Here is a 60,000-nt window from a genome sequence, read left to right on the forward strand (position 1 = left end):
CAGCACCACTATGCACCAATATAAACTCCTATAAAACACAATTTTTATTTTGCAGGTTTTCATTCTTTTATTATCACGACATGAATTTTATAACATAAATGTATTTTTTTTCTTGCTTCTCAATGAAAATATAATCATTGGTTGGTTTCAATTATTCTACAATTTTAATTTATTTGGGGTGCTGAATATTCTATGCATCCATAGTATTGAGTTAATTCAATTTGTACAAAATACATATATATATATTTTTTTTTTTTTCAGATTTTGTACTGAGCATAAAAAAGCATATGATGAGATTGCATTTGATACTGCATCTCTTGGTTCGTGATCATTGCATTATGATCTAATAATAATAATTCTAATAAACACTTCTAATATAGAATCCGTTTATTTCAGTTATGACTGATTTGCGTTTTTATTAGAAAGAGAATCAGAAGCTGTAGATAAATATAATATGATCTGATTCAGAGCGTCTCTCCTCCTGTTGTCTCTCGGTGTTAGTGTCCACACGCTGTGTGTCTGAGGACGGAGGACAATAGAGGACAATAGCAGAGTCTGGCTATTGTTCCAGCGCTACACTCCTCCATAAACTCTCCTATTGTTCCGGCCGACCGCCTGATAAAAACCTGAGAGATAACAATATCTTCTCCACATGACATCATAATTATCATTATTTATGCAAGCGCGCGTGTGTGTGTGTGAGTGTGTGAGTGTGTGTGTGTCTATTTAAACTAATTAAGCCACTGCAGAAAGAAGAGCCAATCACAGACAGCATACTCTCAACCGGAAACCACTGGAATCCACACACACAATTCACACTTTCCCCATTAACCTGATCTCCATGTTTTTGGAGACACGAGGAGATCGTAGAAACTCCACCCAGAGAGGGACTTGAACCCATGACCCAAAACCAGCGTGCCGCACAGTACCGCAGTATCACCCTCCCTAACATTACTGTGATTTACATACAATTTACATACACCTCAACCGACCGTCCTGCTGAAAAAACAGCCTGATCAGCTCGATATGATCAACCAGCACGACCACCATCACCAGGATAAAATGCTACATAAATAAAATCTTACTGGTTAAACAATATATTTACCAGTATATTATATATCATATTTTTTGCACTATTAGGCGCACTGGATGGTGCATTATGTGACACTAGTAAGGAACAGGGGTGTCGCCATGTTTTCCTTTTAATTCAGCAGGTCTCACCGCTGGGTGGTGAGACCTGTAAATCTAAGTTAAGTTGACAAACCTGTAATTCTTAAAAAAAAAACATTTTCTTTTAAAGTGAAATGAGTGCTGGATGTTATTCTACACAGATTTCTCTCCTGAAAATTGTTTATTTGGGTGAGTAAAGTGCTTCTGTTTATTTACATTAAGATTAAATTTCCAGATTTACACTAAGGCTGGGTGCAGCAGCATTAGCATTAGCAGCTAACAGCTAGCGCTAGCCGCAGGAAGCAGCTAATGCTGCCTGACAGTGCTACACTAAGGAACCCTGAGTGTTCCGGTAAGTCAGGGTGATATCAGCTAGCAGTTCCTCCCATGTAGCTTATTTTAACACAGTAAACATGTAGACTACAGTCTGATATACCCACCTCTGAACAGTGAAGGAGTTAGCGCTTAGCACTGTGGTTAGCGGCTAATGCTAATAAAGCTCCAGTCTCAGTGCTGGAGAGCTAAACTGAAACTCCTGTATAACTCTGTACTTCAGTGGAGTGGCTTTACTGCTCCTTAATACCTGACTGGTAGAATTTATACATAAGGAGCAGCGGATTATAAGGAGCTCTGATGATTTTTGTGAAAATTAAATTATTTTAAGTGCATCTTATAGTGCGAAACATAGTTAACCAGCTTTTTAACCACCTTTTCCATCAAAAACTAGCTCAGACCATCTGAAACCAGCTTTACCTGATGCTGAATATCTTGCTCTACATTCATCTACAGATAATAAACCAGATAATCAATTTTTAATGGTTTTAATGTTGTGGCTGATTTGGTAAGCGGTTTAGTGTAGGGTGGAGTTTCAGAAGTTCAGAATCTCCCAAAGCATCACCATCTCCTACTGAGATCTCTGATCTGAACGTACAGAGGGGCCTATTTTATACCGTCTATATAAAAATAAAAATAATATCACTAACAATAAATGAAAGTATAAGATTTAATTACAGTAGAAATGCAAACAAATCAAAATGTCTCCCAACAGTTTTCTCAATCTTCTCCTGCATTAAAACCCATCAGTAACCCAGGTATTCCACATGTTAGCACCTCCGGCCAGAGCTTCATACCTTTAATACTCTGAATTAACAGCCAATCAGAGAGCTTTAATTCAGAGAACGTTTCATAAACTATCAAAACCAATACCTGAGGAAACCGAACAGCCGCAGAATAAGATAAAAGCTGAACCGCTTTCTTACCAGCCATCATCTTCTGAGCTTCATACGGTTCCATGTAGCCGTCATTCTCCACCGGTTTCTCCGGGACGCTCGGGGCGGCGCCGACCTGATCCGCAACGTCAAACGGGTCGGCGTAGTCCTCCAGAATTATTACCTGCAGAGAAACAACCAGAGCGACGATCAACGATTTAATACTAATCAATTACTGATCGCTAATCAATTCTAAACATGTTATTTTAAAACTCAGATGTTTAAATAGAGGTAAAAATGTGATTTCTGCTTTATAAACTCACAGAATAAAACCTGACGTAAACAACACATAAACCCAATCGAGCTGCAATAAGATCAATCATCAGCTAGAAGATAAAGAACGTCTCGTACCACGCTCTGTTTTCACTCATACACAGACTGAGACATCCCATAATACTAATAAGAGAAACACCAACACAGGTAGATGAGCACATGTAATATATACATATAAATAAATGTGTATGTAAATGCATCAGATGTGTGGAAGCAACTCTGTTTTATCCTTTTGTTCTTTTTTTGTTTTTTTTCTTTTTAACCTTTATTGATTTCTTTTCATCTATTTGTTTTTTTACCACAAATCTATCTGCAATAATCCAATCACACACTGACCAGCTCTGCATTTTAAACACTGCAGTAAAAAAAGATCACTTAAACTCGCCTCCCTTAACAAACACACCACCACCTCAACCCACCGCTTCAACCTACCGAACCAAGTCACCATCATAACCATCAACTCACTGCTTCTACCTTCCTTACATTTTAACCTTCCACCTCAACCCACCGCTTCTACCTTTTACCTCAACCATCAACTCATCGCTTCTACCTTCCTTAAGCTTCAACCTTCTGAACAAATCCATCACTTCAAATCACTGCATCAACCATCAACTCATCGCTTCTACCTTCTATATGCTTCAACCCACTACTTCGACCTTTCAAACCAAACCACCACTTCAACCCACCATTTAAAACAATAACACACCACCTCAACCATCAACTCACCAACTTAAACCTACCTTTCACCTCAACCATGAACTCGGGATTTTTACCTTCCTTACATTTTACAACCCACCACTTCAAACTTTCTGAACCAACCCACCGCCTCAACCATCAACTCACTGCTTCTACCTTCCTTACGCTTCAACCCACTGCTTCAAACGTTCTCAACCAACCCACCGTTCCAACCTTGCACCTCAACCCACAGCCTCAATGTTCTGAATCAACCGAGTGCTTTAACATTTCACCTCAACCCACCGCTTCAACCTTCTAAACCATCCCACCAATACAATCCACTGCCTCAACATGAATCCACCGCTTCAACCTTCCCAACGAACCCACGACCATTAACCCTCTGATTCATCCTACCACCTTAAAACCTCCACCTGAACCATCAACCCACTGCCTCAACGTACCGATTCAACCATCCACCACTTAAAATCACCACCTTAACCATTAACTCACCGCTTCAACCTGCCACATTTACCCACCACCTCCACCACCAACCTGCCGTTTCAACCTTCTGCCATCAATCCATCACTTTAAATCACCGCTTCAATCCGTCGCATCATCAGCCCGGGTCACTTCTCTGCATCGTCAGACTCAGTCACCCACTTCCTAAACTCACCCCTCCTGCAGTAAACAATGCAGCAGGAATGCAGCGCTGGCAGGAGGCGAGGGTAATTGCAGGCCTCAGGTTTTTATTCTGAGGGTAATTCATACTGGGTATGGTAATTAACTGGACATCCTGGGCTCTGGAAACACAGAAAGTTCAGGACTTCATTCATTATCTCGCCAGTATCTCCCGCAGGAACCCGATCCCCTGCGTTACACAGAGGCGTGATCAGAACATTTTCACCAGGAGCTTCAGAGCCGACCTTAAATAACCGCAGCCTCCCGTATAAAACAGAACCGGCCGGACAGAACCGAACAGAACCGACTGAACAGAACCGACTGAACAGAACCGACTGAACAGAACCGAACAGAACCGACTGAACAGAACCGAACAGAACCGACTGAACAGAACCGAACAGAACCGAGAGCAAGACACGAAAACAAACAGCTGTGGTTTTAAATACGTAACCATGTCCTGCGTTCACCGAGCAGCGAAGCGTCGAGTGCAGGGGGAGGAAAGTTACAAACGATTGCTGAACTGATCCTCAGAAACTCGAGTAAAACTCGAGGGAACGGTGAAACCACTGTAGAGTTTTCACTAATTACGGTCAGAAGATTCTGGTGATTTAGCTTCAGCAGGAACATTCAGCCCGTCCATCTGCTGATCTGGACTCGCCCGCGGTCTGGACCGGATTCAGAGCTGGACAGGAACCAATCAGCAGTGTTTCTCTGTGTTCTCCAAAAAGCTCAGATGGAGCAGAACCAGAGCAGCCTGTTCTGGACCAATCAGAAAAAAGCAGTAAAGCATTAATTAACGATGTATTTAATCTCACTTTGGAATATAACACACTGCTTTTATTAGAGCTTTATCTTTTATTAACTCCACAAACTCAAATTCTGCAATAATAAACCCAACACTAAACACAGGTCTTATGATGTAATACCATTTATAACACATTAATAAAACGGAGAACTGGGTAATAGTTCACACTCAGTAATTTACTAATATAGTGTTTATAAAGTGTTTATTATCCTTTAAAACCAATAAAATCAATACAGCAACTATTAGTGACTTCCAAATAACAGACCTCCAATATATACTATAAATATCACACAAAAATAAATCTTAATAAGTAATTAATGAGTTAATTTAGGCTGTAGAGCAAAGAGGAAGACGTTACTAAGACACAAACATTTAAAATAAAGTAAATAAAATAAATGATTTTATATTTCAGTATATGTATCTCTTCACTATGCTCATTATCTATTATACATTTATATTAAACTGACTAATAGGATTTATCTTACAGATAAACAAAGATCCGTCTCCCAAAGATCGTTTCACATCATTCTGTTCTTTGTTTTAACTGTAAACTGGAAAAATTTATATATGGAAGAAGAAACACTTGTTAAAAAGTTAAAAGGGTTGTTTAGTTGTTTAGCTTTTTGATTGTTTTATTTGGACTTGCCTGCATTAATAAAAGATTAAAACTAATTCTTATATACAGATTAAGTCTGGCATTCTCGTGCACTTTTACTCTTAAACTACGATACAGATTCTGTGATTAATTATAGAATAAAGCAATTATTATTTATGTTATTGACCTTACTTTCATGGTCATTCTCTTTAGTTTCACCTGTTCATTCTGGATAACTCAGGTTATATCAGTGATCTCTCAGGAAAAAGGACACATAACTCACATTAGGAAATATATTTGATCAGATTTGGCAGTTGTAAATATTATCCTGAATGTCTAAAACTGATATTTGTGTTCAGATTGATCTCCTGCTGTTTTTGATCGGTACAAATAAACTGTAAATTTCAAAACTCAAGAAATAAATAATAAATTTGATGAAAGAAGATGACAGGAAGTGACAGGAAGTGAAAGTGCAGCGTGAGTTTAATGACTGGTCTCGGCGGTATTCAACAGTTTTGATTAAATAAATATCCTTCATTTTTCTGTCGTTGGCGCGACGAAATTAAAAGAGTCTCTCGCTGACCCGGCATCAATCAACCCTCAAACACACCAAACTCCACCAGCTTCAGCAGAACCGCAACCTGAAGAACAGCTTCACCTAAACTCAACTCAACAAAAATACTGATAACACATCACTTTATAAATCAGTTTATTATAAAATCAACTGCTACAGTTTACTGCAGTTCATATTTTCAGACTAAAGAACCATAAACTCAAAACAAGCGCTTTCACAAGATACTGAAACCAAATCCAACCCTAACTCAAACCAGATCGAAGAACCCCAGACCAACTCAAACCAGACCGAAGAACCCCAGACCAACTCAAACCAGACCGAAGAACCCCAGACCAACTCAAACCAGACCGAAGAACCCCAGACCAACTCAAACCAGACCAACTCAAACCCAACTCAACCCAAACCCAACCAAACTCAACCCAAAGCCAACCAAACTCAACCCAAACCCAACTCAACTCAAACCCAACCCAGACCCAACCAAACTCAACCCAAACCAAACTCAACTCAACCCAGACCCAACCAAACTCAACCCAAACCCAACCCAACTCAACCCAAACCCAATCCAAACTCAACTCAACCCCAACCCAACCCAGACCAGACCCAACTCAAACTAACCCCAACTAACTCAACCCAACCCAGACCAATATCTGTATCTCTGTGGTGGTTTTCTACAGAGTGAAATATATGATCAGTGGAGCTGAAATAATAACAGATTATAACAGGTATAGAAACAAGGAGGAGGTCATAATGTTCTGATAAATCAGTGTAAACAGGATCTGAATATATTCTCCGGCTGGTTGAGGGATGGAGAGTTCTCATTGGTGGAGCCGGCGCTGAGATTGAGGAATTTCTCAGGAATTGTTCTGAATAATATCGTAGTCTGAATTTCCAAACTAAGCATTTTTCTACATTTACCAAATTACTCAGAGATAAACACACCTCTTCCCTCCGGCTCCACCAATCAACACGGAGCTCAGCGTCACCGAGACCAAACCCAACCACTAATCACCAAAACAATCCCAAAACCCCTGACTCAAACTCTCTCCTCTCTCATTTGCATATTCCTCCATTTTCTCAGCGTACGTGATTATCACCTTATCCTCCTCGGACTCGAGGCTCCGCCCGGTTCTGAGGGGAGGGGTTATTAGCGGCGCGGCGGCGTACGCTCTAATGAAGTAGCAGCGGGGCAGCAAGGGCCTCATGGAGAGACCGGTTCAGCCCGGGATCCGAGCGACGCCTGGGGACCAACCATCTGCCGGCTGCTATGTTCAGAATCTGAGCCAGAACCGGACCACGGCGCTACGCTACGCTACGCTAACCTGTCCTTGAAGGTCATTGGAGAGAAGTTGAGTGTGAAGCTCTGATCCTGGATCAGTTCTGAGCTCTGAGTTTAATCTTTACCTGAGGGAACGCTGGTCTCTGATCAGCAGGATCGACCCGGTGAGCCGACGCCGCGGAGCCTGAGTCCGGCAGATGGTTCAGTCTGTTCTAATAAACAGATAATAAAGAACTGCTGAAAGTACGGAGGAGCCGTGTCCCAGAATGCACTGGAACAGTAACGGCACTATAAAGATATATTTTATATTTACTGTAGAGCTGCAGGGCTGAGAAACATCACCAAACCATATAATTACCCGTCCTCACCACGGCGTACAGCGCTACGGCTAACCCTCCACACGACCTCACCACCAAACACCCCCCCGCAATATATAATAATATATACACACACCAATATAAACACTCTCAACACATCTCCATATATACACAATATATACACCCAGAACACTATATATATATATATACACACAAGAAGAAGTGAGTGTGAGTTAGTGTGTGTGTGTGTGTGTGTATGTGTGTGTGTGAGTGTGTGTGAGTTAGTGAGTGTGTGTGAGTGTGTGAGTGTGAGTTAGTGAGTGTGTGTGTGAGTTTGTGTGTGTGTTAGTGTGTGTGTGTGTGTGTGTGAGTTAGTGAGTGTGTGTATGTGTGTGTGTGAGTGTGAGTGTGTGAGTGTGAGTTACTGAGTGTGTGTGTGAGTGTGTGAGTTAGTGAGTGTGTGTGAGTGTGAGTTAGTGAGTGTGTGTGAGTGTGTGTGAGTGTGAGTTAGTGAGTGTGTGTGAGTGTGAGTTAGTGAGTGTGTGTGAGTGTGTGTGAGTGTGTGTGAGTGTGTGTGAGTGTGAGTTAGTGAGTGTGTGTGAGTGTGTGTGAGTGTGTGTGAGTGTGAGTTAGTGAGTGTGTGTGAGTGTGAGTTAGTGAGTGTGTGTGAGTGTGTGTGAGTTAGTGAGTGTGTGTGAGTGTGAGTTAGTGAGTGTGTGTGTGTGTGTGAGTTAGTGAGTGTGTGTGAGTGTGAGTTAGTGAGTGTGTGTGTGTGTGAGTGTGTGTGAGTGTGAGTGTGAGTTAGTGAGTGTGTGTGTGTGTGTGAGTTAGTGAGTGTGTGTGAGTGTGTGTGAGTGTGAGTTAGTGAGTGTGTGTGAGTGTGTGTGAGTGTGAGTTAGTGAGTGTGTGTGTGTGTGAGTGTGTGAGTAAGTGAGTGTGTGTGAGTTAGTGAGTGTGTGTGAGTGTGTGTGTGTGAGTGTGAGTTAGTGAGTGTGTGTGAGTGTGTGTGAGTGTGAGTTAGTGAGTGTGTGTGAGTGTGAGTTAGTGAGTGTGTGTGTGTGTGAGTGTGTGTGAGTTAGTGAGTGTGTGTGAGTGTGAGTTAGTGAGTGTGTGTGAGTGTGTGTGAGTTAGTGAGTGTGTGTGAGTGTGAGTTAGTGAGTGTGTGTGTGTGTGAGAGTATGTGTGTGTGAGTGTGAGTTAGTGAGTGTGTGTGAGTGTGTGTGAGTGTGTGTGAGTGTGAGTTAGTGAGTGTGTGTGAGTGTGAGTTAGTGAGTGTGTGTGAGTGTGAGTTAGTGAGTGTGTGTGAGTGTGAGTTAGTGAGTGTGTGTGAGTGTGAGTTAGTGAGTGTGTGTGAGTGTGTGTGAGTGTGTGTGAGTGTGAGTTAGTGAGTGTGTGTGAGTGTGTGTGAGTGTGTGTGAGTGTGAGTTAGTGAGTGTGTGTGAGTGTGAGTTAGTGAGTGTGTGTGAGTGTGAGTTAGTGAGTGTGTGTGAGTGTGAGTTAGTGAGTGTGTGTGAGTGTGTGTGAGTGTGTGTGAGTGTGAGTTAGTGAGTGTGTGTGAGTTAGTGAGTGTGTGTGAGTTAGTGAGTGTGTGTGAGTTAGTGAGTGTGTGTGAGTTAGTGAGTGTGTGTGAGTGTGAGTTAGTGAGTGTGTGTGAGTTAGTGAGTGTGAGTTAGTGAGTGTGTGTGAGTGTGAGTGTGTGTGTGTGTGAGTGTGTGTGAGTGTGAGTTAGTGAGTGTGTGTGAGTTAGTGAGTGTGAGTGTGTGTGAGTTAGTGAGTGTGTGTGAGTGTGTGTGAGTGTGAGTTAGTGAGTGTGTGTGAGTGTGAGTTAGTGAGTGTGTGTGTGTGAGTGTGAGTTAGTGAGTGTGTGTGAGTTAGTGAGTGTGAGTGTGTGTGAGTTAGTGAGTGTGTGTGAGTGTGAGTTAGTGAGTGTGTGTGTGTGAGTGTGAGTTAGTGAGTGTGTGTGAGTTAGTGAGTGTGAGTGTGTGTGAGTTAGTGAGTGTGTGTGAGTGTGAGTGTGTGTGTGTGTGTGAGTATGTGTGTGTGAGTGTGAGTTAGTGAGTGTGTGTGAGTATGTGTGTGTGAGTGAGTTAGTGAGTGTGTGTGAGTATGTGTGTGTGAGTGAGTTAGTGAGTGTGTGTGAGTGTGTGTGAGTGTGAGTTAGTGAGTGTGTGTGTGTGTGAGTTAGTGAGTGTGTGTGAGTATGTGTGTGTGAGTGTGAGTTAGTGAGTGTGTGTGTGTGTGAGTTAGTGAGTGTGTGTGAGTGTGAGTTAGTGTGTGTGTGAGTGTGAGTTAGTGAGTGTGTGTGAGTGTGAGTTAGTGAGTGTGTGTGAGTTAGTGAGTGTGTGTGAGTGTGTGTGTGTGAGTGTGAGTTAGTGAGTGTGTGTGAGTGTGTGTGTGTGAGTGTGAGTTAGTGAGTGTGTGTGAGTGTGAGTTAGTGAGTGTGTGTGAGTTAGTGAGTGTGTGTGAGTGTGAGTTAGTGAGTGTGTGTGAGTTAGTGAGTGTGTGTGAGTGTGAGTTAGTGAGTGTGTGTGAGTTAGTGAGTGTGTGTGAGTGTGAGTTAGTGAGTGTGTGTGAGTTAGTGAGTGTGTGTGTGAGTGTGAGTTAGTGAGTGTGAGTTAGTGAGTGTGTGTGAGTGTGTGTGAGTGTGAGTTAGTGAGTGTGTGTGTGAGTGTGAGTTAGTGAGTGTGTGTGTGTGTGAGAGTATGTGTGTGTGAGTGTGAGTTAGTGAGTGTGTGTGTGAGTGTGAGTTAGTGAGTGTGTGTGAGTGTGAGTTAGTGTGTGTGTGAGTGTGAGTTAGTGAGTGTGTGTGTGTGTGAGAGTATGTGTGTGTGAGTGTGAGTTAGTGAGTGTGAGTTAGTGAGTGTGTGTGAGTGTGTGTGAGTGTGAGTTAGTGTGTGTGTGAGTGTGAGTTAGTGAGTGTGTGTGAGTGTGAGTTAGTGAGTGTGTGTGAGTATGTGTGTGTGAGTGAGTTAGTGAGTGTGTGTGAGTGTGTGTGAGTGTGAGTTAGTGAGTGTGTGTGTGTGTGAGTTAGTGAGTGTGTGTGAGTATGTGTGTGTGAGTGTGAGTTAGTGAGTGTGTGTGTGTGTGAGTTAGTGAGTGTGTGTGAGTGTGAGTTAGTGTGTGTGTGAGTGTGAGTTAGTGAGTGTGTGTGAGTGTGAGTTAGTGAGTGTGTGTGAGTTAGTGAGTGTGTGTGAGTGTGTGTGTGTGAGTGTGAGTTAGTGAGTGTGTGTGAGTGTGTGTGTGTGAGTGTGAGTTAGTGAGTGTGTGTGAGTGTGAGTTAGTGAGTGTGTGTGAGTTAGTGAGTGTGTGTGAGTGTGAGTTAGTGAGTGTGTGTGAGTTAGTGAGTGTGTGTGAGTGTGAGTTAGTGAGTGTGTGTGAGTTAGTGAGTGTGTGTGAGTGTGAGTTAGTGAGTGTGTGTGAGTTAGTGAGTGTGTGTGTGAGTGTGAGTTAGTGAGTGTGAGTTAGTGAGTGTGTGTGAGTGTGTGTGAGTGTGAGTTAGTGAGTGTGTGTGTGAGTGTGAGTTAGTGAGTGTGTGTGTGTGTGAGAGTATGTGTGTGTGAGTGTGAGTTAGTGAGTGTGTGTGTGAGTGTGAGTTAGTGAGTGTGTGTGTGTGTGAGAGTATGTGTGTGTGAGTGTGAGTTAGTGAGTGTGAGTTAGTGAGTGTGTGTGAGTGTGTGTGAGTGTGAGTTAGTGTGTGTGTGAGTGTGAGTTAGTGTGTGTGTGTGTGTGTGTGAGAGTATGTGTGTGTGAGTGTGAGTTAGTGAGTGTGTGTGTGTGTGAGAGTATGTGTGTGTGAGTGTGAGTTAGTGAGTGTGTGTGTGTGTGTGAGTATGTGTGTGTGAGTGTGAGTTAGTGAGTGTGTGTGAGTGTGAGTTAGTGAGTGTGTGTGTGTGTGTGAGTATGTGTGTGTGAGTGTGAGTTAGTGAGTGTGTGTGAGTGTGAGTTAGTGTGTGTGTGTGAGTGTGAGTTAGTGAGTGTGTGTGAGTGTGAGTTAGTGTGTGTGTGTGAGTGTGAGTTAGTGAGTGTGTGTGAGTGTGTATTGAAAAGTGAATTAGCAGGTGTCCCGTTACTTTTGTCCGTACGGTGTATTGAGTAATAAAGGTGTTAAACAGTTTAAAGTTCTGATAAATTTCAGCAGGATTTCCGCTGTTTGTTTGTTTAATATTGTAATATATTTAAAATGTAAGTAGATTTATTTAAGTAGTAACGGATTTATTTACTGAGACGATTCTCTGTGTTCTAAATCCATAAACAGGTCAAATATATCCACAATATAAACTCTAAAATCTCACTTATAAAACCATCTGTTCCCCTGAGAAATCACAACACTTTTTTATTTTAATCACTAATTACTGAGGCTAAACTAACCCATTCATTTATTATTATATTAAAATGTCATATCTATACACTTAACTCACATTTAGAAGCAACAGTTTATATTTATAACTAATCTTAACTAAATATTTAGCAAATGTTTTACCATTTATTTACAATTATTAGAGTATAAAAGTAGTTTATATGAAATAATGCAAGCTAATCCTGTGAGCACTGAAGCTAAAGCTGGGGAGGAGAGCAGGTATTCACGCTAAAAGCTAAGCTTTCATTATCTGGTAAACATGCACTCCCTGAGATACTGAATAAACCTCCTCAGATTAGAGCTAAACTGCGATCAGAACAGGAGATAAAATCAGATTATGAGAAAAACACAGTGGAATATGAGTGAGGATCAAGTTCGTCTAAAAGCTAAACACTTCATGATGATCAGAGATCAAATCAAACGGTAATAAAACAGCAGTAGAATTTAGAGATATGATTAATAGTGAAAGTAAGAGCTTTCCCACATTACAGAACTGAAGGGATCTGTGAGCAGCACACCAACGCCAGACAGGAGATACAGGAGAGATGAAGAGAGAGAGAGATAGAGAGAGATAGAGAGAGATGGAGAGGGAGAGAGAGAGAGAGAGATAGAGAGAGAGATGGAGAGAGAGAGATAGAGAGAGATAGAGAGAGAGATGGAGAGGGAGAGATGGAGGGAGAGATGGAGGGAGAGAGATAGAGAGAGAGAGAGAGAGAGAGAGAGAGAGAGAGAGATGGAGAGAGATGGAGAGGGAGAGATAGAGAGAGAGACAGAGAGAGATGGAGAGAGAGAGGGAGAAAGAGAGAGAGAGATGGAGAGAGATGGAGAGAGAGAGATGGAGAGAGAGATAGAGAGAGAGATGGAGAGGGAGAGATAGAGAGAGATGGAGAGAGAGATGGAGAGAGAGAGATGGAGAGAGAGATAGAGAGAGAGATGGAGAGAGAGAGGGAGAAAGAGAGAGAGAGATGGAGAGAGATGGAGAGGGAGAGATAGAGAGAGATGGAGGGAGAGATGGAGGGAGAGAGATAGAGAGAGATGGAGAGAGAGATGGAGAGAGAGATGGAGAGAGAGATGGAGAGGGAGATATTATCAAGGATATTATTTATAAAGGACACGCATCATGGGACACAAATCCAATAGAAAAATTTCACCTGGAATTCTGCAAAGAAATTTTAAAAGTCCATCGCAGCACGGTGAACCTGGCGTGCAGAGCAGAGCTCGGCCAGTTTCCTCTCTCCCTATCCATCATAACCAGAGCTTTAAAATTCCACTCTCACCTGTCCCAATCCCACCCAGACTCATATCACCACACAGCATACCTCAATACCTGCACACACCCAGAAACAGACCCTCTCACACACATTAAACACCACCACCACCACCTTCACACCACCACCTGCTACACCCTCAAACACACACACCTCCAAACCATCCACAAAACACAGCAATCAGACTATATTAATCACTGGCTTCATGAAATTTCCTCCATTAATAAATTAGAATGTTACAGATCATTAAATAGAGAATACACCCTCGCAGATTACCTGACTAAAATTAAAAACCCCAGAGAAAGACACACGCTGACGATGTACAGACTCAGTGCCCACAGCCTGGAGATAGAGAGCGGGAGACAGAGGAAACACTGGAGACCCAGAGCAGAGCGAGTGTGTGATCACTGCAGCACTTCCTCTCCTCCTGCTCTAAATACACCCAGCTCAGACTCCAGTTCCTACAGAACATCACATCCACCATCCCATCACTCAGATTAATAACAGAGGAAGATCTGATCAGACTGTATTTAGGAGAGATTCCAGAATGTGTTGGATTATCTGCTAAATATGTAAACAACTGCCACACCCTGAGAAACCAGAGCCCCACCCTACACTAAACCACCCTGCTTATATAATTATATATATATTATTGCATAAACTATATGTACATTTATTTCTTCTTCTTATTATTATTATTATTATTTTTTATCACATATTGTAATTTATTTATTATCCTTCAATTTTGTCATAAATTGATTATTATTTTTGTATTTGTTGAATTGTTTGCTTTGGCAACAGTTGTTGTTTACAATTCATGCCAATAAAGCCATTTGAATTTGAATTTGAATTTGAATTTGAATTTGATAGAGAGAGATGGAGGGAGAGAGATGGAGAGAGAGATAGAGGGAGAGAGATGGAGAGAGAGAGATGGAGAGATAGAGATGGAGAGAGAGAGATGGAGAGATAGAGATGGAGAGAGAGAGATGGAGAGATAGAGATGGAGAGATAGAGATGGAGGGAGAGATGGAGGGAGAGAGATGGAGAGAGAGAGATGGAGAGATAGAGATGGAGAGAGAGAGATGGAGAGATAGAGATGGAGAGATAGAGATGGAGAGAGAGAGATGGAGAGATAGAGATGGAGAGAGAGAGATGGAGAGATAGAGATGGAGAGAGAGAGATGGAGAGAGAGAGATGGAGAGAGAGAGATGGAGAGAGAGAGATGGAGGGAGAGAGATGGAGGGAGAGAGATGGAGAGAGAGAGATGGAGAGATTGTATAAATGAATGAGTTCACTGTTGGTGGTTCTCAGTAACGGTGGAGATAAGAGGTTTAGGAGTGTGATGGTGCGGGTTGGTCCCGGGGGATTATGGGTAATTGCTACAGAGGTAAAACAATGACCCTGTTTCAGAAGTTCTGAGTCAGCAGTATTGAAGCTCCGCCCCCTCCAGCAGCAGCAGATTCAGATAACGGATCAGAACCAGAACTGAACACCAAACACAGAAATACTGCAAATACTATTATTATTATTTTATACTCTGTTTTAATACGTTACTGTTCCTGAAAGAGACAAACACTGTTTCTGCTGAATGTATGAAATTTATTCTTAAAACTAACTAAATAAAATTCAAATGTTCGGTTATTTTTCCAAGAAAATTATCAGAAGAATACTCTGGAATATTGTGATATTAAAACGCCAACACGCCATAAACCACAGCCCACCGACGCCACGACCAACACACACACATGGAGAAACACATGGAGCTCACAGTAAACACCACACTTTTCAGTGTTTTCTGCCTCTATAATCTATAAACACTAAACATCCATCCATTTTCAGTAAATCAGCTGTGAGAGTTTGGTTTCAAGAATCATTTGCTTCTATAAGCCGTTTGGCTCCTTCCTTATTGTAACATCGCAATAAGGAAACCTGCATAGAACCATCCTGATTAGCCAGCAGACTTCATCTGAGGTGGGGATCTGTACCTACTGTCCGAAGCGAGTCAGCAAACAAGTTTTGTATTTCTATCACAGTAAAGCATGTACTAGCTTATTCATGTTTTACCATTTAGCACAAGCTAACGCTAACGTGGTAAACACTCAGCGTAAACATGGGGAGTGGCCAGCCACTGTTCCCTGTGTTTACTGTTCTTATCAGATTCACCAACACAGCCGTCCAATCAGAGCTCTTCACTGCAGCTACAGGAGAACCAGTGTTCCAGTCCACACAGCCGACCAATCAGAGCTCTTCACTGCAGCTACAGGAGAACCAGTGTTCCAGTCCGTGTTTAAAGAGTTCAGTAAAACCTGTTTATCTTCTCAAATCCTTAAATCTCCAAATCAGCCCCAAACAAACACCACCAGCCTCTATAACAATTATTACTGCATACGATATGATAGAGCACACCCCTAATAACTGAGATATTAAAAAATACAATTATTTTATCAGATTTACAGTAACAGAAGTCAATGATCCAGAATATCACGATAATAATAATAATACACTCCAAATATCTCCATATATCCAGGATTAAAGTAAAATAAATGATACTGGACAGATATAATTTGTCTCTAGTAGATATATAATGGGAAATAATGAGAACAGTGTATATTTTTCTTTTGATAAAAATAGTAAAAAAGTAGAACTCCGATATGATAATTAGGGGTGAGTGATACGGCTCCATAATTCAGAGTATTATATCAATAATCACCATATTTAAAAATGTTGGGGATATTATTGCGTACTATATGATATGGAACAGCCCATATGGTGCAGTGTGAGGTCAGGGTGAGGATCTGATTGGTTAAGGGAGGAAACAGCTCCACCCCCCCTGCTGTTATATAACCAGCCTCCACCACACTGAAGCTCTGGAGACCTGAAGTAACCTTCTAACACCAAACACCAACTATTCATTAATATTATCATACATTTATAATAGTAAAAATAATAATAATAATAAAGTCAGAACACTGAGAGTCTCTGACATTTTAAATAAGATGTTCAGAATTTGAATTTTAGTATTTGGTGAGATTCTGACAGTGGGAAGAAGATCCACCTAAAAGTCGTCTGAACATCAAGAGAAGAGATAAGACTCAAACTGATATCATCATATCTGCTTCAAATGTCAATATTTATCTACAAAACACACCTGGAACATTTAAATATTTACTTATTTATTTATAAAAGGGGTGCACGGAATATTTAGTGTAAAAAATAATAGTGTGAAAATAGCAAAACCCTAATTTGTGTTAGATTAGATGTTCTATGTTGCTGAATATAAAGGAATAATTTAAAACAATATCAGATTTCTCACTCTAAACTAGGGCTGCTATTAAATATTACTAGAGCTATTTAATATTTTATTAATCAATTAATCTACTGATTTGTTTTATTAAGTGATCAGATAAAACTTTTTTTAATAGCAATTGTAAATACATACTTTTTAGCAACAAACTATAAAAAATAATGTTATTACAATACCAACTGATCCGCCCCCAATCCGCTGATATTTCCTGAATGATCATGTGATCTCTGTTAAGTTTGGACACTTTGAAAAACACGATGGTTTAAATGAAGAGTTGTCGACTGAGTGAATCAGTTCAGGAATCGAGTGCAGATTGGAATCAAAGATTCTAAACACTGTTTATGCACTCGTGTTGATCTGAGGCTCTGAGCCGAGGGGAAACTCAGAGATGAGACGGAGCTCTCCTCAGACCCCGGATTAAACTACAGAACTGAAAACTGAGAAATAAAGCAGAAAAACAGCCACAGAAACTTACTGTGAATCTCTGAAGGAGAGATTATTATTATTACTGAGTGTTTTATTTATTTTATTTTCATTTTTATTCTATTTATATTATTTTCTGTTTTACATATTTCGTTATAATCTTAGTGTTACTTTCAGCTATTTAATTTTTTTGTCTTCTATTACTTTTTTGGTGTTTATTTTTTATTATTTTAATAAATTCTCTTAATTTTACAGCTTTACATTTTAGCCTGTCCACTGTCCAATATTTAATTTCTTCTTAAATAATTTTAATTGTTTTAATGCTTTTATCATTTATTTTTAATTCTTTTGTTTATAAAATTCATTATTTTACTTTAATCTGATTAAATACTTAATTTTATATTTAATATAATTTTTTTTAGTCTTTTTAAGTTGTAAATACTCGGACGCACTGAACATGAGTGTCAGCCTCAATATATTCCTGAGTGAAAATAAAGGATGAGTAAAGATTAATTAACTGATTGATTGATTAATTGATTGACTGATTAATAACTGGCTTGGTAAATGGTCCAGGCTGGAGTTTTATCAGTGTGCTGATATGTAGCATAGCCGCCGAGCTAATCTACAGAACCCAGAATCTGATAGTGTGATTATATTACCACAGATTATTCTCATTTAGGGCTGCAACTAATGATTATTTTGTTAGTCGACTAATCTGACTATCTTTTTTTCGATTAGTCGACTAGTCAACGAATATTTCTGCCTTGTCCTCAATCTCTAAAAACAACAGAAAAACAGCTGAACGTGAGATTTAAATATCCAGATGTTGTTTAAACATGGATTATACTGATATTTATTGATATTAATCTGTTTTGTTTGGGCACTTTTGAAGACACTCAAACAGTGTAAACTGTGTGAGTGAGCCATTTACCCATCTCCCATTGTGCTTCTGTCCCCAGCACTTTGTGGAATGCTGTACTGCTACAAATTAACGATTAGTCGACAATGAAATTTGTAGTCGACAAATTTAAATAATCGACATTGTCGATTATATCGACTAATCGTTGCAGCCCTATTCTCATTTATTTATTTATAGGGGTAAATAAGTGAATTAAAGCAGAATTCCGGCGGGTTCTCCGGCGGGTTCTCCGACGGGTTCTCCGACGGGTTCTCCGACGGGTGCGGAGAGGAACAGCGTGGGCCGGATCAGTTTTACTGGAAATAAAAGGCGAGAGGTTTCTGCTCCAGGATTGAGGAAGTGCTCTCTTCCTGACAGGAAGTGTTTACAGCGCCGTGACATTCTCCAATCCCTCCGCCTGAATTAGACCGGGCGTGTCCAGCATCATCCCTCACTTCCCCCCCCAGCAGATCCGACTCCAGATCAGAACCTGCAGGAGCTTTAATTACTGGAACCAGGGAATTGTGGGTAAACTGAGATGCTTTGTGGAGGGTGGAGTGGGTGGATGCTGGTGTTTCAGGGAGCCTCCGTGTCTATGTTACCTTCTGGCTCTCTCTCCCTTTAGTTATGCCACTACATAATTTTAGTCCAGTTTTTCAGGGGGCGTAGCTTCTATGCTATGCTAGCTGCTATTTAATTGTGATAATCTATCTACTAAATTGATGTAGAAATAATCCATGATAATTCTGTGCATCATATAACCAGACTGCATTTTGCTTCAGGTCCCAAATACATTAAACTGACTGAACTCGATCAGATACAACTAAAACACATAATTAAGAGTTTTAATAATGCTCAACCCAGCGTCTGTTCAGGGATAAATCCCGCCCCTCAACAAAAAGAGCCAATCGGCTTGCAACTCCTTGTTGTGGAGATCTGCGCAGGAGCAGTAGCCAGAACAAGATGAAAAATCAGTTTGTTTTTATATTATTGATTCAAACACTACAAACTGATCATGAGGTTTTATCAGATTTATCAGTGATATAAAATAAGTGTTGATATTAAAATTAAATCTTCAGTTTAGAGTATTTTGGTCTCAGACAGGAGGCTGATCCAGTATAAGTGGAAATAACTGACTGCGGGTGTTGTAAAGATCCTGCTCTGTAATTCAGGTGTGAATCTTAATCTGGATCCTGGATTCTGAATTCTGTTCAGCTGCAGAACACTAAACTGCTTTCAGTTTATGTTAATTTAATTTTATAACCTAATTTTATCATTTTTATAAAACTGTACTGTGTTTATGTAGCCTGAGGGCAGAGGAGAGCAGCACAGTGTGAAAAGTGAACCCAGGCGATATCGAGGGCGTCAAAAGTTCTTGACCTGATATTTATTTATCGTATGATAAATCGATAATGTAATCATCGTGACAGACCTGACCACACCCCCGACTCCAACCAGGTCTTTAGAGATAAATGCAGTATCTGCTGGTTCCTGTGTTGCTCTGACTGTAAGAGTGATCTGATTCAGTAGAAACGTTTAGAGAGGTTCCTCTCTGTAATACTGTAACTCCGCCTGTACCGTCCAACAGCCAATCAAATACCAGAGATTCCTCAGTAAATACACGGAATACCTCCGACTGGCACACAGTGGCACAGGCTGGCACAGATTACCTCTCACAGCTTCAGAACAGCAGCAAAAATTCCAGCAAAACCATGAATTTGTGCAAACTGTCGCCATAGTTACTGACCCAACAGTGAATACCACGTTCAGAACCATCAGCCCAGTTTACCGGTGAACACCACCACTAACACCAACCCTACACCACCACTAACACCAACCCTACACTACCACTAACACCAACCCTACACCACCACTAACACCAACCCTACACCACCAACTAACACCAACCCTACACCACCAACTAACACCAACCCTACACCACCACTAACACCAACCCTACACCACCACTAACACCAACCCTACACCACCACTAACACCAACCCTACACCACCACTAACACCACTAACACCAACCCTACACCACCACTAACACCAACCCTACACCACCACTAACACCAACCCTACACCACCACTAACACCAACCCTACACCACCACTAACACCAACCCTACACCACCACTAACACCACTAACACCAACCCTACACCACCACTAACACCAACCCTACACCACCACTAACACCAACCCTACACCACCAACTAACACCAACCCTACACCACCACTAACACCAACCCTACACCACCACTAACACCAACCCTACACTACCACTAACACCACTAACACCAACCCTACACCACCAACTAACACCAACCCTACACCACCACTAACACCAACCCTACACCACCACTAACACCAACCCTACACTACCACTAACACCACTAACACCAACCCTACACCACCAACTAACACCAACCCTACACCACCACTAACACCAACCCTACACCACCAACTAACACCAACCCTACACCACCACTAACACCAACCCTACACTACCACTAACACCACTAACACCAACCCTACACCACCACTAACACCAACCCTACACCACCACTAACACCAACCCTACACCACCAACTAACACCAACCCTACACCACCACTAACACCAACCCTACACCACCACTAACACCAACCCTACACCACCACTAACACCAACCCTACACTACCACTAACACCAACCCTACACCACCAACTAACACCAACCCTACACCACCACTAACACCAACCCTACACCACCACTAACACCAACCCTACACCACCACTAACACCAACCCTACACCACCACTAACACCAACCCTACACCACCAACTAACACCAACCCTACACTACCACTAACACCAACCCTACACCACCACTAACACCAACCCTACACCACCACTAACACCAACCCTACACTACCACTAACACCAACCCTACACTACCACTAACACCACTAACACCAACCCTACACCACCACTAACACCAACCCTACACCACCACTAACACCAACCCTACACCACCAACCCTACACCACCACTAACACCAACCCTACACCACCACTAACACCAACCCTACACTACCACTAACACCAACCCTACACCACCACTAACACCAACCCTACACCACCAACTAACACCAACCCTACACCACCACTAACACCAACCCTACACCACCAACTAACACCAACCCTACACTACCACTAACACCACTAACACCAACCCTACACCACCACTAACACCAACCCTACACCACCACTAACACCAACCCTACACCACCACTAACACCACTAACACCAACCCTACACTACCACTAACACCAACCCTACACCACCACTAACACCAACCCTACACCACCACTAACACCAACCCTACACCACCACTAACACCAACCCTACACTACCACTAACACCACTAACACCAACCCTACACCACCACTAACACCAACCCTACACCACCACTAACACCAACCCTACACCACCACTAACACCAACCCTACACTACCACTAACACCACTAACACCAACCCTACACTACCACTTACACCACTAACACCAACCCTACACCACCACTAACACCAACCCTACACTACCACTAACACCACTAACACCAACCCTACACTACCACTAACACCAACCCTACACTACCACTAACACCACTAACACCAACCCTACACCACCACTAACACCAACCCTACACCACCACTAACACCAACCCTACACTACCACTAACACCACGAACACCAACCCTACACTACCACTAACACCACTAACACCAACCCTACACCACCACTAACACCAACCCTACACTACCACTAACACCACTAACACCAACCCTACACCACCACTAACACCAACCCTACACCACCACTAACACCAACCCTACACCACCACTAACACCAACCCTACACTACCACTAACACCACTAGCACCAACCCTACACCACCACTAACACCAAACCTACACCACCACTAACACCAACCCTACACCACCACTAACACCAACCCTACACCACCAACTAACACCAACCCTACACCACCACTAACACCAACCCTACACCACCACTAACACCAACCCTACACTACCACTAACACCAACCCTACACCACCACTAACACCAACCCTACACCACCAACTAACACCAACCCTACACCACCACTAACACCAACCCTACACCACCAACTAACACCACTAACACCAACCCTACACCACCACTAACACCAACCCTACACCACCACTAACACCAACCCTACACCACCACTAACACCACTAACACCAACCCTACACTACCACTAACACCAACCCTACACCACCACTAACACCAACCCTACACCACCACTAACACCAACCCTACACCACCACTAACACCAACCCTACACTACCACTAACACCACTAACACCACCCCTACACCACCACTAACACCAACCCTACACCACCACTAACACCAACCCTACACCACCACTAACACCAACCCTACACCACCACTAACACCAACCCTACACTACCACTAACACCACTAACACCAACCCTACACTACCACTTACACCACTAACACCAACCCTACACCACCACTAACACCAACCCTACACTACCACTAACACCAACCCTACACTACCACTAACACCAACCCTACACTACCACTAACACCACTAACACCAACCCTACACCACCACTAACACCAACCCTACACTACCACTAACACCACGAACACCAACCCTACACTACCACTAACACCACTAACACCAACCCTACACCACCACTAACACCAACCCTACACTACCACTAACACCACTAACACCAACCCTACACCACCACTAACACCAACCCTACACCACCACTAACACCAACCCTACACCACCACTAACACCAACCCTACACTACCACTAACACCACTAGCACCAACCCTACACCACCACTAACACCAAACCTACACCACCACTAACACCAACCCTACACCACCACTAACATCAACCCTACACCACCAACTAACACCAACCCTACACAAACACTAACACCAAACCTACACCACCACTAACACCAACCCTACACCACCACTAGGGTTGCAACGGTATGAGATTTTCACGGTATGATAACCGTCTCAGAAAATACCGCGGTATCACGGTTATCACGGTATCACAGTTTGTTACATATATTATTAAACTGACCCTTAAAGAAATTACCGTATTTTTCGGACTATAAGGCGCACTTAAAAACTTTTAATTTTCACAAAAATTGACAGTGCGTCTTATAATACGGTGCGCCTTTTGTATGGATTTTACTCGTCAGGTTGTAAGGAGCAGTAAACACACACTCCGTGCAGCGTTATAGAGAGTTTCAGTGCTATACAGAGTCCAGAGCCGTGCAGCTCCGAGGCTGAGCAGCAATAGCATTAGCTAGATGCTAACCGCTAAGCTAGCTAGCTTATTCACTGAGATCAGTATTATCTAAATTTTACTCGTCAGGTTGTAAGGAGCAGTAAACACACACTCCGTGCAGCGTTATACAGAGTTTCAGTGCTATACAGAGTCCAGAGCCGTGCAGCTCCGAGGCTGGAGCAGCAAATAGCATTAGCTAGCTTATTCACTGTTCAGAGATCAGTATTATCTAAATTTTACCCGTCAGGTGTAAGGAGCAGTAAACACACACTCCGTGCAGAGCCGTGCCGCTCCGAGGCTGGAGCAGCAATAGCATTAGCTAGATGCTAACCGCTTAGCTAGCTAGCTTTTTCACTGTTCAGAGATCAGTATTTTCTAAATTTAGCACTTTTAATACTGCTGGAGCAGTATTATTAGAGTTAGATGCTAATCGCTAAGCGTTCACCGTTCAGAGGTGAGTTATCGGCCTGTAAGTCTGTGCTGCTTTGCCTGGCTAGCATTAGCTAGATGCTAAGCGCTAACTCTCTCAGAGGTGAGTTTCATCAGCCTGTAATCTGCTTGTTTACCGTGTTAAAACAAGCTACGGGGGACGAATCGCTAGCTAATATCTCACTGTCTTACCAGAACACGCAGGATTACTCAGTGTAACGCTGTCGTTTAAGTTTGGGTTAACTTTACTAGTTTAGGTGACTAGCTAGCGTGCTAGCGGATAGCTATGCTAACGCTGGTGCAGCAAGCCTTAGTGGACATCTGGAAATCTAAGCTTACTGTAAATAAACTGAAGCACGTTACTCACCCAAATAAACAGTTTTCAGGAGAGGAATCTGTGTAGATTAATATCCAGCACTCGTTTGACTTTGAAAGAGCTAGATTTATATATACTGAGACGCTCCACCGGCAAGCGACCACCCCCGGTGGGGGAAGGGAAACATGGCGCCACCCCTGTTCACTTTGATATAGGCACCCTTTCTAGTGTCACTTAACGCGCCTTATAATGCGATGCGCCCTATGTATGGAAAAATAGCAGAAAATAGGCGTTCTTTGATAGTGCGTCTTATAATACGATGCGCCTTATAGTCCGAAAAATACGGTACAACAAAGGTTTTTTGTTCAATTAACTATTTATTGTAGAAACCTGGAACAACTATATAGATAATGTCTCCTTAAAAAAAATAAACTGTACACCATTAGGTAAAGGAAACCAGGTTTTTCCACTACTCTTAAGGGCATTAAGGGTGTATAAAAAAGAAAAAAAAATTATATATATATATATATATATATATATATATATATATATATATATATATATATATAAATATATATATATATACACACACACACACACACACACACGTGTCACACATTACATGTGCTCTAAAAAGTAAAGATCCTGTATTTAAAATATTCAGTACTTAAGTATTTAAGTTTAAGTTTAAATTATTTAATATCTGATAAACTGAGCCTGGGTCAGTGTCTGATCAACAACTGTTGTAAACGTCCGTTTTACTGCCAAGTTGGTATATAACCAGATACTGCAGATAGAGGGGTTTTATTTCTGACATGATCCTCACAATAGAGATTTCTATTTTAAGGCTTTCACAGCGAGTCTGGTTTTAACATATGAAAAACAGGCACGTCAGAATTTAAAAATGAATGCATGTAAATGAATGGCGTCTTTCACATCCAGTCCGGCCAGGACCTTTACACGGACACGTGAATCCATCGTAGCACGCACTTCACGCCTGTACCTGCGTGCCCAAATTTCGGATAACTCAGCGCTTTTGCGGGCGCTTACCGCATGGGTTGTGCACGACTACAAAGAGATTTTATTTAGGTTCAGATTAAAATTATAAACTAAACACATACTTTGCGCTGCACGGCGGGGTGGTGTTCTCGGAGATGGGAGAACAGGTTTGACGTATGTCCACCTTTAGCTGTGACTTTACGGCCACATTGATTACAAATCGGATAACCATCCTCGGGTGCGTTCGGCGGGTCTCTGAAATAGTCCCACACTGCTGATTTTAGTTTAGCCTTTTTTTAGGCGGACGGAGATTTGTTTAGTCTGATGCACTTTCTGCTGTTCTCACCGCTGTGTGCTGAGCAGCTGAAGCGGAGCAGAGTTGCGCATGCGCGGGTGAGTTTCTCCGCTGGCTTGCGTTTTACCGGTAATAAGCAAACACACACGGTATGATAACCGTGCATTTTAATACCATGGTATACCGTGAAACCGGTTACCGCTGCAACCCTAACCACCACTAACACCAACCCTACACTACCACTAACACCACTACCACTAATAATACTACTACCACCACCACTACTAATACCACCACTACCCCAAACTTATCATTCCAAATGATTTCACTACTGTACAGTAATAGTGAGTAGTGTATTAGTGCTAAATGTGTTTCAGTAATTGTGAGTAGTGTACAGGTCCTTCTCAAAAAAATAGCATATTGTGATAAAGTTCATTCTTTCCCTAATGAAATGATAAAAATGAAACTTTCATAGATTCATTGCACACCAACTGAAATATTTCAGGTATTTTATTGTTTTAATACTGATGATTTTGGCATACAGCTCATGAAAAACCCAAATTCCTATCTCGAAAAATTAGCATATCATGAAAAGGTTCTCTAAACGAGCTATTAACCTAATCATCTGAATCAACGAATTAACTCTAAACACCTGCAAAAGATTCCTGAGGCTTTTAAAAACTTCCAGCCTGGTTCATTACTCAAAACCGCAATCATGGGTAAGACGACCTGACTGCTGTCCAGAAGGCCATCACTGACACCCTCAAGCAAGAGGGTAAGACCCAGAGAGAGATTTCTGAACGAATAGTCTGTTCCCAGAGTGCTGAATCAAGGCACCTCAGTGGGAAGTCTGTGTGAAGGAAAAAGTGTGGCAGAAAACGCTGCAGAACGAGAAGAGGTGACCCTGAGGAAGATTGTGTAGAAGGGTCGATTCCAGACCTTGGGGGACCTGCGGAAGCAGTGGACTGAGTCTGGAGTAGAAACATCCAGAGCCACCGTGCACAGGCATGGGCAGGAAATGGACTACAGGTGCCGCATTCCCCAGGTCAAGCCACTTTTGAACCAGAAACAGCGGCAGAAGCTCCTGACCTGGGCTACAGAGAAGCAGCACTGGACTGTTGCTCAGTGATCATTCAGAAATCCAGGTGCCAGAGTCTGGAGGAAGACTGGGGAGAAGGAAATACCAAAATTCCTGAAGTCCAGAGTTAAGTACCCACAGTCAGTGATGGTCTGGGGAGCCATGTCAGCTGCTGGTGTTGGTCCACTGTGTTTTATCAAGGGCAGGGTCAATGCAGCTAGCTATCAGGAGATTTTGGAGCACTTCATGCTTCCATCTGCTGAAAAGCTTTATGGAGATGAAGCTTTAATTTTTCAGCAGGACCTGGCACCTGCTCACAGTGCTAAAACCACTGGTAATTACCATGGTATTACTGTGCTCAATTGGCCTGCCAACTCCTGACCTGAACCTTATAGAGAATCTGTGGGATATTGTGAAGAGAAAGTTGAGAGACGCGAGACCAACACTCTGGATGAGCTTAAGCTATCGAAGCATCCTGGCCTCTATAACACCTCAGCAGTGCCACAGGCTGATTGTCTCCATGCCACGCCGCAGTGAAGCAGTCATTTCTGCAAAAGGATTCCTGACCAAGTATTGAGTGCATAACTGAACAGAATTATTTGAAGATTTACTTTTTTTGTATTAAAAACACTTTTCTTGGGGCGTTGAGTGGTCCAGCGGTCTGAAGCGTTGCCACTATGAGCAGGAGGTTGCAAGTTCGAATCCCGCTCATGCAGCTTTACCATCAAGCTGCCGGCGCTCAGAGGGAGCACAATTGACCCTGCTCCCTCCGGGTGGGTAGATGGCGCTCTCTCCCCACATCACTCCTAGGGTGATGTCCGCAGCACAGGGCATCTGTGAGCTGATGTATCAGAACCGAGTCGCTGCGCTTTCCTCCAAGCGTTAGCGCTGTGATGCTGCTCAGCAATGCTGCATCAGCAGTTCAAAAAGAAGCGGTGGCTGACTTCACATGTATCGGAGGAGGCGTGTGCTGGTATTAACCCTCCTGGTGTGTTGGGGCATCACTAGTGATAGGGGGGAGTCCTAATGAGTGGGTTGGGTAATTGGCCATGTAAATTGGGGAGAAAATGGGAAAAATTAGAAATAAAATAATAAAAAGAACAAAAAAAAAAAAACACTTCTTCTATTGGTCAGATGAAATATGCTAATTTTTTTTGTTTTTTCTTTACTTTTTTTGCCAAAAGCATCAATATTAAAACAATAAAAGGCTTGAACTACTTCAGTTGTGTGTAATGAATCTAAAACATATAAAAGTCTAATGTTTATTATGTTAGTGCTGAATGTGTATACAGTAATAGTGAGTAGTGTATTAGTGCTGAATTGTGTATACAGTGTATTAGTGCTGGATTGTGTATACAGTAATTGTGAGTAGTGTATTAGTGCTGAATGTGTATACAGTAATTGTGAGTTGTGTATTAGTGCTGAATGTGTATACAGTAATAGTGAGTAGTGTATTAGTGCTGAATTGTGTATACAGTGTATTAGTGCTGGATTGTGTATACAGTAATAGTGAGTAGTGTATTAGTGCTGAATTGTGTATACAGTAATAGTGAGTAGTGTATTAGTGCTGAATTGTGTATACAGTAATAGTGAGTAGTGTATTAGTGCTGAATGTGTATACAGTAATTGTGAGTAGTGTATTAGTGCTGAATGTGTATACAGTAATAGTGAGTAGTGTATTAGTGCTGGATTGTGTATACAGTAATAGTGAGTAGTGTATTAGTGCTGAATGTGTATACAGTAATAGTGAGTAGTGTATTAGTGCTGAATTGTGTATACAGTAATTGTGAGTAGTGTATTAGTGCTGAATGTGTATACAGTAATAGTGAGTAGTGTATTAGTGTTGAATGTGTATACAGTAATAGTGAGTAGTGTATTAGTGTTGAATGTGTATACAGTAATTGTGAGTAGTGTATTAGTGCTGGATTGTGTATACAGTAATAGTGAGTAGTGTATTAGTGTTGAATGTGTATACAGTAATTGTGAGTAGTGTATTAGTGCTGGATTGTGTATACAGTAATAGTGAGTAGTGTATGTGCTGAATGTGTATACAGTAATTGTGAGTAGTGTATTAGTGCTGAATGTGTATACAGTAATTGTGAGTTGTGTATTAGTGCTGAATGTGTATACAGTAATTGTGAGTAGTGTATGTGCTGAATGTGTATACAGTAATTGTGAGTTGTGTATTAGTGCTGAAAGTGTATACAGTAATAGTGAGTAGTGTATTAGTGCTGAATTGTGTATACAGTAATTGTGAGTAGTGTATTAGTGCTGAATGTGTATACAGTAATAGTGAGTAGTGTATTAGTGCTGAATGTGTATACAGTAATTGTGAGTAGTGTATTAGTGCTGAATTGTGTATACAGTAATTGTGAGTAGTGTATTAGTGCTGAATGTGTATACAGTAATTGTGAGTAGTGTATTAGTGCTGAATGTGTATACGGTAATAGTGAGTAGTGTATTAGTGCTGAATTGTGTATACAGTAATTGTGAGTAGTGTATTAGTGCTGAATGTGTATACAGTAATTGTGAGTAGTGTATTAGTGCTGAATTGTGTATACAGTAATTGTGAGTAGTGTATTAGTGCTGAATTGTGTATACAGTAATAGTGAGTAGTGTATTAGTGCTGAATGTGTATACAGTAATAGTGAGTAGTGTATTAGTGCTGAATTGTGTATACAGTAATTGTGAGTTGTGTATTAGTGCTGAATTGTGTATACAGTAATTGTGAGTAGTGTATTAGTGCTAAATTGTGTATACAGTAATAGTGAGTAGTGTATTAGTGCTGGATTGTGTATACAGTAATAGTGAGTAGTGTATTAGTGCTGAATGTGTATACAGTAATTGTGAGTAGTGTATTAGTGCTGAATTGTGTATACAGTAATTGTGAGTAGTGTATTAGTGCTGAATTGTGTATACAGTAATAGTGAGTAGTGTATTAGTGCTGAATGTGTATACAGTAATTGTGAGTAGTGTATTAGTGCTGAATTGTGTATACAGTAATTGTGAGTAGTGTATTAGTGCTGAATGTGTATACAGTAATTGTGAGTAGTGTATTAGTGCTGAATGTGTATACGGTAATAGTGAGTAGTGTATTAGTGCTGAATTGTGTATACAGTAATTGTGAGTAGTGTATTAGTGCTGAATGTGTATACAGTAATTGTGAGTAGTGTATTAGTGCTGAATTGTGTATACAGTAATTGTGAGTAGTGTATTAGTGCTGAATTGTGTATACAGTAATAGTGAGTAGTGTATTAGTGCTGAATGTGTATACAGTAATAGTGAGTAGTGTATTAGTGCTGAATTGTGTATACAGTAATTGTGAGTTGTGTATTAGTGCTGAATTGTGTATACAGTAATTGTGAGTAGTGTATTAGTGCTAAATTGTGTATACAGTAATAGTGAGTAGTGTATTAGTGCTGGATTGTGTATACAGTAATAGTGAGTAGTGTATTAGTGCTGAATTGTGTATACAGTAATTGGGAGTAGTGTATTAGTGCTGAATTGTGTATACAGTAATAGTGAGTAGTGTATTAGTGCTGAATGTGTATACAGTAATTGTGAGTAGTGTATTAGTGCTGAATGTGTATACAGTAATTGTGAGTTGTGTATTAGTGCTGAATGTGTATACAGTAATTGTGAGTAGTGTATTAGTGCTGAATTGTGTATACAGTAATAGTGAGTAGTGTATTAGTGCTGAATGTGTATACAGTAATAGTGAGTAGTGTATTAGTGCTGAATTGTGTATACAGTAATTGTGAGTAGTGTATTAGTGCTGAATTGTGTATACAGTAATAGTGAGTAGTGTATTAGTGCTGGATTGTGTATACAGTAATAGTGAGTAGTGTATTAGTGCTGGATTGTGTATACAGTAATAGTGAGTAGTGTATTAGTGCTGGATTGTGTATACAGTAATAGTGATTAGTGTATTAGTGCTGAATGTGTATACAGTAATAGTGAGTAGTGTATTAGTGCTGGATTGTGTATACAGTAATAGTGAGTAGTGTATTAGTGCTGAATGTGTATACAGTAATAGTGAGTAGTGTATTAGTGCTGAATGTGTATACAGTAATTGTGAGTAGTGTATTAGTGCTGAATGTGTATACAGTAATTGTGAGTTGTGTATTAGTGCTGAATGTGTATACAGTAATTGTGAGTAGTGTATTAGTGCTGAATGTGTATACAGTAATTGTGAGTAGTGTATTAGTGCTGAATTGTGTATACAGTAATTGTGAGTAGTGTATTAGTGCTGAATTGTGTATACAGTAATAGTGAGTAGTGTATTAGTGCTGAATGTGTATACAGTAATAGTGAGTAGTGTATTAGTGCTGAATTGTGTATACAGTAATTGTGAGTTGTGTATTAGTGCTGAATTGTGTATACAGTAATTGTGAGTAGTGTATTAGTGCTAAATTGTGTATACAGTAATAGTGAGTAGTGGATTAGTGCTGGATTGTGTATACAGTAATAGTGAGTAGTGTATTAGTGCTGAATTGTGTATACAGTAATTGTGAGTAGTGTATTAGTGCTGAATTGTGTATACAGTAATAGTGAGTAGTGGATTAGTGCTGAATTGTGTATACAGTAATAGTGAGTAGTGCATTAGTGCTGAATGTGTATACAGTAATTGTGAGTAGTGTATTAGTGCTGAATGTGTATACAGTAATTGTGAGTTGTGTATTAGTGCTGAATGTGTATACAGTAATTGTGAGTAGTGTATTAGTGCTGAATTGTGTATACAGTAATAGTGAGTAGTGTATTAGTGCTGAATTGTGTATACAGTAATAGTGAGTAGTGTATTAGTGCTGAATGTGTATACAGTAATAGTGAGTAGTGTATTAGTGCTGAATTGTGTATACAGTAATTGTGAGTTGTGTATTAGTGCTGAATTGTGTATACAGTAATTGTGAGTAGTGTATTAGTGCTAAATTGTGTATACAGTAATAGTGAGTAGTGTATTAGTGCTGGATTGTGTATACAGTAATTGTGAGTAGTGTATTAGTGCTGAATTGTGTATACAGTAATTGTGAGTAGTGTATTAGTGCTGAATTGTGTATACAGTAATAGTGAGTAGTGGATTAGTGCTGAATGTGTATACAGTAATTGTGAGTAGTGTATTAGTGCTGAATGTGTATACAGTAATTGTGAGTTGTGTATTAGTGCTGAATGTGTATACAGTAATTGTGAGTAGTGTATTAGTGCTGAATTGTGTATACAGTAATAGTGAGTAGTGTATTAGTGCTGAATGTGTATACAGTAATAGTGAGTAGTGTATTAGTGCTGAATTGTGTATACAGTAATTGTGAGTAGTGTATTAGTGCTGAATGTGTATACAGTAATAGTGAGTAGTGTATTAGTGCTGAATGTGTATACAGTAATTGTGAGTAGTGTATTAGTGCTGAATTGTGTATACAGTAATTGTGAGTAGTGTATTAGTGCTGAATGTGTATACAGTAATTGTGAGTAGTGTATTAGTGCTGAATGTGTATACGGTAATAGTGAGTAGTGTATTAGTGCTGAATTGTGTATACAGTAATTGTGAGTAGTGTATTAGTGCTGAATGTGTATACAGTAATTGTGAGTAGTGTATTAGTGCTGAATTGTGTATACAGTAATTGTGAGTAGTGTATTAGTGCTGAATTGTGTATACAGTAATAGTGAGTAGTGTATTAGTGCTGAATGTGTATACAGTAATAGTGAGTAGTGTATTAGTGCTGAATTGTGTATACAGTAATTGTGAGTTGTGTATTAGTGCTGAATTGTGTATACAGTAATTGTGAGTAGTGTATTAGTGCTAAATTGTGTATACAGTAATAGTGAGTAGTGTATTAGTGCTGGATTGTGTATACAGTAATAGTGAGTAGTGTATTAGTGCTGAATGTGTATACAGTAATTGTGAGTAGTGTATTAGTGCTGAATTGTGTATACAGTAATTGTGAGTAGTGTATTAGTGCTGAATTGTGTATACAGTAATAGTGAGTAGTGTATTAGTGCTGAATGTGTATACAGTAATTGTGAGTAGTGTATTAGTGCTGAATTGTGTATACAGTAATTGTGAGTAGTGTATTAGTGCTGAATGTGTATACAGTAATTGTGAGTAGTGTATTAGTGCTGAATGTGTATACGGTAATAGTGAGTAGTGTATTAGTGCTGAATTGTGTATACAGTAATTGTGAGTAGTGTATTAGTGCTGAATGTGTATACAGTAATTGTGAGTAGTGTATTAGTGCTGAATTGTGTATACAGTAATTGTGAGTAGTGTATTAGTGCTGAATTGTGTATACAGTAATAGTGAGTAGTGTATTAGTGCTGAATGTGTATACAGTAATAGTGAGTAGTGTATTAGTGCTGAATTGTGTATACAGTAATTGTGAGTTGTGTATTAGTGCTGAATTGTGTATACAGTAATTGTGAGTAGTGTATTAGTGCTAAATTGTGTATACAGTAATAGTGAGTAGTGTATTAGTGCTGGATTGTGTATACAGTAATAGTGAGTAGTGTATTAGTGCTGAATTGTGTATACAGTAATTGGGAGTAGTGTATTAGTGCTGAATTGTGTATACAGTAATAGTGAGTAGTGTATTAGTGCTGAATGTGTATACAGTAATTGTGAGTAGTGTATTAGTGCTGAATGTGTATACAGTAATTGTGAGTTGTGTATTAGTGCTGAATGTGTATACAGTAATTGTGAGTAGTGTATTAGTGCTGAATTGTGTATACAGTAATAGTGAGTAGTGTATTAGTGCTGAATGTGTATACAGTAATAGTGAGTAGTGTATTAGTGCTGAATTGTGTATACAGTAATTGTGAGTAGTGTATTAGTGCTGAATTGTGTATACAGTAATAGTGAGTAGTGTATTAGTGCTGGATTGTGTATACAGTAATAGTGAGTAGTGTATTAGTGCTGGATTGTGTATACAGTAATAGTGAGTAGTGTATTAGTGCTGGATTGTGTATACAGTAATAGTGATTAGTGTATTAGTGCTGAATGTGTATACAGTAATAGTGAGTAGTGTATTAGTGCTGGATTGTGTATACAGTAATAGTGAGTAGTGTATTAGTGCTGAATGTGTATACAGTAATAGTGAGTAGTGTATTAGTGCTGAATGTGTATACAGTAATTGTGAGTAGTGTATTAGTGCTGAATGTGTATACAGTAATTGTGAGTTGTGTATTAGTGCTGAATGTGTATACAGTAATTGTGAGTAGTGTATTAGTGCTGAATGTGTATACAGTAATTGTGAGTAGTGTATTAGTGCTGAATTGTGTATACAGTAATTGTGAGTAGTGTATTAGTGCTGAATTGTGTATACAGTAATAGTGAGTAGTGTATTAGTGCTGAATGTGTATACAGTAATAGTGAGTAGTGTATTAGTGCTGAATTGTGTATACAGTAATTGTGAGTTGTGTATTAGTGCTGAATTGTGTATACAGTAATTGTGAGTAGTGTATTAGTGCTAAATTGTGTATACAGTAATAGTGAGTAGTGGATTAGTGCTGGATTGTGTATACAGTAATAGTGAGTAGTGTATTAGTGCTGAATTGTGTATACAGTAATTGTGAGTAGTGTATTAGTGCTGAATTGTGTATACAGTAATAGTGAGTAGTGGATTAGTGCTGAATTGTGTATACAGTAATAGTGAGTAGTGCATTAGTGCTGAATGTGTATACAGTAATTGTGAGTAGTGTATTAGTGCTGAATGTGTATACAGTAATTGTGAGTTGTGTATTAGTGCTGAATGTGTATACAGTAATTGTGAGTAGTGTATTAGTGCTGAATTGTGTATACAGTAATAGTGAGTAGTGTATTAGTGCTGAATTGTGTATACAGTAATAGTGAGTAGTGTATTAGTGCTGAATGTGTATACAGTAATAGTGAGTAGTGTATTAGTGCTGAATTGTGTATACAGTAATTGTGAGTTGTGTATTAGTGCTGAATTGTGTATACAGTAATTGTGAGTAGTGTATTAGTGCTAAATTGTGTATACAGTAATAGTGAGTAGTGTATTAGTGCTGGATTGTGTATACAGTAATTGTGAGTAGTGTATTAGTGCTGAATTGTGTATACAGTAATTGTGAGTAGTGTATTAGTGCTGAATTGTGTATACAGTAATAGTGAGTAGTGGATTAGTGCTGAATGTGTATACAGTAATTGTGAGTAGTGTATTAGTGCTGAATGTGTATACAGTAATTGTGAGTTGTGTATTAGTGCTGAATGTGTATACAGTAATTGTGAGTAGTGTATTAGTGCTGAATTGTGTATACAGTAATAGTGAGTAGTGTATTAGTGCTGAATGTGTATACAGTAATAGTGAGTAGTGTATTAGTGCTGAATTGTGTATACAGTAATTGTGAGTAGTGTATTAGTGCTGAATTGTGTATACAGTAATAGTGAGTAGTGTATTTGTGCTGGATTGTGTATACAGTAATAGTGAGTAGTGTATTAGTGCTGGATTGTGTATACAGTAATAGTGAGTAGTGTATTAGTGCTGGATTGTGTATACAGTAATAGTGATTAGTGTATTTGTGCTGGATTGTGTATACAGTAATAGTGAGTAGTGTATTAGTGCTGGATTGTGTATACAGTAATAGTGAGTAGTGTATTAGTGCTGAATGTGTATACAGTAATTGTGAGTTGTGTATTAGTGCTGAATGTGTATACAGTAATTGTGAGTAGTGTATTAGTGCTGAATGTGTATACAGTAATTGTGAGTAGTGTATTAGTGCTGAATTGTGTATACAGTAATTGTGAGTAGTGTATTAGTGCTGAATTGTGTATACAGTAATAGTGAGTAGTGTATTAGTGCTGAATGTGTATACAGTAATAGTGAGTAGTGTATTAGTGCTGAATTGTGTATACAGTAATTGTGAGTTGTGTATTAGTGCTGAATTGTGTATACAGTAATTGTGAGTAGTGTATTAGTGCTAAATTGTGTATACAGTAATAGTGAGTAGTGGATTAGTGCTGGATTGTGTATACAGTAATAGTGAGTAGTGTATTAGTGCTGAATTGTGTATACAGTAATTGTGAGTAGTGTATTAGTGCTGAATTGTGTATACAGTAATAGTGAGTAGTGGATTAGTGCTGAATTGTGTATACAGTAATAGTGAGTAGTGCATTAGTGCTGAATGTGTATACAGTAATTGTGAGTAGTGTATTAGTGCTGAATGTGTATACAGTAATTGTGAGTTGTGTATTAGTGCTGAATGTGTATACAGTAATTGTGAGTAGTGTATTAGTGCTGAATTGTGTATACAGTAATAGTGAGTAGTGTATTAGTGCTGAATGTGTATACAGTAATAGTGAGTAGTGTATTAGTGCTGAATTGTGTATACAGTAATTGTGAGTAGTGTATTAGTGCTGAATTGTGTATACAGTAATAGTGAGTAGTGTATTAGTGCTGGATTGTGTATACAGTAATAGTGAGTAGTGTATTAGTGCTGGATTGTGTATACAGTAATAGTGAGTAGTGTATTAGTGCTGAATTGTGTATACAGTAATAGTGAGTAGTGTATTAGTGCTGAATTGTGTATACAGTAATAGTGAGTAGTGTATTAGTGCTGAATGTGTATACAGTAATAGTGAGTTGTGTATTAGTGCTGAATGTGTATACAGTAATAGTGAGTAGTGTATTAGTGCTGGATTGTGTATACAGTAATAGTGAGTAGTGTATTAGTGCTGAATTGTGTATACAGTAATTGTGAGTTGTGTATTAGTGCTGAATTGTGTATACAGTAATTGTGAGTAGTGTATTAGTGCTGAATTGTGTATACAGTAATTGTGAGTAGTGTATTAGTGCTGGATTGTGTATACAGTAATAGTGAGTAGTGTATTAGTGCTGAATTGTGTATACAGTAATAGTGAGTAGTGTATTAGTGCTGGATTGTGTATACAGTAATAGTGAGTAGTGTATTAGTGCTGAATTGTGTATACAGTAATTGTGAGTAGTGTATTAGTGCTGAATGTGTATACAGTAATAGTGAGTAGTGTATTAGTGCTGGATTGTGTATACAGTAATAGTGAGTAGTGTATTAGTGCTGAATGTGTATACAGTAATAGTGAGTAGTGTATTAGTGCTGAATGTGTATACAGTAATTGTGAGTAGTGTATGTGCTGAATGTGTATACAGTAATAGTGAGTAGTGTATTAGTGCTGAATGTGTATACAGTAATTGTGAGTAGTGTATTAGTGCTGAATTGTGTATACAGTAATTGTGAGTAGTGTATTAGTGCTGAATGTGTATACAGTAATTGTGAGTTGTGTATTAGTGCTGAATTGTGTATACAGTAATTGTGAGTAGTGTATTAGTGCTGAATTGTGTATACAGTAATAGTGAGTAGTGTATTAGTGCTGAATTGTGTATACAGTAATAGTGAGTAGTGTATTAGTGCTGAATGTGTATACAGTAATAGTGAGTTGTGTATTAGTGCTGGATTGTGTATACAGTAATAGTGAGTAGTGTATTAGTGCTGAATGTGTATACAGTAATAGTGAGTTGTGTATTAGTGCTGAATGTGTATACAGTAATAGTGAGTAGTGTATTAGTGCTGGATTGTGTATACAGTAATAGTGAGTAGTGTATTAGTGCTGAATTGTGTATACAGTAATTGTGAGTAGTGTATTAGTGCTGGATTGTGTATACAGTAATAGTGAGTAGTGTATTAGTGCTGAATTGTGTATACAGTAATAGTGAGTAGTGTATTAGTGCTGAATGTGTATACAGTAATAGTGAGTTGTGTATTAGTGCTGAATGTGTATACAGTAATAGTGAGTAGTGTATTAGTGCTGGATTGTGTATACAGTAATAGTGAGTAGTGTATTAGTGCTGAATTGTGTATACAGTAATAGTGAGTAGTGTATTAGTGCTGAATGTGTATACAGTAATAGTGAGTAGTGTATTAGTGCTGAATGTGTATACAGTAATTGTGAGTAGTGTATTAGTGCTGGATTGTGTATACAGTAATAGTGAGTAGTGTATTAGTGCTGAATTGTGTATACAGTAATAGTGAGTAGTGTATTAGTGCTGAATGTGTATACAGTAATAGTGAGTTGTGTATTAGTGCTGAATGTGTATACAGTAATAGTGAGTAGTGTATTAGTGCTGGATTGTGTATACAGTAATAGTGAGTAGTGTATTAGTGCTGAATTGTGTATACAGTAATTGTGAGTTGTGTATTAGTGCTGAATTGTGTATACAGTAATTGTGAGTAGTGTATTAGTGCTGAATTGTGTATACAGTAATTGTGAGTAGTGTATTAGTGCTGGATTGTGTATACAGTAATAGTGAGTAGTGTATTAGTGCTGAATTGTGTATACAGTAATAGTGAGTAGTGTATTAGTGCTGGATTGTGTATACAGTAATAGTGAGTAGTGTATTAGTGCTGAATTGTGTATACAGTAATTGTGAGTAGTGTATTAGTGCTGAATGTGTATACAGTAATAGTGAGTAGTGTATTAGTGCTGGATTGTGTATACAGTAATAGTGAGTAGTGTATTAGTGCTGAATGTGTATACAGTAATAGTGAGTAGTGTATTAGTGCTGAATGTGTATACAGTAATTGTGAGTAGTGTATGTGCTGAATGTGTATACAGTAATAGTGAGTAGTGTATTAGTGCTGAATGTGTATACAGTAATTGTGAGTAGTGTATTAGTGCTGAATTGTGTATACAGTAATTGTGAGTAGTGTATTAGTGCTGAATGTGTATACAGTAATTGTGAGTTGTGTATTAGTGCTGAATTGTGTATACAGTAATTGTGAGTTGTGTATTAGTGCTGAATGTGTATACAGTAATTGTGAGTAGTGTATTAGTGCTGAATGTGTATACAGTAATAGTGAGTAGTGTTTTAGTGCTGGATTGTGTATACAGTAATAGTGAGTAGTGTATTAGTGCTGGATTGTGTATACAGTAATAGTGAGTTGTGTATTAGTGCTGAATGTGTATACAGTAATAGTGAGTAGTGTATTAGTGCTGAATGTGTATACAGTAATAGTGAGTAGTGTTTTAGTGCTGGATTGTGTATACAGTAATAGTGAGTAGTGTATTAGTGCTGGATTGTGTATACAGTAACAGTGAGTAGTGTATTAGTGCTGAATGTGTATACAGTAATAGTGAGTAGTGTATTAGTGCTGGATTGTGTATACAGTAATAGTGAGTAGTGTATTAGTGCTGGATTGTGTATACAGTAATAGTGAGTAGTGTATTAGTGCTGAATTGTGTATACAGTAATAGTGAGTAGTGTATTAGTGCTGAATTGTGTATACAGTAATAGTGAGTAGTGTATTAGTGCTGAATGTGTATACAGTAATAGTGAGTTGTGTATTAGTGCTGAATGTGTATACAGTAATAGTGAGTAGTGTATTAGTGCTGGATTGTGTATACAGTAATAGTGAGTAGTGTATTAGTGCTGAATTGTGTATACAGTAATTGTGAGTTGTGTATTAGTGCTGAATTGTGTATACAGTAATTGTGAGTAGTGTATTAGTGCTGAATTGTGTATACAGTAATTGTGAGTAGTGTATTAGTGCTGGATTGTGTATACAGTAATAGTGAGTAGTGTATTAGTGCTGAATTGTGTATACAGTAAGAGTGAGTAGTGTATTAGTGCTGGATTGTGTATACAGTAATAGTGAGTAGTGTATTAGTGCTGAATTGTGTATACAGTAATTGTGAGTAGTGTATTAGTGCTGAATGTGTATACAGTAATAGTGAGTAGTGTATTAGTGCTGGATTGTGTATACAGTAATAGTGAGTAGTGTATTAGTGCTGAATGTGTATACAGTAATAGTGAGTAGTGTATTAGTGCTGAATGTGTATACAGTAATTGTGAGTAGTGTATGTGCTGAATGTGTATACAGTAATAGTGAGTAGTGTATTAGTGCTGAATGTGTATACAGTAATTGTGAGTAGTGTATGTGCTGAATGTGTATACAGTAATAGTGAGTAGTGTATTAGTGCTGAATGTGTATACAGTAATTGTGAGTAGTGTATTAGTGCTGAATTGTGTATACAGTAATTGTGAGTAGTGTATTAGTGCTGAATGTGTATACAGTAATTGTGAGTTGTGTATTAGTGCTGAATTGTGTATACAGTAATTGTGAGTAGTGTATTAGTGCTGAATTGTGTATACAGTAATTGTGAGTTGTGTATTAGTGCTGAATGTGTATACAGTAATTGTGAGTAGTGTATTAGTGCTGAATGTGTATACAGTAATAGTGAGTAGTGTTTTAGTGCTGGATTGTGTATACAGTAATAGTGAGTAGTGTATTAGTGCTGGATTGTGTATACAGTAATAGTGAGTTGTGTATTAGTGCTGAATGTGTATACAGTAATAGTGAGTAGTGTATTAGTGCTGAATGTGTATACAGTAATAGTGAGTAGTGTTTTAGTGCTGGATTGTGTATACAGTAATAGTGAGTAGTGTATTAGTGCTGGATTGTGTATACAGTAACAGTGAGTAGTGTATTAGTGCTGAATGTGTATACAGTAATAGTGAGTAGTGTATTAGTGCTGGATTGTGTATACAGGCCTGGTGGAGGATCTAATCCCTCTATTAAGGGACAGTCGGTATTTGAGGGGAATTAATCTTATCAGCAGAAACACATTTGTGCTTTTCACCAGAGACTGCAGGGCGTCGCACAGGGAAGCTGAATCATCACTAATATCTCACTATAAATATTGATCTGACCTGATAATGCAAATTCAGTATCCACAGCCCACTATTAGCATCACTACTGTCTCAGCACAACCTGATCTCACCACCAGCCACATTCTCCAACTTCATCTCGTTAAACTGTGATTAAAATAGCAGGTAATGTATGTTTAGAATAGCACTGCTGAGGTAAATGTATGATTAGAACAACACTGCTGAGGTAAATGTATGTTTAGAACAGCACTGCTTATGTAAATTTATGTTTAGCATAGAACTGCTGAAGTAAACGTGTGATTAGAATAGCACTGCTGAGGTAAATGTGTGATTAGAATAGCACTCCTTATGTAAATTTATGTTTAGAATAGAACTGCTGAGGTAAATGTATGATTATAACAGCACCGCTAAAAGAAACTTATGTTTAGAAGAGCACTGCTGAAAAGAACTGAATCAGTATTATCAGACAGTCAGTCGTAAGGAGCTTAAACAGATTTGGAGGAAAATAAATGTAAATAAAATGTGATTGTTTATATTGTATGAGGATTTGATGATGAACGGACCAATCACAACGCTGTAAAATCTGTTATTCTGATTTAAACTGAAACACAGTTTCTCCTTCCTTCACTAAGCTGCTGTTTTGGAGATACGAGAGTTTTGTGTGACAGAAACTAAACACAGATAAAGTCTGTGATGATTCAGTGCAGGATGATAACCTAACTAAGATTAATCTCCTGAGATTAATCTACTGAGATTAATCTACTGAGATTAATCTACTGAGATTAATCTACTGAGATTAATCTACCTGAAATCAAGGTGAGCTGCTGCCATTCCTAACGAGGTATTCAGCACGACCACCACCGTAACAAAAACACGTAACTCACCACAGGAACACGCAAGGTCACAGCTCCGCAGTGTGTGTGTGAGTGTGAGAGTGTGTGTGTGTGTGTGTGTGTGTGTGTGTGTGTGTGTGTGGTTTGTTTGCTTCCATTATCTCCTGTTTATCTTGTGTTAATTCACTCTGAAAGTCCTTGAGCACTTTTTTTATTTTTGCTGAGAACAGACAAAGCAGTGCTGGCATGCACAAGTGTGTAAGAGAGTGTGATGTGTGTGTGTGTGTGTGTGTGTGTGTGTGTGTGTGTGTGTAGTGTTATGGTGTGTGTATGGGAGTGTTAATTAGCGCTACAGTGAAATGATAATTGATAATCTACCTAAACTCATTGACTCATGAAGGTCTGACTGTTATAAACAGAAACACATTAGCATTAGCGGCGCTTCGGTTCAGCCGATATTCACGCCATGCGTATCCAGAGCTAACGATGCCAAAAACAGGCCTAAAAGCGCACCAAATAATACCCAACCAAAAATCACACAATCATTAAAATAAAGCATTTTCTGTTTGGAAAACGTCAGAAAATACTGAATAAACTTTACTGAATAACGAGAATAACAATCCAGAAACTTATCAGCTTGTTAGAGCTAAGAAAATAACATTAGCTGAGCTTAGCATTAGCTTAGCATCTGTTTGCTCACTAAAAGACTGACTGCATTTCTTAATTAATTTTTATTAATTAATAAATTAATTTTTGGAATAGCACTGCTGAGGTTAATGTATAATTAGAATAACACTGAGGTAATTTATTTTTTAGAATAGCTTTACTGAGGTAAACATAGGATTTATGATTAGAACAGCACTGCTGAGGTAAATATATGTTTAGAATAGCACTGCTGAGGTAAATATATTATTAGTATGGCAATACTGTGGTAAATGTATGAATAGAATGGCATTACTGAGGTAAATAAATGATTAGAAAAGCACTGTTGAGGTAAATATATGGTTAGAATAGTAATACTGACGTAAATGTATTTGTGTAGGCTTTTTAATTTATTCAATAGTGAAAAAGTAGCAAAATGAATGAAAACCAGCTTTAATTCTAATGTTTCCAGCTGAAGTCCTGCTATTGATCTAAACGCCCCTCATCATCAGTCCTGAACTCCAGGATTCTGCTCATTAACCCTCAGCCGGGTTCTGATTGGACGGCGGGATCTGCAGGGTATCGGCAGGCGGGACGTTGGGTAATCAGGTCTATAATGAGCTTCACTAATTAAAACATCAATCGGTGTTTCTGCAGCATCATGAGTCCCGAGTCCTGTAGACTCAGTTCATCCTGTAACATTCAGAACATCCTGATCCTTAACGAGCTCGTTTACATTAATACCTAAAACCATACGGCTCGTTATAAAACACTGTTTCACTGAGAACAGACTCATACAAACTACACATCCAGAAATATATACACATTATTTCTATTATCTTACATTTTCCTATTAAACTGAAAATTCTATCATCATTATATGAGGGGCATTTAATGACCATAAAAATGACAATTTTGTTTATTGCAATCATTTCTGGGATTTAGAAAACTCATCCTGTACAGTTTTCAACATCTTCACTCATTTTCATTTCTTTAACACTGAAAATCCAAATATCTCTAATAAATCCTTTATTCTGCTACTTTAAAACTGCACCTATTGTTCACACAGATCTGCAAGACTAATCAAATCAATATCTGATTTTTTTACTGTCATTAGGAACACTAAATTAAAGGCTTATTTTACAGTAAATGTTCATGATCTCAGTAATAAGTGATAATGGTGATATTGGTCTATATTGTGTTTATTTGTATGTTTGTTCACATTAGTGAACACTATTTTAGGTCATATAACCAATCAGTGCTGTAATAACTGTGACTCCATAAACACAGTGTGGAATTCTGCAGGAGAAGAATAAACTATATAATCCCCAAACTGTGATTAATTACATATTGTTTTGTCTTTAGAAGAGTATAATTGCTTTGTTATGCTCTTCTATTATCATGTCAGGGGCATTTAAATACCTTAAAATAACAATAATATTTATTGCAATAATTTTTGGGACAATATATATAAAAACACAATCTTATAAAATCTGAATTAAATAAAGTTCACTTTTTATTCAATCATTTGAATTTTCACGAGAAGATACACGTTTTTGTAAGCTATATAAAAAGTATATGGTTTAAATGATTTACTGTACATCAGTTTTCCATCACCTGCGCTGTGCATTAACCTCGTATCTCCAGTGTTAATCTAAAGGTGTAAACTGTGGTCTGTATCTGTGATACGTTAGATTACAGGAAAACTTTATAAATACGAGTCGGTTTAAGAAGCTTCTTTCAGAAACACTTTATATATATTTCTATATTAGTTTCTGCAGCTGTTCTCTGTGTTCTCTGTGTTCCTGAGTTCCATCATTCAGTAAGCTGTAATTGAGGTACTGGGTGAACTGGGAGAACTGGCCCCTCCAGTTTAACTCTAACCGTTAATAACAGTGTTTATCAGCCGGAGCTGCATTCTGAACCTGTTCAGGAATTACGCCGTGTCTCTCTGCAGAGAGACGGTAGCGTTCAGACGGAGACGTAGCAAAGGAACGGAGACTGCAGCATTCGGATGGAGACGGTAGCGTTTGGACATAGACTGCAGTGTTCGGTTTTAATCGTCTAAAGGGACGGATAGTTCGGTAACCCGGTGCTGATTGGTGGTTCTGGATCGAGCTGATTGGAGGGATTAGATTCCGGTCTGTCCGTCGTCAGATTAAGCAGACAGATTAGAGTTTTATCATCAGCGAATCAGAAACAAGCTACACAAAGATCCCCAAACTCACCATTATTATTCAACAAACCCTCACCACACACCCTAACATACCCTTCATTACTTCCCCAAGACAAATCCAACCCTACCCAACAACTCTTTCTACCCAACAACCCTACCCAACAACTCTACCCAACAACTTTACCCCACACTGCATCCAGCTCGCCCATCTTCACCCAACAAGCCTTCCACCCCAACTAACCACCAATACCCAGCATACTACACCTCACCACACACCACCTACACTACTAAACAACGCTACCCAATAACTCTACCCAACACTGCACCCGACTCGCCGTTACCACCCAACAACCACCGAAACCCAGCATACACTACCTCAACACATACCCCACCATACCCTGCATTGCTGCCTCAACACAGCGCTAACGCTACTCAACAACGCTACCCAACACTGCACCCATTATTACCCAACAAACCTTCTATCACAACTTACCACCTCACCACACCACACCACACCACCTACCGTACCCTGCATTACTGCCCCAACACACCGTCAATGCTAAACAACGCTTCTCCACAGTGCTTCTCAAAACTGCACCCATTATTACCCAACAAACCTTCCACCCTAACGAGAGCTCGAAGCTCCACCCAAATATCAACCCACCGTCTCCCAGCCCCCCTACAACTCAACACACCATTCAACACTAAGACTCTACTCTACCCCACACTGCCTTATACTACACAAACACAATTTTACTCTTTATTTCATTTACTGATTCTCAGTGTTTCTAAAGGCCTGTAATAATAATTACTTTATTGATTTATTCTACAAAATACAGATCTGACCTCAATCACTATTCTGACCTCAATTTCACCTTTTGTGTTTGTTTATATGAGAACGAACACCAATCTTGTAGCCAATTATACAACAACCAACACATCAATAACTCCGCCCCCTTTCCCTCAGAGTGACTGATAGTTGAGGACCAGGTACTGAACAAGAACAAAAATATATATATAAAACGTATTGTGACTCCTGTACTACAGCTCACTCACCGACACGCTGAGCTCGGTGTGTGTGTGTACCACACCCTGCAGAGGTGCGGCAGGTATGAGTGAGAGGAAGTGAGGGATCACAGCCAACCACACTACTACACACTGACATACAGCCGTTAAACAAAGTGTGTGTGTGTGTGTAGTGTATGAGTGCGTGTATGAGTGCGTGTGTGTGTGTGTGTAAGTGTGTGTGTGTAAGCGTGTGTGTGTGTGTGTGTATGTGTATGTGTGTGTGTGTAGTGTGTGTGTAAGAGTGTGTGTGTAAGTGTGTGTGTGTGTGTAAGCGTGTGTGTGTGTGTGTGTGAGCGTGTGTGTGTGTGTGTGTGTGTGTGTGTGTGTGTGTGTGTGTGTGTGTGTGTGTGTGTAGTGTGTGTATAAGAGTGTGTTGATGTTGGATAAGTTGAATAACCAGCATTGAGTAATATATATTTACGCAACTGCAGCGTGATGAGAACAGACCTTGTTATCTGCTTTATCTTTATGATTATTATTTATAAACTCTTATTAATAAAATGCAGCAAATTAATCTGATATTGCACTATTTTTCACACTTTAACGTTATTTTTATTTCTGTATTGTTCTGTAAGCAGTGGCGACGGCATGGCCGAGTTTCAGTACACAGATAGAAATATAAGCATTACTTATTAATGCACCTGATTTATTATGTATTTAATAATTCACCTTCAGTATCGAGTCATTTTGTGCAGATTTATTCGTTTAGAAGGTTTATATGTATTTTCCATTTGCAGGATTTAATAAAGTCAGACCAAACAGAGCTGAATAATGTTAACCCATTAATGTCCAAGTCAGAAAGTTTAAACTACAGTGGGTTTCTGAACTACAGTGGGTTTCCATCAGCTTTCTGACTGCAAAAACAGCCAAACTCTACACCACTAAATAACTGGTGAAAAACTGCTGCTAGATGAGATGGTATGTATGGTATGTCTGACGTATTTGGAACTTATCTGCTCTACTGTATACAGGAATGTGTGCGGTACAGTTCCTGTAAAATGACGTGGAAGTTGTAGGTTTAAATTCGGTTATGGATGAAACATGGTCTAAAAAGGTTTGAGCACCACTGGTTTAAAGGGTTAATGCATCCTGAAGGAACACGGAGAACTGCAGAACATTTCAGTAAAGAGTTTTTATCTCTTATTTCTCAATCAGAGACTCAACCCAGATCCAGAGACTCAAACCGGATCCAGAGACACAAACCAGATCCAGAGACACAAACCAGATCCAGAGACTCAACCCAGATCCAGAGACACAAACCAGATCCAGAGACACAAACCAGATCCAGAGACTCAAACCGGATCCAGAGACACAAACCAGATACAGAGACTCAAACCAGATCCAGAGACACAAACCAGATCCAGAGACTCAAACCAGATCCAGAGACTCAACCCAGATCCAGAGACTCAACCCAGATCCAGAGACTCAACCCAGATCCAGAAACCCAAACCAGATCCAGAGACTCAACCCAGATCCAGAGACACAAACCAGATCCAGAGACACAAACCAGATCCAGAGACTCAAACCGGATCCAGAGACACAAACCAGATCCAGAGACTCAAACCAGATCCAGAGACACAAACCAGATCCAGAGACTCAACCCAGATCCAGAGACTCAACCCAGATCCAGAGACTCAAACCAGATCCAGAGACACAAACCAGATCCAGAGACTCAACCCAGATCCAGAGACTCAACCCAGATCCAGAAACCCAAACCAGATCCAGAGACTCAACCCAGATCCAGAGACTCAACCCAGATCCAGAAACCCAAACCAGATCCAGAGACTCAACCCAGATCCAGAAACCCAAACCAGATCCAGAGACTCAACCCAGATCCAGAGACTCAAACCAGATCAAGAGATTCCATCAGACTCAGATCTGGCTCTACTGGTTTGAAACACGTGGAGATCAGACCATTGCTAAAATCACACTGAACCAAGAATCTACTGTTTAATCTGAAAACAAAACAAAAAAAATGTGTTTTAATGAAAATGTTGACTGAAACTCAAACAGCATGCGAACAGCAAATATACACAGATTACCTGAGGTTACCTGAACTAGACCTGACCTAGCCATGGTGAAACAGACCTGAGCTAACCTAACATGATAGCAACGTGGAAAACAGCACAACACTGGAGCAACCACGTGGAGTTTACATTTAAACCCAACTATAACTCTAAAATAAGGGGTAAAATTCTATTCAATTAAGAGTTATATAAAACTCAAAAAGTAGGTTTAAAGCAAAAATACAGATTACCTGGGGTTACCTGAACACCTGAAACACTGGCGTTTAGCTTAAACTCTATTTAAACCAACTTCAAACTGCTTTATACATCGAAAATAACTGAATGAAATTAAATTATAGATTCTGCTGACACTGAAAAAACAGGTTAACACCAAAAAAACAGCAAAAACACACAGATTACCTAGGGTTACCTGAACAGCTGAGCTCCACGCGCTGGTGGATCTGAGCTAAGCTAACCTGAGAACCGTCTAAAGTCCACGCGCTCTCGGTTTGGTGTTTAAAGGGTTTTAGAAACCACTGTAAAACACTACAATCCCCTCAAAATACCATAAAACACAATATAAACACTTTCAAACATGATATAACCTCATAAAATACTATGCCATACACCTCAAAACATGTAAACCAAATAAACATAATTTAAGCCCCTCAAATATAATTAAACCCTCCAAAAACACAATGTAAACACTTCGAAACACAAAATAAACCACTCAAACCACCATAAAAACCCCTTAAAACAAAATACAAACACTTCAAAACACAATATAAGCCATCAAAACCCCACATAAACAAATTCAACATTATGTAAATCCCTGAAGTATCATTTAAAACCCCTCAAAAACTCAATATAAACTTATCAAAACACAAAATAAACACCTCAAAACACGAAACAATCCCATTTAAAAACACCAGAATCCCGCTTTCTCCTTTAGTCCCGGTAAACATTCCCCCACCTGAGCCGTTAAACGCCGCTTACCTTCTCCTGTTTGCTCTCCGGTTCGACCGGCGGGGACGGCGGGGACCTGCTGCTGCCGCCGCCGGCCGGAGGCGCCTGAACCGCGGTCACGGCCACCACAGACCCCGCTGCCGCAGCCTGGGGCACCGCGGCGCTCCTCTCCACCGTCTCCACCTTAATGAGGCGGTGTTTCGGGGAAACATACTTGACGTCCGGCGAGGAGCTCGCGGATCCCGAGCCCCCCCCGGAGAACGGAGCGCCTCCCCCGGCCGTGTACGGGTCCTCGAAGTCCAGCTCCTTCTGCAGCTTGTAGGCGGTGAGGATATCGGGTTGCGCGGAGCTCTGGTACAGCGGGCCGGGGACCGGCGGGTGGTGGTGGTGGAAGCCGGGCGCCGCGGACACAGCGCCGGCGTGGCAGTGGCGGTAGTCGGGCTTGGGGGGCGCCGGCGGCGGGGCTTTGGTGCTCTTGAATCCCAGGTGCTCCTTGAACCATCTGGCCATGCTGCCCGCAGCGCATCGCTCAAACACTCCGGATCCGGATCCTGATTTCTCCTGGTTTATTCCCGAGGGGCGAATCCGGATTATTTCAGGGTGAAGAGTTGATTCACTTTCTGTTCGCTGAAAAACTCCAGCGCGTGCCTCTCCGCGAGCCACCTCACTGCGCTCTGCCCACGCGCGCGCGAGAGGAGTGCGTGTTTTTCCACCTGTATTCGGGCAGGACGCGCCCCCCTGCGCTGCGATTGGCTGGGAGTTTACGCTTACAAGCGCCCCGCCCCCTGCACTGATTTAAACTCAGCTTTTAAAGGAGCACGAGCCCTGAATCAGTTTAATAGAGTTTCATGCTTTAGCTGCTCTGCAGTTATAATCAACACAATTACCAAACACCTGACCCATCACCTGACCCAACACCTGTCCCAAATCGTGCAACACCTTACAAAACACCTGCAACATTTAACCCAAAACCTGTCCCAACACCTAACCCAACACCTTACCCAACACCTGCAACATCTAACCCAACACCTGTCCCAACTCCTGCAACACCTTACAAAACACCTGGCCCAACTCCTGACTCTACACCTTACCCAACACCTTACCTAACACCTTACACAAAACATGTCCCAACACCTGCAACATCTAACCCAACACCTGTAACACCTGAACCAAAACCTGACCAAACATTTGACCCAACACCTCACCCAACATCTGCAACACCTGACCCAACACCTGCAACACCTGACCCAACACCTGCAACACCTTACAAAACACCTGACCCAACTCCTGACCCAACTACTGACTCTACAGCTTACCCAACACCTGCAACACCTGACTCAACACCTTACCCATCTATCTATCTATCTATCTATCTATCTATCTATCTATCTATTACAGTAATATAATAATAATAATAATAATAATAATAATAATAATAATTAGATTTGGAGTATTATAATATTGATAGTAAAATCACACTGTACTAATAAACTAATGTTTATATATAGTGTTTTCCTGATTCCGTTACCAGTTCCAGCTGTTGTAGATACTGAACTGTAACTGGTGTAGAACTGGGTTACACTGGTATTACATCACCAGAGTAAAATTACAGCTTTAGTAAAAATAACAGTTAAATTATGTGTTCTGTTTTCTATTATTCTCTAATAACAGTAACTGTGATGCAGATCACCATTCACTGCACAGCTTCAGAACATTGACGTATATTTTTCAGCATGTATTTTCTTCATATTCTCTTTTATTTCTCTTTATACTCTTTCACTAATGCATGTACTGTAGACTCCGCCGATGACTGTCTATGGCTATGTATGGCTATGTAGGTTTAAGTGTTTCCAGATGTGTACCACAGACCTATAAAAGCGGTCCCCAAAAAAGTGGACGGGAGAGAGAACAGAGGAACATCGGATCGGGCAACATCTCTCTCCAAGGCTGGCCTAGGAAGCCTTGTAGATATTGTCTTAGTCTTTGTAATAAATAATTGTATTACACTTAAGGCAATGTCTGCGGTGTCTTCTTCCTCATCTTCAAGCATCTTCACAGCAAAGAGACAGCGGTAAACAACAACATCAACAAAATTACAGCAAAAAGCATAATTTAGCAGCATAATGTTCAGAGGCTGGCAAAGTGCTGCCAGTGTTGCTGCAGAGGTTAAAGAAGTGTGAGATCAGCCTGCAGTGATCAGATCATTCACTATCATCTCTGTCTGCATGGAACTGTAATGGAATGAAGCCTCTTCTCAATCTGTCATATCTTCAGTGTTTTCTCATGAAAATATAATACATTCAACAAAAATAAAAACAAAAAAATAAACATCCAAAAAACTTCTGGTGAGCTCTGGACTTTTAACTTCAAATAAAAATGTAATTAAAAATGTAATTTTGAATTCTGGATCTTTAACAGTGTGGAACATCAGCTTCACTACAGATCACATGTGGAACGTGTGTAAACTCGCTGTTTATTCTTCTAAATAAGCATCTTTCCCACCCCTACAATCAAAGACCAGTTCACACCTGAAACCAGTTCCCAGCAGAAACTGGTCTAAAGCTGATTTTTCAGCAAACAATCTTACATATAAACATTTAATTCAGACACAACCCAACACCTTTCAGCCTGAGTCAGTATTAATGATCAAAACTGACTCCGCCCACAGGACTTCACCCACAGGACTCCGCCCACAGGACTTCACTCACAGGGTGATGCCCACAGGACTACAGGACACTGCTGGCTGGATTTTTCTGCAGAGAGAGGGGGTGAGACTGGGGTGTGATGGGAGTGAGACGAGGGTGAGACGGGGGTGAGACTGGCAGGTAGACGGCAGGTGAAGCCGGACCGGTTCATTACCGCTGGCAGGAGCAGCGGCGGGTGCAGGGCATTGTGGGTATTACCTGACCTTTAAAAGTCTGCCGCTGGGCCTCAGCTGGAGATCAGAAACAATACGCTGAGTTAGACTGTTTTGTGTACAGAGTGATGCGTTTAATCTGTTTATATCTACAGAATAAATCTCTCCGTGGGTTTTTCACTCTTTCAGTGCAGAGAAAACTGAGAAGATGATTCAGGCTTATTTTACTTATTTTTATACTTTTTATTTTATATTGATGATCATTACTACTGTAACTGACAGAGCATTTCTTTACTTTAAATAAAATGTATTAAATGTTTGACTGATGATTTTTCCCTTAGTTTGGACTAAAGAAAATAAAAATAGGAATAAAAATGAGGAATGTATTTGTTAAACCCACAGAAACATTAATTAGCATTAGGGAAATATAGTAAATATATATGCTGATGATTGGCCGGTGGGGTATGTGACAGAGTCCACAGAGAAAAGGGGCTCATGGGAATCGAAGCTCAGATCAATAGAATCAGGAGGAAAACTAAGAAACATGAATTATGGTAATGTTTAGAGAGCGCTGCAGCTGATTGGAGGAGAACACAGAGTTCTGGGTTGAGGTTTGAGGAGTATTTATTTCTAAAGTGTTAAAATTTGCATCACCTGACCTTTTCCTAATGATGATACTGAAGAGGACATTTCCCCAACGAACTAATTAAATTCTGTTTCTGAAATTCTCTTCACCTCGTCTCTTTCTTGGCTTGTCCTCCTGTTGGATGCTGTCCTCTCAATCGCTTTTACTCTCTCTCTCTTTCTCTCTCTCCTGTCTGACCGGTCGTCCTGCTGAAGGCAGAGAGCAGGTTAGTAATAAAGCTGTTAGTGAGAGCACAGAAGAACCTCCTGATACAGAACATTATCTAGAGTTTAAACTGGATAATGTAGAGAAAAACACACCTAGAGCACACATAAAAAAGTAATGTTCTAACTCTCTTAATTAATCATGGGTGTGGTTAATTTTGGGAGTAACGTGAAATAAACCAATCAGAGTGTCTCTTGCTCATCATTCTCTTTAAGAGTAGATCAGGTGAGCTCTGTCTTTGGTGGATTGCTATTGTAACGGTGCAGCTACCTGGACGTGTTCAACAAACTCTTCTCAGCAGAGGAAACTGAGCTGCTGGTTGACGCTGTGAAGGAGCTCCAGCAGCTCATTTACGGGAACAGCAATGTTATTTTATTTACTATTCTGTTTATTGTTGATGTAAAAGTTGGGTTTGTGCTGCTGTGTGTTCATGTGTGTGTAATAAGTGGGGGTGTACGCTCGGCTCGGCACAGCGCCTGTGTTACCGAGATAGCAATGAACGTCTGACTGTTGGCTTCTGTCTAGGTTGTATTCAGTCAGTGGAGCTCCTGACACCATAAAAATCCAAATTTTAATTCTTTATTTACCATGAATAAAATAAAACAATTTGTATAAAAAAACGTGAGACTTATGTCCACATTCCTCCATCTGAATATCTTAATTTAGTCCACGGCACGAGATAACACGGTGAGAAAACGACAAAACTTTTCAACTTTTCACACAGTTCAAAGCCAAGGCACTTAGATAAAATTACTGCGCAAACATCAAATATTACGCATTTAAAATAAAGCATTTAATTTAAAAAAGGATATCTGGCCTTCTAAAGCCATCAGGAGGATTTTGGCTCCAACACTGGATACGTTATTATAATTTACAGTTTCTGCTCTGTTTACTGTTTATGCACACACACTCTTACCCCACTTACCCCAGAAAATGGAAAGCACTAAAAACCCTACTACCTCACTGGACTCTATTGCACACTGTGTAATAGAGTAATTACTACCTCACTGGTCTTTTTTGCACACTGCAAAATTTGCACACTGTCTTGTTATTTATTATTCTTTGTCTGTATGGTGTTGTATTGTCTGTCTGCACTTTTGTACTGTTGCACTATTGTTCTGTCTACACTGTGTTTATGTGCACCATGGTCCCTGGAGGAACGTTGTTTGGTTTCACTGTGTACTCTGTATATAGCTGAAATGACAATAAAAACCACTTTGACTTTGACTTTGACTTACTTACATGGGAATGGATGGAGTTAACCGCTGTACTGCAATCAGCCTCCAGAGGGCGTACAAAATGATTTAGCTTCACTTTTTGTTCATTCATAAATATTCTATAATCAGACCACGCTGACACGGGGCCCAACGACAACTAATGAAGAAAAATAAATTATTTGGATCTTATTTACCCAGAAATCCTTCTTAACTCATCTTCTTAACTAAAGTATCGTCTGGAGCTCCATCATTCAGAGAACACAGTTCCTCTGATCACTGATCAATACTGGGGTTTAAACCCCTTTATATCCCACAGCTGATATTAAACACTGAGACAACAGGTTCATATTCAGAACTTCTCTAATAGAATTAGATGAGCTGTTTGTGTGCATTTGCACATCTGTATCAGCAGTGTTTGTGTGCAAGTTGGTGAAAGAGGCTGAATAATGGGTTCATTAGAAGGAGCTTTCAGTGATATTTAGATGTTTAGTACAGATGTATTTTATATTAGTGTTTATTATACAGTTAAGTTGTGTTTTCTGTATTATTTAAATGAAATCAGAACAGAGGTTTTATTAGTTTTTCAGGTTTTTTATCTGCAGGTTCTGGAGTTGGAGGAGGACAGTGTTGTCTTTAGCTGATAGTTTGCTGATATTAATTATGTATTGATTGCAGGTTGTGTTAATGTGTCGCTCGGCGGCTCGCGGGGATCTTTAGGTTTTATCAATACCCTGTTTGTCTTTTAATTGCGTATCGATCGGGTTTATTAAGGCTGCTTTTTATTTGTTTGGGTTGCTGCAGGTAAACGAACAGAAGCTCAGCGAGTTTTATTACGTTATAAACTTTCCGCTAAAGTGAAAATCTGACTGCAGCTCTGAGATTCTTCAGGATTAAAACCCTGAGATCCTCTTCTGTTAAAAACTGCAGAAAATCAGGCTCATGAGAAAAAACATTATAATAATAGTAATTATAATAAAGACATACAGATCTGTTAAAAAATAAGAGAGAACTTAAAAATGATGAGTTTCTTTGATTTTACCAAATTAAAAACCTCTGGAATAAAATCAAGAGGAAGATGGATGATCACAAACCATCAAACCACCAAACTGAACTGCTTGAATTTTTACACCAGGAGTAAAGCAGCATAAAGTTATCCAAAAGCAGTGTGTAAGACTGGTGGAGGAGAACATGATGCCAAGATGCATGAAATTAAAACTGTGATTAAAAACGACCAGGGTTATTCCACCAAATATTGATTATTTCTGAACTCTTAAAACTTTATGAATATGAACTTGTTTTCTTTACATTATTTGAGGTCTGAAAGTTCTGCATCTTTTTTGTTATTTCAGTCATTTCTCATTATCTGTAAATAAATGCTCTAAATGAGAATATTTTTATTTGTAATTTGGGAGAAATGTTGTCTGTAGTTTATAGAATAAAACAACAATGTTCATTTTACTCAAACATAAACCTATAAATAGTAAAATCAGAGAAACTGATTCAGAAACTGAAGTGATCTCTTAATTTTTTACAGAGCTGTATATAAATTAAATATATGTAAAGCAGGCTCACAATGCATCAGTGAGCCAATCTGATATTAGTCATAAACTGCAGGATTTAATACATGATGTTTTCACTGTAGAATTGAAATCCTTCCACCCATTTGATCCAGTAAAATAAACTCTTATATTGTATTAAATAAATGAATTAGCAGAAGCTCCACCGGCAAAACTGCATTTATCATTTATCATACAGAACAATAATCAATAAATATTATTTAATAATAATGTGTTATTTATTGCCTAAGATGATTAATTAATCTATTTTATGTATCTAATTTATAATGATAATTTAGTAACTGCTACTTTCACAGCTTTAACCCAGAAAAACAGGCTGAGCATGTGCTTCATGGGACAGCAGTATGTAAATTGATCTTGTTGGCTACATGAACCTATGACTAAACACCAGGTATATCTCTAACCACAGTGTTAAACATAATATATCTCATATTTAACACTCATATTAAAGATTTCTCTAATTTTAATTAGAGAATAATTTTATTATTCCAATTTTCTCCCCAATTTACGAGGCCAGTTACCCAGCCCACTCATTAGGACTCCCCCTATCACTAGTGATGCTCCAACACCAGGAGTGTGAAGATTAACACACGCCTCCTCCGACACATGTAAAGTCAGACTCCGCCTCTTTTTGAACCTCTTTAGCCGAGTAGCATCACAGTGCTAACGCTCGGAGGAAAGCGCAGCGACTCGGTTCTGATACATCAGCTCACAGACGCAGCCTTGTGCTGATCCACATCACCCTAGGAGTGATGAGGGGAAAGAGCGCCATCTACTGTACCCACCCAGAGACAATTGTGCTCTCTCAAGGCTCCGGCAGCTGATGGCAAAGTGCATGACAAGGATTTTAGTTCAAAGATTTTAGTTTATATTTAAGAGTGTAGCCCTTAGGACACTGTATATCTTATAGTTTAACACTAATGTTTTGTTGAATATTGAGAATCTCAGATGAATTCCTGACTGTAGATCAGATCTATTATCTTTTCAACATCACTGTCAGTCAAGGCCAGACCCTGTGATTCGCTGTGGACGGCTGAGAGAGCCGAGATTACCATGACAACACAGAGAATATTTCTATTTTCCGTTCAGTCAGACAACAGCGAGGTTGTTGAGCAGGTGTTTAGCGGCGGCAGCGTTCTGCGATCAGCGGCGTGAATAATAAAGATTTCCTGGTGGCGTGGCGGGAATGGTGTGGTGGCGGTTGGAGGTGGTGGAGGCGGTTCTGTCGGAAGGATGATTAGAGGCTGAAGATGATGGATGAGGGAGGCGAAGACTCGGCGACCGGAGACGCGTTCAGAGCGACTGGCGGTCAGCCACCGGCCCGCCACCCAGGGCTGCCTCATTAACCCGCCGGCAGCGGCAGGGCTATTTATCTCCGGCACCGCACCGGCGCCGGGTGATTGGACTCAGCTGCTCAATTTAACCGAAGCTACTGTCCGACTAAACAGCCGTTACCCACAATTCAGTTCATCCAACCACTCTTTACACGCCCAACCGCCGCGTCTGGAGAAGGGAGCTAATATGCAGATTTCACGCATGGCCTGTTAGATGTGTATGAGATACTGAGATACTGAGATAGTGAGGGATGTTCCTGAATGTGAATTGCTCTGTAGAGAGAAAACGTCTGTTTATAACAGAGTGCAGGAGGATTTAAATGGACATAAATTACAAATTAGCCCTCAGATCTCGTTTTCTCTCTCTCTCTTTTCTTTTACTGTAAAAAAGCCATTTAGCTGTTCAGATTCCCTCCAAAACCACATGATAATAACCAGCCTGATAACCCGGCTACAGTAATAATTACCATATATTTTAGTTTCAAAATGAGCTACAGGTTTAAAACATGTGTAGGCTATATAATTATCTAAACCTACAGAAGCCCCGCCCCTCTGAGGCAGAGTGTGAATTATACAGTGATAATTGGGGGGTTCAGGTTTTGTGTTTTGCTTGCTTACTGTAAAATCTGCAGTACATACAGTAAATAATCAATACATTACAGCAGTTATTATATAACACACATATCACACACTACGCTTTATAATTAGGATCCATAAACAATAAATTATACAGATTATTTAACATTCAGTCCTGCAAAAAACATGCACAATGCTACTGGTTGCTATCACACAGTCCAGACCTGTACCTGATACATTAAAGACATAGGTTAGATTCACCATGATAATAAAATGACTCTAACATCTTCGCTTTAATGATTTACTGAAGGCAACAAAGGGTATTTAGGAAAATATATATGTAAATATGTCTTCAGAATGCAAGCAATGTAGCCAATAGTATTGATTGAGGTAGACGAGAGGAATGGTTAATAATAATGGTAAGATCCACTTTAGGGGTGTTTAAAATCGTTATTTTAAAGTATCAGGTATACTCTACATTTATAGTAAAAGTATAGTATAGTAACTACATTATCCACCATTACCCACCAAAAATCCTCCCATCTGCTTTCGTGTATAGAGTTGTGGGGGTTTAGTGTACGGATTCTGCAGATGGATGGGCAGCGGCGTGGTCACGGTCCGGTTCTCGGCTCTGAGAGAAGATAATTAGCACTCAGTGATGAAACGAGTCCTCAGAGACAATGTTCCAGCGCCGATATTTAATTGAACTAAATGATGGAGAGCAATCAATCAGACAGCTCAGATTCAGCAGTGAAGAGACGACCTCAGCCAAGTTTTCAGTTTCATCAGATACCAGCAGATCATCAAATACCAGCAGATCATCAAATACCAGCAGATCATCAAATACCAGCAGATCATCAGATACCAGCAGATCATCAAATACCAGCAGATCATCAAATACCAGCAGATCATCAGATACCAGCAGATCATCAAATACCAGCAGATCATCAAATACCAGCAGATCATCAAATACCAGCAGATCATCAAATACCAGCAGATCATCAGATACCAGCAGATCATCAAATACCAGCAGATCATCAAATACCAGCAGATCATCAGATACTAGCAGATCATCAAATACCAGCAGATCATCAAATACCAGCAGATCATCAAATACTAGCAGATCATCAGATACCAGCAGATCATCAAATACTAGCAGATCATCAGATACCAGCAGATCATCAAATACCAGCAGATCATCAGATACCAGCAGATCATCAAATACCAGCAGATCATCAGATACCAGCAGATCATCAAATACTAGCAGATCATCAGATACCAGCAGATCATCAAATACCAGCAGATCATCAAATACCAGCAGATCATCAAATACCAGCAGATCATCAAATACTAGCAGATCATCAAATACCAGCAGATCATCAAATACCAGCAGATCATCAAATACCAGCAGATCATCAGATACCAGCAGATCATCAAATACCAGCAGATCATCAAATACCAGCAGATCATCAGATACCAGCAGATCATCAAATACTAGCAGATCAGCTCAGAAACACAGAATTTACTTTACATTTACTATATATGGACTACAGCAACGTTTACACCAACACTGGAGCTCTACAGATATGAGTATTTAGTGTTCAGTATAGAACCTAAACTTAACTCAATAATAAATAGTAATTCAGTGAATTATCACCACACCTCAAACCCCTTCCCTCCTAGTCTAACATCCAAGCAACTCCATATCTTCCATCCACTGTTAACCAGTGGTTCTTTATTATTATATAGACCCACATCAACTAAGAGTCTAAGTATGTAAATTATACGGTTAATGATGGACTGACGTTATTTTGGTTTCTGGTGTTTTTATTATTAATTATATAATTTAGTTGAACCTGAAGTCCCTCCTACTGCCAGCTAAACAGCATTTTCATTTAACATATTTATATAAAAACAGAGGGTGAAAGAGAAAGAGAAAGAGAGAGTGAAAGAGAAAGAGAGAGAGAGAGAGAGAGAGAGACAGGGTTAATATTCTTTTGGTCAGGACTTGCCTGTCATGCTGAAATGTGCTGAGGTTTGATTGTACCAGGTCACGAGAGAGATCATGACCTTCAGAGAGAGTATAATCCACTGTCCAGCGGCACAGCAGCACCTGTCTCACACACACACACACACACACACACACACATGCAGCGACAGTTTGTCTCCTACACAGTAGATACACTTTGTTGTTTCTTATTCCCAGTCTACTGTCTCCTCCCTGCAGCTCTTATCAGGCCACCAGTCTCCTCAGAGCTGCACCACACCTGCCAGGTAACTCTACACTCGTAGGTTGAGTCCCAGCTGCTCCGTAAATGCTGGATTGGTGATAAATCTGGAGATCTGCAGGACGAGGAAGTGCTGTAATCTGGTGGAGACTGTGTTCCTGGGAAACCCTTGCTGTGTGTGGGTGAACATTATCCTGATGAAAATGCTGCTGCTATCAGCTGGAAGTTCTGCCGGATAGAAAGCAGCAACACATGTATCTGCAGGATGTTCTGCACAGATCACTGAGATCACTGTTAGTAATGTTCCTCCTATCACTACTAGGAGTGACTGACTGTCACTGTATGAGATGATCCTCAGATCATCAATCACACCTGCAGTTTACACTGTGAACTCTTCAGTCCACGTCAAAGACAGTATTGAAGCTTCACCACGATTCCAAACTCAAACCTGACTGTCATCAGATCCCAAACCAAACCTGTAATCCAAAATCTTTAATATTGTAGCAGTGCAGGTTTCTCTTTCATGACATCACTGCAAACAAATGCAATTAATCAAAACGATCATCCATCTCTCAGCCCAGTGATGCTCCATCTCTCAAAATCTTATTCTTCGGCAAAATTTTAGTCTTCGAGTTGGCTTTTACCAGGAGGTACACTACCCAACAGTGGCCTTTGGGAGTTTTTTATAGGGCACACTTGGGGAAACACTTTTACTCCCTCTTGTGGTGAGACCCGGTGTATAATTGGACCACACCTGTAATCATTTACATACCTGCACCTCTGAGACAGTAATCAAGGGTGTGTTTTTGTTAATGAGTGAATTTGAATGAACAGGAATTTTGTGGGAGGAGCCTGGACTACATCATCTATTAATCTATATCAGTGTCACTGATTGCTTTGATCTCTTTACTGTTTTTTTTTTTCATTCTGCCTCTTCTATCAGACTACCCCCCCCCCCCCACCCCACCGTGACTGCCTGCCTGTCTACAGCACAGATAACACTGATAAATACAACAGGGTGCCACCCAGTCCACACACACACACACACACACACACTCACACACACTCACACACACACTCACACAATGAATCAGTGTGAGAGGAATACAAATGGATGTCCCTGAGACTAAAAGCCCTGACAGTTTCCAGAGCACCCCGCCCTCTTACTGCCTGTGTTCTGAGTGTGTATTGTGTGTGTGTGTGTGTGTAAAGTGTGTGTGTATAGTGTGTGTGTATAGTGTGTGTCTGTGTGTAAAGTGTGTGTGTATAGTGTGTGTGTGTGTGTGTAAGTGTTCTATCTACACTCAAGGACAGTGAAAGACGTTGCCTCTGGTGAGAAGAGACTGATTTCCACGCCTTAAAACAAGATGATGAAAGATAGAGAGAGAGAACGAGGGAAAAAGAGAGAGAGAGAGAGTTGTTGGCTGTCAAATGGCAAACCACACACACACACACACACACACACACACACACACACACACACACAGGTGGCAGTAAGGTGAGGCTGTGGTGAAGGTGGGGGGTTACAGCTGGTGGCTGAGTTGAAAACTATGTGTGGCATGTAAAACAAAAGTGTGTATATGGTGTGTGGTGTCTGTGTATGTGAGAGTGTGTGTGAATGTGTGTGAAAGTGAGTGAGTGTGTGTGTGTGTGTGTGTGTGT

The 60,000-nt window shown here is 39.9% G+C and overlaps 1 protein-coding gene across 1 annotated transcript; it reads right to left on the reverse strand.

The window, feature by feature from the left end:
* Positions 1–2,429: 2,429 nt before the first annotated feature.
* On the reverse strand, positions 2,430–48,383 carry zgc:158464 (SH2 domain-containing adapter protein F; the record flags this gene model as incomplete). Its single annotated transcript, XM_049474108.1, is given in 2 exon segments — positions 2,430–2,562; positions 47,730–48,383. Coding segments are annotated over 2 exon segments (613 nt in total), but the record flags the coding sequence as incomplete, so codon positions are not given.
* Between the last annotated feature and the right edge of the window lie 11,617 nt (positions 48,384–60,000).

This window comes from Astyanax mexicanus, unplaced genomic scaffold (assembly GCF_023375975.1).
Source record: "Astyanax mexicanus isolate ESR-SI-001 unplaced genomic scaffold, AstMex3_surface scaffold_55, whole genome shotgun sequence".
In the NCBI taxonomy this organism is placed as follows: domain Eukaryota; kingdom Metazoa; phylum Chordata; class Actinopteri; order Characiformes; family Acestrorhamphidae; genus Astyanax; species Astyanax mexicanus.